The sequence below is a fragment of the Magnolia sinica genome, chromosome 1 (genome assembly GCF_029962835.1).
Source record: "Magnolia sinica isolate HGM2019 chromosome 1, MsV1, whole genome shotgun sequence".
Lineage (NCBI taxonomy): Eukaryota > Viridiplantae > Streptophyta > Magnoliopsida > Magnoliales > Magnoliaceae > Magnolia > Magnolia sinica.
In genome coordinates, this window is record NC_080573.1 from 133,039,440 (window position 1) to 133,111,528 (window position 72,089).

The following is a 72,089-nucleotide window of genomic DNA, read 5'->3' on the forward strand; positions in this document are numbered from 1 at the left end:
TGCATTTCTATTTGCTATGGCCCACTAGAGTTTTGGATCAAGTTGAAAATTGGGCCTATAGAGTTTTAAGGGATTCCACATCACATGGACTATTCGGATTCTATACCCATGACAAGTGTGCAAAGGTACGCACGGGTGCAAAAAGGTGCACTGGTGAGCATTCCTCTCTCTCTATATATATAGAGAGAGAGAGAGTATTGCACTATTAGCATGCAAGGAAAATACAAAAAATCCATTTCTTTCATATTTTTATTCTCAAATTTGTTAAGGTTGGATGGCCAAAAAACCATTACGGAGACATTACGATGAGCCTAACGAATTTTCTAACGGTGGGTCGTTCAATTACCGCCATGTCGCATGGTATGATATGGTACGACTGACATTAGGATCTGCTTCATTTTTAGGCTACTACCCTAAAATTGATATGTAATACATATGTCAAGGTGTGCCTCATGGTAAGGGATGCACCATCTTGGGTGATGCCAGGGCTGCACCCAATCCACTCCCCTCATAATTGCCCTTGATTGTGATTCCATGCACTAAGATGGTCCAACACAAGGTGTTGTTTTATTGTACGGACCAGCAATCTATCCACGAAGAAACTGTCCTCATGTAATGGACTTACACAGAACCGTCGCTTTCATAGAGAGGTTGGTGGGGTTAACGTTGGGGAGATAGGAATCACATTATACACGACCCCAGGCATTCCACAGTTTACACGTCCCCGTTTCCAATAAGTGGGGGCCATGCTTCTGTAATCCAGGCCGTTGTTCAGTTGCCTCCCACGGTTAAAGAGCTATGCCATAAAATTTTAGTGAGATTAGTAGATCCTATCCGTTAAACTTGGACATTGCTGTGTTTCTCTTTTTAACCGTATGCTTGTAGAAAGTATTATGGAGAGGTTAAGATAGCCACATCGAGGAGGCATTTCGGATCTATCCACGGTGGGACACATCAGATCAGTGATCTAGATATCTGAATCATGGCCCATTTGTCAGAATCAAGTTCTCGAGTGCCGAACAAAACTTGGGTCGTGTAGGCTATGATTCGTCGCTGGGATAACTGAAAGGAGACAGCAAGAGCAAGAAACCAGAGACCGTGATGATTCATGTCCTTGAATTGTCTGTTGGCCAGTGTATTAAAGGGAAACGGATTGGCTACTCCCCTGCCACCAGTCCGGTGGCTGATGGTCGGTGCTCTGTGGGCGACACCATGATGTATGTGTTTCATCCATTCTGTTCATCCATTTTTATAGATTATTTTTGTGCTCGATCCAAAAAAATGAGAGTGATATAAATCTTAGGTGGACCACACCACATGAAAACAATAGTGATTGGATATTCACCGTTAAAACCCTCCTAAGGCATACTGTACTGTTTATTTGACATCCAATCTGTTGATTAGGTCATACAGGCTCAGATGAAGGAAAAAAACAAAAATCAGCTTAATCCAAAAGTTTTATGGTCCCAAAAGGTTTTTAATGGTTGACACTCATTCAAAACTGTTTCCTGTAATGTGGTCCACTTGAGAATTTTATATACCTAATTTTTGGTCTCGTACCATAAAATGATCTGGAAAAATAAATGTACGGCATGGATGAAACAAATACATCATGGTGGGGCCCACAGAGCACCGACCATCAGCCATTCGCTGGTGGCAGGGGGAGTAGCCAATCCGTTTCCGTATTAAAGAGGGTTTTGATGGGGCATGGTACCAGGGCCGCTTTCTACCCTCGGAGTGGGTCCTTAGGTTGATCTGAACCGTCCATGTCATCATTACTACCATAAAGCTTCTACAGTTACAATCATTGTTCATTCATGTCCTGTTTGGTGCCTGCTATTAGGTTATTAGGTGGTATGGAATTGCATTTGGTTGAGATGAATCCCATTACTATATCATACAGTGCCCACGGAGGATTTACGATGTATTTCAAAATCCATTACATCAGCGGGCTCCATGTTGATGCATGTGTTTTATCCATGCTATTCATCCATACGTGCCTTTTACACGTAACATTCAAGTTATATGTGTATTAGTGGCCAACGTTAGCTGTGAAATGTAGTCCATTGATTACAATTCTATAGTCCACTACTGGCTGTCTTCAATTAGTAGCATATTCCGTGAGTAACGAATTTGATCCCAAACATTAGATTTAACTATGTAGAGATGTAGTCATATGCAACAATGATGTTAATTCCGTGGTTCAAACAGGGGGAGCAGATTAGATGCAGCCTGGCCTAACGTAAAATGGTGCGGTCTTTATAGTGAGGCCCACCTTTATATATATAAACAAACACACACACACACTTTAATTTTGGGTCCTTGTCCTAAAACGAGATGGTAAAACAGGTGGATGGCATGAACCCAAAATTAAAGTAGATCTAATGGCAGGGGCCTTCGATCACTGCTATTTCCCATGGTATGTTCCACCTGATATTTGGATCTTCTACATTTTTTGTCAGATGGGCAGCATGGATGTAGATACATACGTCAACGTAGACTTCACGGTAAGGGTCACACTGTCTTAAGGCAAGGGCCACGCTTAATCCACTACCCTTCACAAAATATTTATTACAATTGTCCTAGGTGACATAGTACTATGACATGGTTGTGACAGGAATATTTACGAACCAAACTCAAAGATTTGAGTCATGAATCCACCTTTTGTCCCTTTGCCATAATTGTGCCCGGTGAGCTCTCATCTCGAAAAAAGAAATGTCATTTTAAAAAAGACATGATCCCACTTAAAATTAATATTCGGTCCACCCCTTGGCTAATTTAATCAGTCATTTTTATCAGGCAATGGTGAATTGATAGAAGGGTTTTTTCTAATTCTATGTTTGAAGTCATTTATGATTTACAACTACATTAATGTTGTGCATTAATTTTGAATTATTTTCTTCTATGTGATATATATGTAATAAGTTTTGCTTTCCAACTTAGGTTAACGACCTAAAATTAAAACCTCTACATGTAGATGAGATATATTTGCTTAAAGACAACCTAGTGAACCTCACTTAAGATGTGGATAGATTCAAAACATAGAGTCTTCTGTATAAAGGCCATTTGGCCATTTTCTTATTCCTGGATTTTTTTATTTTTCGCAGGAGGGGAGGATGTTGTTTTTTAACTCACTTTCTTCTTTATAGTTTTTTTTTTTTTTAAAGAAAATTTATTTTAATTTGGTATGAATGGTAAAGTTTGTTAAAGGGAAGATGGTGTGAAAAAAAATACTATAATAAATTAATTTTTATAATGGAATGATGTTATAGTGGATGAATTTTGTAATAGAAGAATATTGTAATGCATAAATTTTATAATAAAAGAATGTTGTAATGGATGAATGTTATAATGAATAATTATTGTAACGAATAATTTTTTATAAGGAAAGAATATTAAGACAGAAGCATGTTGTAATGGATGAATATTGTATGATGGATCATCAATATTTACTGTGGATCCGCCATATTCACTGTATGTTGTCGATATATTCATTATGAATCACCGATATTAAGCGTATATTGTCAATATTCACTATGGACCACTAATATTTAGAGTGGACCACTAATATTCATTGTGGATTGCTAATATTTCTATTGTAAATCGCAGATATTTACTGTGGGCCATCGATATGACGAAAACGGTCATAACTTCCTCATCATATATCTGATTTGGGTGATCTTATATTTATTAAAAATATAATTTGATGAACTTTTAAATAAATTTAGAATAATCTCATTTAAACTCCATTTTGATTGTCCCAAAGTAAGCCCAAAATTCATCAAGATCACCTTGTAGTTAGAGTTCACCCCACCGTGATACTTTGGGGCACGACTTCAATGTATCCCTGCACTATAGAGCCCACCTTCATGTATATGCCTTACATCCATGTTGTTCATCAGTTTTTAAAGCTCATTTTAAGGCCACACGATAGAAAACAGTTGTTGTTGACCATTAAAAACTGTGTGCTAAAAGGTGTTGGATCAAGCTGATATTTGTGAGGTCCATTCAACCAGGTCTTTGTGACCTTTTCAACAGGTTGTATGGTAAATAAATGTCCGCTGGCCTTCAAGAAATTTTTAATGGTGGATATTTGATCACCATTGTTTCTTGTGGTGTGGTCCACCTAAGATTTGGATCCACTTCATTTTTGGCATCATGCCCTAAAATGATCTGTGAAAACGGATGGATGGGCTGGATGTATGTAAATCACGGTTGGCCCGACTGTCAGCAATCCACCAACTGCACCCAATACTTTAACGGCCCAAAAATCATATAGTATATCGTTGGATGAACTCCCTTAGCTAATATGGACTGGAAACGGTAGGTACAGCTAGCCCATGAATCGCCAACCATCACATTGTGCGAATGCCTCTATTATGGCCGCAGAATCTCCATTATTGAATCATTCACGGTCCTTATTCTACAAAGAAAAAGAAAAAGAAAAAAAAAAAAAAGGAAAAAGAAAAGAAAAACAAAACAAAGCATCTTTTAAATTTGTTTGGGTCCATTGCCTTTCATTTTCCATGGGGTGGCCCACCTAACGATTGAATGGACCAGATTCTTGGGTCATCTCATCATCATAGTGGGTCTCATTTAAGAGCCGGGATCCTCTGTTATTTGGTCAACAGGGATTCCCTGTTACCCTAATCCTCATTGGTCCACGTCACCACTCACTTAAAATAAAAAAAAGCAAAATAAAGCTTCGGACGCCAAACCATTAGGGTAACAGGAAATCCCTATTGACCAGATAACGGAGGATCCGGACTCATTTAATATATGAGTTGGATGTCGTACACATAGCAAGGTGGTAGATGGCGTACACACAACAAGGTAGACCGGCAGATGCAATAGATGATTAATGTGAACATGAGGTGGATTAGGTGAAACTTATAAGAAACGAGTGTCAGGATACATGTGAGCATTCCTACAGCACACGTGACCTATACAACAAATCCAAACCATCCAAGAGTAGATCCACACCATCCAAGAGCAGATCCAGTGTCATATGATCAAAATCATAGTTCTTAACCACCTTTTTGAGCCTTATTACAAATTTGGACCATTAACTCGTTCATAAGATGTCCACCAATTGACCAGTCAGGTTCATAGTTGTTGTTTTTTTTTTCTCCTGGATTTTAGTCCACCAACAGTGGGCCCCATGATTTGAGTGGTTGGGATTTGAACTTATGCCACGTTCTCATATGGTTAGGGACTTGATCCTTCCTGTAATTATCATGACTCTAATATTTAAGGCAATCAATCCACTAAAGGGTGCGTTTGGATAACTATTCAATTGAATTGCAATTATTAGTCCGGTAGAAGAGTTCAGCTCACTCCCAAAGCACAGACTGGTCTGAAGGCATCTGCATCCAATTTCATCATCTACCAACTATCAACTCTCCGTGTTTGGAGATGGCACAAAATTGAGGCAGATCCAATAATCAAATGGACCACACAACAGGAAGCAGCTGTGATAATGATGCCCACTGCTGAAACCTTCCTAGGGCCCACCATGATGTTTATTTGACATCCAACCTGTTCATTAAGGCCACATAGACCTGTATTAAAGGAAAACACAAATGTCAGCTTGATCCAAAACTTCCCCAGCCCCTAAGAAATTTTTAATAGCTGGTGTTCAATCCCCACTGTGGTCCACTTAAGCCTTGGATCCGCCTCCTTTTGGGCTCATAACCTAAGATGATCTGGAAAAAATGGATGAACAGCAGGACAAAACCCATACGTCACTACCCGGACAATTTCTGTCGAGGCAGTGGCACGATGGAATCCACTTCTACTGCAAAAATGGTTGAACTCCCTTGATACAAGGATTCCGTAAAGCAATTATTACACTTGTCCTCTAGCACAGGAAACTAGGTGACTGTAGTCTAATGGATTTGATGATAACACTTACTATTCAAACAAGACCATGGAATCTCTTCTTCAAGTGTTCGAAAATAATCATGATTTTTTTTCCCATTTTTTTCCCGTTGGATTCTTTATATCCGAACAACCCTAAAGGTTTTGTTTACTAGAATCCAATTCGGTTTATTGGGGTCTCTTTCAAAATATCAATATCATGATTCTTACAAGGAAAATCTAAACAGGAAATGAATTTTATCGACAGGACGTGCTAGTATAATAATACACCACGATGATAAAGTCCCATTGAAGGAACGAACTTGAAAAAACTTCCTCCAAATCCTGCCAGTGCATTTTCCGAAAGAATGCCAGCCTCACACCAAATGCTAGTGCGTTTGGTCAACAAGAACCAAGATGACTTGAAATATGTTATCATCCTTGCTTAGGCCTTCTCTTTCACTGGAGATGTTATCAAATGATGCAATGCGGTCGCTTGGACAACTGTGCTTGGACCTGAATCCCGAGAGCGGATCGAACCGGTGCGCTTGATACTGAAATTCCTCTCATTGCCCTTGTGTAGAAAATGTCGCAGTGGCTGTGGAAGGACCGCCACCAGGCGCGATGAACTAACAAGTAGAATCACCCCAATGATGATAAGCAGCCTGCAGCCAGAGACATAGGACACTCGTCATGAAAATCAAATCCAAGGGGCATTTGGAGGCACAACGCTTCGACATCCAAAATGCAAAATAGGTGGCGCATGCAAATCAACCAGGGTGGTGATTAACTTTTACTGGTAACATTTGGAACTTATTTCAAGCCACATAAATCTGAATTTGAAGATTGTAGCAAGCTAATTTGAAACAAATCTCAAGGCATAAACCGGACTGAAGCATAAAATCAATACAATAGAGGGAATCAGAAGTTAAATAAATCGGTGGGCACAAGGGGTTTACCATCCAAGCAAGAGTGAAAGGCGATCAAGGGGAGCTGAAGGCAAGCGTTCACCTAGAGCAAGGATGCCAGCAACTACACCGGTCACTATTGACGCCACAGCTGCACATGTAGACACAACAATTGCCCTCCCATGCTTTAAGCCCCGCGTCTGTTCACGATAGATAGCTTATGTTAACACTGCATTGAAATTTGAAACTACACCATTGATAAGCTGAGAATCCCGCATACCAAAAGATGGAATATAAATGGTAGTGAACTTCCACATGAACAAGAAAAGAAGAAAGAAACAACAAATTGGAGTGAAAATTTTCATGTGAACTTGATAATGGACACCAGACCAACATCAGGTTTGCACACATGGAATCAAGGGAAAAGTAAATAATAAATAATAATTATCCAATAACTATTTCCACAAGCACTACTGAAACACAGATTCCATTTTTAGTAGTGTTGTTTGGATAGCAAGTGAATCTCATATTTATTAGACAAGGGTCTCCTTTTTTCGTGACTATGGAAAAGACTAACAACTGCTTTGTGTAATCCACTATTTTTGTTGCTATCCAAACAACACAAAAGGTCACATCAATGGGAAACCTTTTCCATGTCCTGGGATTTCCATGGTTTTCCTTGTATCTAGGTCTGTTTGGATGGCGAGTTACAACCGTAATGTATTGTAAAAGTGCTATGATTACAAATTATAATACCTGTCTCCTAGAAAACAGGTAATTTGACTGACAATTCCCATGTTTGGATAGGCTTAGTAAAATCGTAATGATGAAACTTTTACATTACTGAAATGTCAAATCAACAAAAGAAAAAAAAAATACATTGATGTGGGTTTGGATAGGAGATTTCTACCGCAATACAACATAAAATTGTAATAATTACAAATTCCTTATCTCCTATCACATTTGCATTTGACTGCATAATTACGTGCCAAATTACGTGTTTAAACAAACATTGTAAAATCATAATGATGGCAATTTTACATTATATTACAGTCATAAATCACAATCCAAACATAACATGTTAGTTCCAACTTCCAACTGCCATCTTAATCTAGCCATTATCAACATAGCAAGCACATGAAACTTTTGAAGCTGTTGTTCTTCAATACTCTTGAACAATAATTCTAAAAAACAAAATTGCTTAAATTTTTTATACTTCGTTTACTATAAATAAATGATTTTTAGATCTATTATTTACTTATGGGATCTTTTCATTTATACAATAAACTATTCAGACATAACATTTTGTTATTCAGAAATTTTTTGAACAATTAGTCATTCAAAATAGTTGTATGGACAAACCGATGGTTAAAAGTCAACTGCATCCATACCTTGCAACCATGTCAGACACCCACATATATAAGTAAAAGAATAATGCATTAATAAACCCATAACATCTGCATGCTCAAGTGAGCATCCACACTCTTTTCAAGCCGTGGAAGGATCTCAAAAGTATTATATTAAGTACTATATTTCTTTTTCCCTCTCGGCATAATGATTTTGACATTGATCAATGTAAAGTGCCACCATTCCTGTGGGTAGCCCAGCTGAAATTGCACATAAAGTACAAATGATGAGAACATTTTGATAAATACAAGCATTTCACAGGTTGGAAACAGAATAATATTAGTACGATGTGTTGGGCATGCCTGGTAAACAAATCCGGTGCCACTACAGCATATGCTGATCGAAAGGCATACAGGAACAACAATATTTGAATAGCCTTGCTCGGAGAACACAAATCCCATCTTCGATATTACAGATGCCATCCTGCAGGGTTACACATATACGTTATAGAATTTCTTACGAACTGATGTAAACCAATTTTACTATAAGTGAAAATCCATGACGATTTCTAAAGCAACAAAATAAATCTTTCTCACTAAAGCTAAAAGTTATATGTGCCCATCCGATCCAGTGGTGAATACTGAAACTCGGTAAAAGAGATACAGTAATGCATTGATAACAGTTTGACTGCATTCGAGACATAGGTCCATGCATTGTTAACAACACAACTGCATAATTCTTAACAACACAACTGGTTAACTTTATTTATTTATTTATTTATTTTTCTAACTGACAATTCTTTTGAAGAAGAAAAGAGAAACAAAATGTCATCATCTTCTTCATAACCATGTACCAACTATTTGAGGTCAAATTTATGAATCTTATTTATGACAAAATTATACGCTGGATGATGGGATAGTCCGATATTTATCTATTCCATTTTTTATTTGTGCTGTCACATTTATCTATTCCATTTCCTTCAAGGGGTTACGAGTCCCAAATCAAAGATACAATGCGTGATCAGGTTAACTTCTAAATGTTGTGCAGTTCCTTTGCAAGAGGGACATTGTATAGAAATGTTAACATAATTTTTGGATCAAAGAGATCAAACCCAACATACACAACCTATAAAAACTCAATGTTTCTTGCTGAGGGAGGGATAATGGCTCCATTGAGCTGTATTCCTGTAACCATGGTTTAGTGAGTTTGACATCATAAAAGGACCTAGTCTAGGATCGTCTATTGACGTGAACAGAAATATTTACTTTTGGTGGGTATGGGTCAATTTTATTGCTAAAAAAGGAAAATAATCAGCAGAAAGCCGGGCAAAAGTGCTGACGAGTGATCAGTTCCATATGCATCTCCAAATCCCAAAAATACAATACGAAGGTCAGGAGGGTATAATGATACTCCCAGAAAATAAATACTCTGGGAAAAAAAGAGCCCCATTTGATGCTGGGTCAGACAAGGCACTGAATTAACATGAATTGTAGTTAACTTTTCAGGGTATTCACTGGAATCTCTTTATCATTTAAAATTCTGTGATTCCTCTTCTTTGAAATTGAATAAAAGAAAAAGAAAAGGAAAAATGTGATTTAAAGATTCCTCTGCCTCTCCACTAGAGCTGGGCATCGGACCGAGTCGGATCGGATTGGGTCCAACTCGACCTGGTTTGAAAATTGTAGGGTCTGACCCGAACCCGATCTTATCTGGGACTGAGTCTGGGTCATCTAACCCGAACCGATCTGAACTCCTGCTAGCCTGAACCGATCCGAGTCCGACTCGGTCAGGAAAACTGAGTCAGATCGGATTGGGTAAGATTCGGTTTGTTCATTTCTTTCAACGGTGTGAAAATCATTATTCTCAGTCTCCTATGGTGCGATCTACTTGATTATTAAATATACTTAAAATTTAGTATCAACCCCTAAAATGATTTGAAAAAACTGATGGAGGTGTGGATAAACTAAAAAGTTCAAGATGGGCCCTACATAGTTTACTCAGAGAGATAAAAACGTACAGCTGTATAGCTTCTTGAAGAAGCTTTACACCCGCTACATAGCTTCTCGAAGAAGCTTTATAAAAGTAAAGGTTGTCTGTAGCTAGCCTGTAGCTAGCACCAGCTGTATAGCTGCTCTAGTACGTGTCGTGCGAAGACAGCACAGACGCTCCTCGAGCTCTAAGTTGTGAGAACGGTTCAAAGGAGATCAAAGTTACATGGGCCCCACAGTGATGTATTTATTATATCTACACCGTTCATCTATTTTTAGAGATCATTTTAGAGCATTATCCAAAAAATAAATCATATCCAAAGATCATCTAGACCACACCATAAATAGTGGCGGAGATAATGATTTTCACCATTAAAAATTTTGTAGGGCCCACCATAACGTTTATTTTACAACCAATCTGTTCATAAGGTCACAAGTACCTGATTGAAAAGGAAAAATAAATTTCACAAGGTCACACGTACCTGAATGAAGAGGAAAAACAAATTTGATATTGATCCAAAACTTCTGTGACCCTAAAAAGGGTTTCAATGGTAGACGTTCAATCTCCCACTAGTTTTTGCAGTGTTGTCCAGTTGATGGTTAGATCTATCTTATTTTTTGTCTCAAGCCTTAAAATGAGCTCGCCAAATGGATGGACGGTTTGGATATAAAACATACCTCGTGATCAGACCCACAAAACTTGCTAACGTTACATGAGCCGATCCGCTTCGTACACCATTCTTCGATCAAGCTGCGACTCTCTTTCTCTTTCCCTCTTTTTCTCTTCCGTACACAACTATAGATCATTTCTTAATATATCTCTCTCCAGCAGAGAAATCCAAGCTCCAAAACCTTCTTCTTCAACAGAAATAGAGAGACAAATATAGAGAGAGAATCACGGATATAGAGAGACAGAGAGAGATAGAGAGATAGAGTTGACGGGCTCAGGTGTATATTGGGTGGGATTTTTTGGCACCGAACGTAAAGCCTAGGCGGTAAAAGTAAAAATTAAATAATACACACACACACACACACACACTAATATATACGGTCCGGATCGGGTCGGTCCAAATCGGATCCAATCGGATCGGGTCACTTCGGAACAGGGCCTATCCGGATTCGACCCGAAAATAATTCGAATCTGAATTACGCTACCCGATCCTGACCATCGGTTCTGTTCGAATCGGGTCGGATTTACCGGTTCGGGTATGAAATGCCCAGCTCTACTCTCCACACATGAAAACATGTTCTTGTAAGGTTCTTGATCATGAGGATCTTGTTAGCCACAACCAACTGCATGAAAGCTTTGATACTTGGTAGTAGAGGACTTCCACACCTACAATGAAGGAGGTCCTCCTGCAAGGCTAAAATAATTTGGGAGGAAGGATCTGGAAGAAAACCTTACATTCTTTGACCATTTCCAAACCTCCTCATCATCAACGGTGTCAATGCACCATCATCATCTAAGCCTTATACCAACTAATTGGGGTCATGTAAACGAATACTCTTCTGCTATTCCACTCTCTCAAGGAACATATCCTCAATTAAACCACAGGTCATCAAATCTTACTAGTTCCACCCATGTCCTTATGGGCATTCCCCTTACCCTTTTAGAGCCTTCAACTTGAACCAACTCACTCCTAACCGATGAAGTTCTTGGTTTCCACTGCACATGGCAAAATAATCTAAGTCTACTTTCCCTCATCTTATTACCTACTGGTCCTACTTCGAAGTTCACTTGAATGCATTTATAGTTGTTTTGGGGTACTTCTTGGTGCTACTCCTTGATCATCAATCTCAACTATGGTCCTTTTGGGTACTTGTTTCCACTCATAATTCTATCATTCCTCGTCTACTCATTTTGCCACTCATCCATCTCGACATCCTCATTTTACTACACTCATCCTATGAATATGTTGTTCCTTAATTGCCCAACATTATGTCACATAAAGCATGATTGGTCTTATGCTTAAAAAGAATCCCTACCAATTCGATTGGTATGTGGCAATCACATGAAACTCTAAAGGCACATCTGCACTTCATCCAAATTCCACCCATTTCAATTCTATGAGCAAAATCCTTCTCAATCCTTCCACTACCATGAACCATCAACCCAAGATATCAAAAACGGTCATTTTGGCATACTTCTACATCATTGATCCTAACTAATTCCTTGTTTCAACTTCTATTGTTCCTAAAATTGCATTCCATATACTTTGTTTTAGTTTGACTAATTTTAAAATATTTAGATTCTAAGGCATTCCTTCATAGTTTTAACTTTTATATTTACCCCCTCCATCATCTCCTCAATCAAAACTATGTCATTTGCAAACAACATATACCATGGGGCCTCTTCTTATAAATGCCTAACCTTTGTAACAAATGCAAAAAGATACACGCTCAATGTTGTCCCTTGTTGTAAGCCTACATTAATTGGCGACTCACCCGTCTCTCCACTAATGGTCCTCACATGTGTTACCACTTCCTCATATGTATCCTTAATCATGTCAATATGTCCTCTTGAGACTCCTTTATTTCCCAATACCCATAAGAATAACTCTCTAGGGCTTTATTGTATGCTTTCACTAAGTCAATAAAGACCACATCGAGATCCTATATTTCTCCATTAGCTGTCTAAGTAGGAAAAGAACCTCAATGGTTGACCAATTGACCTTCCTAGCATAAATCCAAATTGATTTTTCTGATACATCATCTCATTCCTTATCTTTACTCAAACGCTCTCTCCCAAAGCTTCACAATATGATTCTTAGGTTTAATCTAGCAAAGTTAGTGCAGCTTTGTATGTCTCCTTTGTTCTTATAAATAGGTGTCATGGTACTTTTTTCTCAATTATTCTAGCATATTCTTTGATTTTACAACCTTATTGAACAACTTTGTCAACCAAGATAAACAAATCTCTTGTGCACTTCATATATCCTAGTACTTTTCCCGTCTTCATCTTTGTTAGAGCTTCTTTCACTTCATATATCCTAATCCTTCAAAAGTATTTATTGTTTCTGACCTAATTTGAGTTTATGATTCTTTCTATCCCAAAGCTTCTAGGGAGGTTGTCATTTAACATGTTTTGGAAAAAAATTCCTCCACCTTTCATTGCTCTCATCATCCTTAACCAAGACCTATTAGTTATCGCTCTAAATGCATTTAACGAGATATAGGTACATACCCTTCTTCTCTCTCATTTTAAAGATATCTTTGGAACCTCATCCCAAACTATTGTATAGATCATCAGAAGAATTCAGTTTAGACTCACTACCTTTGCATTCTTTTTGGCATTTTTATATTGTTCTAAAATTTCTTTACTTCTATTCCATTGCCAGGCTTTAAAAGTTGTGCGCAGTTGTGCGCCCCCCATCCCCAATGTTCCTTGTGGTATGGCCACTTGAGTTTTGGATTGTGTTGATTTTTGGGCTCACGTTCTAACATGAGCTAGTGCAAACGATGGATAGGATGGATGTCCCACACGCATTATGGTGGGCACAGAGAGCATTTTGTTTGCCAGAATTCCTCAACCAGTGTTTTAAGTATCGATGATATCAGCCGATATATCCCACGATATATCTTATATCCCACCTGTTCGATACAAAATGCACAAGTAGTGGGATATATCCCACATGTTCGATCTAGTGAACATTTTCGATTTTCGATCCTTTTTTTTTTTTTCTTCTGTAAATCATGTTAAATCAATGTCAAATTGTTACAAATCATAATTTTTCATGTTTCGCATGAAAAATCATAGATTGGGAGCTTTGTTTTCGAGATTTGAAGATGGGTTGAGTTGCAAAAAATTGAAAAAAGATAAATAAATCAAAATTTCCCAATTTCTCGCAACTCGGTTGCAATTTTTGTGTCCAAACATAAAATCAAAGATGTATATAACCTAATCTAGTGATTCTTCTTTTGCTTTTAAATGTATTGCTTGTGTTTCCACACATCTTCTTACATTTATAAATTATATGAATAGACTTTGAATATATTTGCAGCAATTCAAGTATACAACACATAGATTAGGACCTCATACAAAGAAAACCTATTATGTGCAATTGTTTTTTGTAATGTTTTGATTTATAAGTGTGTATTGATGCATTTTTTAACAATCAATGAGGTTTCATTGAAAAATTCAACCAATTTCCCAATGTTTCCAACAACAATGATACATTACGTGATACAACCGATATATCCCATGCGATAGTTGATACATATCTGTATCCCAAGGGAGGGATATGTAATGCTATACTGATATTTCGAACACTGCCTACAACAACATTGTCGCACATTTTCATTTGATTCATGGTCAGTATTCAAGTGAAAATCCACCTTTTTGAAAATTCAAATTGTTGGCTTTTGAGGTAAATGAATGACCAATGTGCTTTTAAATGCTTGGTAATTTGGGTTCTCCTCATCTCCCTCCCATATGTTGGTATTGGTAGAATAGTGTCCATTTCAATTCCCAGGCATCCAAATGCTCACAATCCAAACAACCTCTTGGGGGATTCCCTCCCAAATGTTGGTAGAGGTAGGATAGTATGTATTTCAATTTTTAGGTGTCTAAATGCCAACAATCCAAACGACCACTTGAGGGTAAACCCCCTCACCCCGCAAATGATCCGCCGTGTTTTCTGCTTATAATAGTCCACCGGAATGTGTCCAGTTCTCTTCTCCAAACCCCCACTACCATTTTCCATACAAAGCACAATTCTTTTCTCTCACTTTTCATAAACCAATCCTTCATCCCTTATAAACTTTTGCACATCTTCCCAATTTACTAGATGAAATTTGTTCCTACTACCTTTTCCTTCCCACAAAAAGTTCCTCTGTTAGTTTTCTATGATTCTGTCTTTGCAATTTGCCCCGACAACTTGATAGAGAGAGGAAATTACATTGAGAGATTGGAGAGAGCTGATTTGATAAAGCATACTCTTGCCCAAGGGAAAATAAAATCATCTGGCTAACCTTTTTTCAATCCTTTCATAATTGCACCCGAAAAGAAAGGTGCGGAAGCTTTACCTCCGAGTGGAAGCCCAAGATACTTTAATGGAAGCAGCTCTCAACTACACCGCATTCAATTGGCCAACACCTGAACATCTTCCTCATGGGCCACCATTCCCATCATGGTACTTCTCTTAACATTCAACTCTAAGAACCAATACAACTTCATAACACCTTAGTACTCCTTTGAGGTATTTACTCTATTGGAAAAATCCGATAAAATTGGAACCTATAATCCCATTTGCATAAATGCCCTACCAACGCTTCAGAAATAAACATTTGTTTTCACCAAGCTTCCTGCCACAGAATCACCAAACCTTTTGCCATGGAGAACTTTTCTTTCAGCCTATAGGAGAAATTATTCAATCACAATCAGCATACTCACAATGGAAATTATTCACAGAGGGAAAGAGTCCCAAAATTACATCTGAGGAAGCTGACATATCAATTGGACAGGTTAGAGGCTTCAGGCCAAGAAATATGCAATGTAATATCAAGAATCTTGTCAAAGGACCCAGCATTCCAAGAATATCCACCCTATATGGCCTGAAGACTTGTTTTCCAGGTGCGACAAAGGTATCTAACGGGTCCTGCATTTACAGTAAATCTGGTAGGCACAAAAGTCAGGAGCAGCTGAAAGCAACAAAAATGAAGCAAAGCAACTCAATTTCAGCAACAATCAAATAATTTTGTCCGAACAAGCCACCATATGTTAGCTGCAGTTCATCACATGAGGTGTCACCAAATCTAACTTGCGGCTAATTTTCTATCTGCCACCAGTCCACCAAAGTTGAGCTAATTTTCCAGCTGCCACCGGTCAAGTCGCACGTGCAATTTAACTGTTAAACTGAGGCAAAAACCGAAACCTTATAAAAACGCTTCCTCACCCATTTTCTCAATTTTCTTTGTAGGGGGGTGTTTATCACATGATTTCAAGATTGCCTTGAAGATCTTGCGGATAACACCAACCATTCCACATACCAAACAATTTCATCACTCATGACATCTGCATTCTGCACAAAATATCAAATATGCTACAAGGAAATAATAAGATAGATTATACATCACTAAACAAGGAGTACAAACTGCTATAAAAATAACTTTTCATGCTTTGAACATGAAATCAGCATAAGAATGAGGGGGAAATGCATAAATACCCAAACAAAATGCCTGATTCCAAACCATATATAATTTCTTCAATGACTTCAGAGTCTACCTGCATTTAATGCACAAAATGTCAAAAAGCATTACCGACGTATTAAAGAAAACTATGTAACAAAAAGCATTACCGACGTATTAAAGAAAACTATGTAACAAAAGGCAATGCCGACGTATTAAAGAAAACTATGTAACAAAAAGCATTGCTGACATATTAAAGAAAACTATGTAACTAAAAGAAGAAATCCAGAAAGAGAGAGAGAATCTTACCAATTCCTGTTCTCGCCTTTGGCGTTTGCATATGCGAAGCCATGCATTAAGGAGGACCTGATCCCCAAGTGTGAAATCAGTGATGCGATTATTGTATTTTTACAACTAAAAAATCCATTATACCTACAAATCCAACACTAAACAAAGAGGAGATCAGGTTTTCAGTATGCTCTCTCACTAGCAACCATGGTTGGGACTTTGAAGGGAAGATCCATCATGAGTATGCCAAAGCTGAGACAACGTAGAGAAACAAGGATGGTTGGGTGGAGGGATGAGGAATGAAGGAAATCCCTATTCTGGTTGGGTTGGGAAAAACTTTTGAAGAACTTAAATTTAATCTTACAGATCTGGAATGCAGTCTTTCATGGACTCATGAATGTTGTCAGAGGGTAAAAGAAGCTCCTTGTAGAATTACTGCTTATACGAGCTAGGATGACTTATCCATAGAAACTCTTGTTTCTTATCATTACATAGTTGTCATTGTTCAAACTCAACAATGTGCATCACTAAAACCATTACCATCCCTGATCCCTCGCAAGCAAATCCAAACTTCAACAAATTGGCATCAGAAAATTCCACCCCTTTCAGAAATGGTTTGCTGGCAAATCCATTAATACAGCATGACACATCTCTTGCAAAGACTAGAATACTTCTAAAACAATTTCCTCATTTTACCAAAACAAATGAATGAAATGTACTAATGTCAGATGGTGCATAAGATATGATACCTACAAACAAGATGGTAACAATGAAAACCAGCCAAGGTATATTGAAAAGTGATATTGCAGACGCTTGTTGCTCCTCCCCTCCAATGCCAACTCCTGCCAAAATGCCATAACATGCACTGGTTATAATCTCAATGCATGTGATATTACATTTGCTACAAGAATACAAAACATTGTGGGGCACTTTCGGTCCTCGAGTTTCTTCCTTTTTTTTTTTTTCTTTTTTTTTTTTTGAGAATGAAAACTTCATTAAAGAGAAACATGCATTACATCAAGGGGTCACAAATCCTAGTGCAAGATCAGTTTGAAAGAGAGAAAATAATAAGTGGGGATTGAACTTCCATAATCACTAAGGCATCTTTCCAACTCTTCTTCTTCTTCTTCTTCTTTTTTTTTTTCATAGCTTTGAATCAAATTTACGGTTTTTGCCTTGGAATTGGCTAGAATGAGTGGTTTTTTTGGTCAGTACTTTCTTTTATTTTCTGTAGCATGTCCTTAATTGAAAAGCATATGAAAATGATACTGTTTTGTGATATTGCTGAATTCTCATCCAGCCAAGCCCGTAAATCAGTAGGCTGACCCACTTGTCAGGTACGCCACACCTATACAATGAGAAATGGATGTCCACATTGAACGCACAAGCATTGCCCACCGATGAGAGGGCTTGCCCTATTTTGCCGGAACACATTAAAGGTATGGTACAGTTCATGAATGGCTCAGATCACTTCGACATGTACGATGCTAATAGGTGTTCTATGAAGAGGATTCTCAATCCTCCCTGCACAGATATCATTCTTGTCACTCGTTCCTTGATGTCCGTCATATTTGTAAGAATTATTCCAAATTTACGAGTAAATATGATTTGCAAAAGCACTAGAGGCCAAAAGGATCTCTAGATATAATCATATCTAGGACATCATCCCTTCTAAAGACCATAATGCTGATTTTCTACCTAGTTGTATGGGCTTCTACTTCAATGAGCACAATACAAACATTGTTCTCATAAGAAGGGGCCTGCAACTTGATTCTACTATGTAAGAATTAGGGAAAAAAAAAGAAATAGTTAAGTATAACGCCCTGAAAATCGATTCCCATGTACATTGCATGGGATCCGAGGTGTTAGATAATGTACTCAAGGTATAACCCCTTGTACATGTCATACATCCCATGAATTCACATTCGTAAAGGTACCCAGTTACGAGAATAAAACCAACCACACTATAATTCTTATTCCATTCAACCATAAAAGTTCAACAAATCATTTAATGCTTGCTCAGGTGGGAGCCTATTACAATAATCCACGGTGTTCGTAGTGTTAGACATGTTGACGAATCTCCGTAATAATGGGATGTAGAGCGAGCTAGACTTTTATGAATTATTTTCCATAATATGGTGGTCACTATCTATGATGAGCCGCACACATTATGCTAGGCATGTATTTATGTAAATTGGTTGCACATACCGTTACCACTCGTAATGGTGGAATACGAGATGTATGGTTGAATAGAATAAGAATTATAGTGTGGTTGGTTTTATTCTCGTGACTGGTACCTTCATGAATGTGAATGCATGAGATATGTGACAAGTACAAGGGGTTATACCTTGAGTATATTATCTAACACCACGGAATTCACACACGATAGTCGATTTTTGGGGCGTTACGGTAAGTGAACTTCTTTCACTAGGAGAGAGTGACCGAGCAAAGACTAAGGTCTGAGACAAATGTATTAGAAAATCAATTTGGTTTCATGCTTAGGAAGTCTATCATTAAAGCTATTTTCCTACTTAGATAATTGATGGAGAAATATAAGGAGAGGAGGAAGGATCTCCAAATGGTCTTTATTAACTTAGAGAACGCATATGATAGAGTTGTAGAGAGTTAATTTAGTGCATACAGTAGGGTCCCTAGAGAGTTATTCTGGTGGATGTTGGGGAAGGAAGGAGTCTCAAGAGGATCTATTAACATTGTCAAGGATATGTATGGGGGATGGGCAACAAATGTGAGGGCCATTAGTGGAGAGACAAGTGAGTTCCAACCACTATAAGCTTACAGGGGTCAGCATTGAGATCATACATTTTTGCAATGGTTATATGGACAAGTTAACAAGGCATTTGCAAGAAGAGATCCCATGGTGTATGTTGTTTGTAGATGAAATAGTTTTGATTGACAAGACGGGGGGGATGTTTTAGAATCTAAAGGATTTAAAATTAGTGGAAGTACAATAGAGTATATGGGCTGCAATTTTAGTAATAATTAGAGTGAACGACGAATTAGTTACGATTGCTTGCTAAGAAGTTTCCCAAAATGACTATTTTCGATGCTTTGTGTCAATAATTCACGAGAGTGGAGAGATTGGAAAGGATGTTTCTCATTGAATTCAAGTTGGGTGGAAGAAATGGAGATATGCCTCTAGAGTTTTATATGATCGTTGTGTACCATTCAAACTAAAAGGAAAATTTTAAAGGATAGCTATAAGACCAGCCATGCTTTATTACATCTTTCAGAAAAAAAACAGCAATGCTTTATGGGACAAAATGTTGGGCAATGGAAGACCAACATGTTCATAGGAGTGTAACTGAATGAGTAGGATGAGTTGCAAGACAAAGAAGGATGAGATTAGAAATGAATGCATTCAAGGAAACTTAGGAGTAGATGAGTAGTACAAATAGATAATAAGACGAGGGAAAGTAGACTTATGGTTTGGTCATGTGCAACAGAGATAAAGAACTGCGCCAATTACAAGGTGTGATGGTACAAGTTGAAGGCTCTACAAGGGCAAGGGGAATGCCCAAAAGATGTAGATGAAGGTAGTAAGAAAAAACTTACCTATAGTCTAACTGAAGGTTTGAGTGGAATGGTGGAATAGGATTCATGTAGCCGACCCCAATTAATTGGGATAAGGCCTAGATGATGATGATGAGCTTTCCATCTTTCTTTTTTTTGAAAGGTAACCCTACCCAGGATTGAACCCTAGATCACACACACACAACAGCGTCTCTACCAGCTCATCTGCCAGCTTTCCATCTATTTAACTGTTGCTAAATAAATTCTTCCTGCTTGAGATGGCCAAATGACAACATTAATCCCCAAATACTAGTAAAATATAATACAAAGAAGTTATTTTTAAGTGGTCTTCATTAAAAGAAAGATGTTTTGTTGGTGAGAGGCAACTGCTTTCAGTATGTTACCAGCTTTGTCCATGATAGCGTCACCATCAAGGTTCCACCTCTCGTGTCCAAAATCCATACGATTAAGAATGTGAGTTTTGTATACTTCTTGTACCTACCATTCTTAATTTCGATTTTATTAATTTAAAAATGAGACAATTCCTTCACTTTTGAGTTTTCTTGACTGCCATCTTAGGTTTCTAGTTTATGAAAATTAATAGAGGAGAGACTACAAGAAAGCTCAACACAGGGAAAATTCATTCTTTAACTTACATTACCTATCGTGCCAACACCAGCCATGACGATTCCCACCCAATCAAGCGCATTCATCACCTCCTTTAGATAAAAGTGGGAAAAGACTGAAAGTATAGCGAGTCCACATCCAGAAACTGGCTGTATAACAGATACCTGCCGTGAGTAAACTCTTTATGTTAAGAAGAGCAGAATAAATGTCCAACTGACAAAGAGTTCCACAGATTTCATGCATAAAAGTAAACATCAATATCTGGCTAGATTTCAGTATTGAACTTTCCAGACACAGATGATTGGGTATTGAGAAACAAGTTTTATTTAAAGAAACAAAAAACGAGGTCCTGAGCATGTTGCAGATACCAACCTGATATTCTTGCTACTTGCTAGCTTGCATCTGCAAATTTCTTTGGCTTCATTGTGTTTTTTCATGCTAATCATATTCATAGACAAACATTTGGAAAATCTAAAGCGTTCAATTGTGTGGCCAAAAGAAAGGTGGTTAAGAAAAAACAACTGTCCATATTTGACCAGAGAAGGCCAAACATTCAGAGGTCCACATTCGTGACATGTTGACATCCAAACCATGGAAAGTTCAAACCACCGGAGTGCAAAAATCAAGCCAATTCACTCATCCTGTGGGCCAAACATGTGCATTGGGTTAGATCCTCGACCATCCATTAATTTTTTTGAAAGGGACCATCCATTAATTTTGATTTTTTTATTATTTTTATTATTTTTTTTAAGGTAAAGAATATATTCATGCTAGGTGAACTTCTTGTGATATTATAGATATTTTTAAGGGGTATTTTAGTCCTTTTACCTTCTAGTGGCATTATTGTGATTTCCTTTTCTTATTAATATAAATAGATTAGTCTATCATAATGATAGACTAATCAAACACTTTCCTCATCTCACGTTTCCTCTCTTTCCTTCTCTGCTCTCCTTAATCTCCTTTATTGTCCTGTTTTTGGTTCATGAATCTCAACTATGGTATCAAAGTGTGGTTCTTTAGATTTCTTTGTTGATTGCTGCTATGGGGCCTTGCTGACATCTGCATCCATACAGCTGACATTAGCAATTGTCCTATCAGCATGGACAGAGTAGATCAAGATTATGATCTGGTCAATATCGATTTTAGACAAATTATGATGATTTTGTATAAGTTTTTTGGCTGATTTGAGGTAAGTTTTCTGCCAATCTTTGCATCCAGGGAAAAATGGCCCCCAAATCATTATTTTTTGATATTTCTCCTAATTTGATTGATGATTCGTAGTAAAATCCAACACCAGGTGGGGATTGGTTTTGCTTAGCAGTCCCAAGTCTCTTGATATTAGCGCAAGACCACCTTCATTCACCAGCAAACCTTGTCCCAAGCTATCCAATGAAAATTGTGAGCACCCTCCCAGTCATTCCAAAGGAGCGTATAATAATCGTTTCAATTTTGGAAGCAATCTCCATAGTGCAGCGGTGAATGGACATCAAATAGACTGAAGAGAGGATGGCAAATTAGAGTGATCCTCCCACCAAGGGAAATAAATTTACTCTTCCAAGTTGCCGATCTTCTAGAATACTCTCAATTATAAAAATCCCAAAAATCCAAACCCATTTTGCCTATGAACACTAGGATGCCGAGGTGCTTAACCAGAAAAGCAGTCTCCCTAGACCCATTATCTTACGGGATAGAAGAATCCACTGCACACTCTAAGTTAATGCCCAATATAGATTGCTTTTGGTAAGATTTACCTTGAGGCCCGGAACAACTTCAAGGTATACAAGAATGTCTCTGCAATTTTGGGCTTACAAGTTTGACCCATCTCTGGAGATCAGCATAATCTCCAAAGTCTTTATGTTCACCCATAACCGTGCAATTAATGAGCCCCAAGTCTCAAAAGAGATTCAACCTCAATAGAAAAAGCAAGGGTTGGAGGGGATTGCTTTGATGAATTCCATGACTCGGCTTGAAGAAACCCTAAGGGGTTACGTTAATAAAAATGGAGAATCAAGGAGAGGATAAACAACCCCTGATCGAACTAGTCCACTTGCTATAGAAACCCATTCACTTCAAAAGATCCCCTCTCTTTCCACATCCACCTTAAATAGAAAATTGCTTGAATCCTTTCTTGGGCCCCTTCCAAGCTCCAAGAATTCTTACCTTAGGGCCCTTCCAAGCTCCAGCAAGAATTCCTGCCTCATCCCTTGGATCATTTGGTCCATACATCAAAGAGGCCAAAAGCAGCCACCCACCAAGGACTCAAACATGATGAAAAGAGACACCCTTCACATTGTTGAATTGACCTTTCTAAGAGATTTGAGGGTCATAGATGATGAAAATACCCTTCGACCTACCTTCCACCTTGATATTATTCCAACCAGCATCCAAACTAACCTAGACCTCTTCGGTGGCATGGGTTATGCCCAACTCTATTGATAGTTTTTTTTTTCTTAATTCAGTGGCATGGAGGTGGCGTCGGAGCTTCGGGTCAGATAATTTGGAGACTTTCTCCTTGCAGTATTGTGGGCCATTTGGGGTGATAGAAGCAATAAATGTTTCAGAGATGTATTCGGGAGTGCTGAGGCAGTGTTTCTTAAGGCTAGATCCTTGGTTTTTGCTTGTGAAGCAAAATCACATATGCCATGTTCACTCCTATCTTTTATTATTATTATTATTATTATTTTAAAGATGAAGAGTTCACTCGTACATTTCCTTTACAACATTCCATTTATTAGCAGAACCCAGGCCCTTAATACTCCAAACTAGAATAATCATTGAAATACCAACACACAATCTTCCATACCTTTGATATCTACTCTCATCAAGCTAGCCGATTTCTCAAGCTTCTTCTTAATCCATGTTGACGGTCTCGATCTCTTCAGAGACATGACAAGGCACCCAAGGCAAAAACTAGAGTGGCCTTAGTTTCTGAATCCCCAACCCAAGCCGGACCAACTTTGCACTTGTTGTCTAAAGGTAAGGAGAAAGATCCCCTTGGATGAACCTGCAAGCACCTACCTTGAGGAAGAAAGTAAGCAGGGAGCTCCATTACATTGAACTTACTACACGAAGCAAATAGCTCATGGACCACGACCTGAAACCTGTCATGATCAACAACATCAGCCACCACTCCATCATACTCCAGATCTAAAGCCCCCAGAGAAGCTTGAGGATGTATCGACAAAAGAAACTCGATAGGAGAAAGAGAAAATCCCCCTGCATTAATGGACTCTAGCAACAAGGCTTCACCCTCCAAAAGTAAAAGAAGAGGGGAAGGCATGGTCGAAGAAGGATAAGCCAAAAAATGACTGAGAGGGTGTCTGGGCAGTGGAGTAGAGGCAAAAACAACACTAACCTCCTAAAACTGCTCAATGATGGAGATTACATCATCAGATCTCGGTCTTCGAACCCAAGTCCCAACCCGCCAAGATAGACAGACATCTGTGCCTCGGTGGAGACACACGTCCTTGATAGACCTTGTATCAACATGTTTCTTTCCAATTTTTCCATCGTTCACAAAAATACTGTCTAGAGAGCTTCCCTAATTTTTATTTATTTTTTTTTCATTTTAAAATTATATCCTCCTTAAAAATCTTGGTGATTAGGAAAAACTACAATTGGAGTCTTAGCATGATTCATAAAGAATAAAGGTAAATTAGTCACAAAAAGCTTAGAAATGAATTTTGTAAAGATCAAATCTACAAAAGCAACTTTACTCTCCCAAAGTACGTGCTTACGAGTCATGTGGTAAGTAAGAGAAGAACCCATCAACATCAAACGTGTAATAAGAAGTACATGATGGCAGATCATATAGCAATAGGGAGAACAAGAGCTGACTTGATATCGAATACACTTACCGGAGCTTGAGACAAAGCTCTCAACATCAAAAGTGCTCCAAATATATCCATAAGGAACCCTATAATCCATGCCTTGTTGAAAATATATGCTCTTATCACCTAAATTCATTGTTCAGGGCCCATAGCAACATATAAGAAGCCACTTTATAAGAAAAAATATTCAAGTTCAATACAGATACACAATAATCACAGAAGATCTTTCAAGATCTCTGATATTGAAGATCAGAGTTCACAAGGATCAATGTATTAACAGCTTCCCATGTCAACATTCCCATATGACAAAGCGTCTTCACTATTTCATAACAAAATACAGTTTTATACACAGTCATGAGAGGGCAAACAAGTACCATATTGATGATCTAGGGGGAATACATACAAACAAATTACCTCCATATGCATGCATGAAAGCTCATACAATTGCTACAGATATAGTATTTGAGAATGGAGTCTCTATGTAAAAAAAAGAACTTTGTACAAAAAATCGTACAACACAAAATATTCATATGGTTGCATAAAAGAGGCTGTAAGAGTTGCGAACTTGCGATATTCTTGGACTCCTTATTAGCTGATGTAAAGATATTCTAGGAAACTTTCTACTACTGCACCAATAGGAACTAGGTTTAGTTTCCATATTAAATCAACAATCAATAGGAGTTTTCCAACTTTTTTTAGCATTAAATCCGTTGTGTAAGGCTACATACACATAGCAATGACAAAACAAACGGACTAGTTGTGAATATTATGAAGAATGAATGCTTTCATTTCCTTTAATTCCTGTGATCAGGATTGTTTTCTTTTGGTGCAACCCCATTGGATTGGTAGAGTGATTCTACCGTGTTATTATTTACTTCTGCCACATCTGTGAAGATCTTCTAATTTTTTATTTTTATTTTTACAAGTTCAGATCCAGATCCACAACTTTGACTGCAACGCGACAACTCAAGCCCTGTTAGTTAGGTCTTCCGCTCATCCTCTTTCCAGGCACTCCAACCCTGATCACAGGCCATAGCTTCCCACCTACCGGGGTTGTCTCCAGCTTTCATAGAATATAATCATTTGATATGTTGGATGGGAGGGGCTGCCCTAAGTACTAGCCAATGGCCATGATCACACCTCAGTGGCAGCATTTGTGGGAAGAAAAAGGATTCAACCTTTTCTTGCAAGGTAGTACCAGCATTGAAGCCATTTATCAAAGATGGAGATCGATCTCACCTCTCACATGAAACAAAGAAGGCAACTTTGAAGGAAGGTTATAGGGTTAAGACGGATTCAACATTTTCTTGCAAGGAAATGCCATCAGGACAAGGAATTCAATTACTGAAGCCCAACTCTCAAAGATGGAGATCGATCTCACATCTCACATGAAAAAAAAAGGTAGGAAGTCAACCAATTGCATGACCTGGTTGTCCCTGTCATGGAATGTTTGCCACATGCAAATACGTCACAACTTTGCCCAGTAGAGAGCATCACCCAGTCCCAAGCCTAGGTAAAGGAGGGTTGGTGTTAGGTGGGCAGCCGGGCATCAAATCTTTACCAAGCAAATAACAAGAGATCTCATTTTGGGTGATTAGCAAAACAGGATGATGATGGATGGTTTTCTAACCTAGGATGATAGATGAAATCAGATTTTTAGTTTAAACATGAGCAACAAAAGTATGAAATTTCAGCAACCTCATCATAAACCAAACAATTAATCAAAGAAGCAATTATTTGTAATCCCAGGCTACCACATGCTTGTACAAAGGAACTAGTAAGATGTTAATTTGAAATAGGCCCAATGGAATATAGAAATTCCATCCAAAACATGATGGTAGAACTATTTTAAAGGAAATCACCTAAGTCCTAAATGGATTCTAGGTTTAGGGAAATTAGCATTAGGGTTAAGGTTTGGAAATTGGGGAAATCTAAAATTACGGTTTATTTGAAAGGGAAATCTAGGGTTTGATTGAAGAAAGAAGAATAAGGAAGGATGTAAGAAAATGATTGAAGTGGGGTTCACAAAACAGTCTGTACGGATATACTGATTCACACTTACAACCGGACTTTTCATTTGGGTATAAGTTGGGATGGTTTGAGTTATGGATGGGTTGAGGATGCTTGGGTTTACGAAGAAAAGGAAAAGAAAAAAGATAAAGGAGAGGGAGATTTGAGAGGAAAAAAAGAGAGGAGATGAGAAAAAATACATTTGGAGCTTGAGACGAGAGAATGGATGGATGAACAAAGCTTCACACCAAGCTTTCATTCGGATTCACACCTAATGTGGTTTTGCACTACATTCTCTATAAACACGAACAAGAGAAGAAAACTTCGTGGCACGTGTTCAGGCTAGGAAAAATCAGAACTCCCATTTGGAGAATGTCCATTCTGGCTATTTGGTGGTCAATTTGGCTAGAAAGGAACGAGAGATGCTTCAATGACGTTTCGTCGTCGGTTAACGAGTTGGGGCTAGGGCTAAGAGGATGTTAGTTGAATGGGCGGTTAATGTTAAGTGTTTGAAAGGAGATGATCTTTGCTTTTTAGGGTGCTAGGGTCTGTCTGCTATCTCAGCAAATAGTTGTTTTCTTTCTTTTTTCTGTATGTTTTTTTTTTTGGCTTTTAATGAATTTCTTCTGTTGCTTCTAAAAAAAAAGAGAGAGAAGAAAACTTCAAGCTTTTTCATTAACATCACCTCATTAAAAAAAAAAAGGCTAAGGTTGGACGTCCAAGCCTTTACAGTCTAAAAAGTTGGTCTTTTACAAAAAAAGACAATTGATGAAAAACCTGTTTGTTTTTAACCCCTACTTTGTAAGTTACAAATACCTCCTTGTAAAAGCATAAAACCAATAAAACATGTAAATAAAGCCTCAAAAAGTAAACTAAATGCTTAAAAATAAAAATCACTATAATCCTAAGAAATTAAGACCATCCGATTAACTCTGAAGACGTCCACAATCACGGCGGGCCATGATCAAGTTGCATCCAACGGTTCGATTGTGAAGTCCTCACGATCCAACAGTCCGAAAACATCCTCCATGCAACCCACATGCTATGTGGGGTCTTTGGCTCCTCCTCTTGACTAGAACGGATACTCGCCTAGCCACAAGGACACTGGAGTTCAAACCCTTCTCTGATATGTGTGTAATGGCGTCTGTAATGTGATGTCCCCATCACATTCAAAAGCTTAGTGAAACCAACCCCAAATAGCTATGATAAGGTTATGAAGATGATGATGATGATGATGATAACAATTGAACTTCACAAGTTGAAGACAATCATGATATGGTAATCACCTCCCAATGGCCAATGGAAATATCTCTCTCTCTCTCTCTCTCTCTCTCTCTTAAAGGTAACTAGATTTTACTAAAACCAAAAGAAAAGGATGAGCCCCTATAAACAATGGAAACAGGGGAGGAGGATCAAGAATCATCTCACCCATTACAAGCAAGATCGTTCCCAAACGTTCCAAAATTTGTTCTTAGTGACATCCCTAAAACATATGAGACACCCACACCCCCAAAAGCAGCCACCTCTACCCTATTGCTAAAAGTCTTATGATTCCTCTCCTTCCATATCAACCAAAGGTCTGCAAGTAGTGAGGTGATATAGAAATTTTCTCCATCATTCCCCATGCTCCCACACTCATGCCATGCGAAAAGAAAATACTAAATTGTCCTAGCATTACCCAAACAATCCTAAAAAGGGTATAGAAATGACCAAGTTCTTTGTAATGAAGCGAGCCAAAGAAACCACCCTATGAGGACCTTGTCATTGCCAAATGTAGGCAATCGAGGTTGCTCACACTACAAGTTGCACATTCCACGATCTTTGAATAGAGACTTGATTGACAACATACTAGGGTTCTCAAGACCCCACTCCCTGGCGCCACCTTCTACAGGGAACAGATGCTATCCATATAATCTCCCCATGAGTTCAAGGAAATGTGTTGTTTCCCCATCATTAAGATTCCTCATAAACTTTGGCGTCCACACCAATCGGCCACCCACAAAGTTCATAGTGCATGGATATCATCACTTATTTATTTCGCACCACTTGAAACAAGTAGTAGGGGTAGGCTTTATCCAAAGGCACAATCTTCACACCAAACATCCTTCTAGAATTTTGTTCTTCACACCAAGATTCCTTTACATAGAACTTCTTTCGCCCTTCCCACAACTAACACAAACCCATTGCTTCATATTGTGATAATCTTTGGTGTACCACCCCCAAGGTATGCCAAAACGGTTAACCATTATGGGCAACAGTGGTAACCATCATGCGTTACAGGGCCGAAACAACCGTAATGGCCATTGTAGAAGAAGTGGCCTGCAATGGTCCTATAACGGGGCTGAAATAGATTTATTTTTTTTTAAAGGCGTTGTGGCCTTTACAGCCCGTATCATAACAGTAATGGCGGACCATTGTTACCGTTATGGAATACCTTGACCACCCCAATAAAGGGACCTATATTTGCTCTGAATGGGCTACTTCTACAAACTTCCATTTTCCACCTCAAATTTCCATAATAATTTCCCGAGCAATGATGAATTCATAATTTAAGAGATCTTATTACAAGATTCCTTTTCTTTATCACCTGACATACCTCTCCCCAATAAAGGGACTCATATTTGCTCTGAATGGGCTACTTCCACAAACTTCCATTTTCCACCTCAAGGATGAATTCATAATTTAAGAGATCTTATTACGAGATTCCCTTTCTTTATCACCTGACATACCTCTTTCCACTCTACAAGGTGGCATTTGTACTGCTCTTCCTTGCCTTTCCAAGGAAATCCTAAGTTCACTTTGTTGGACACTAGAATAAACACATTAATATATCAACATATTGGAGAGAACAAAGGGCCCTGTGACCATCAGATCACTCCATTGAGCACCTTTCTACTTTGGCACAAATTGTATACAATCCCCAAATACGGCTTATGAAGTATGGGACAAAAATCTTTCACCATCCATGCCAAAGTATTCAATAATAGTAATGGTGGCCATAATTGCCAGCCTTATGGCCGCTACAATACAGACCGTAACGGTCGGATTTTTTTAAGGAAAATGTGTATATGCCCCATATCAGCTTGTTATGAGCCTGTATTGCGTTACAACCCCATATTGGCCTATTAAAAGCCTTTTTTTTTTTTTTTGGTCAAATTGAGCATTATATCCTCGTATTACGTAACAGACACCACCATTATGTAACGGTTGTTATGATCGTAATGTAAACCTTTTTTTTAATACCATGATCCACGCCATCTTTCTCAAGAAAAGAGCAATGAACAAGGACCCTATATCCTCCAAGATCTTACCCCTACTATAGACTAACATTTTTTTTTTTTTTTTTTTACACACGCAACCTCCACACACCCACACACGTCGTAGTGGGATTTTACCACCTATGGGTTTCGAACCCAAGACCTCGTGCTATAGACTCTAACATGAATGTCATTAATCTCCTCCGGAACACTCGAAAGAATGCCATGGGGAAACCATTAGGACCTAATGGTTTCTCTACCCAATTCTGCTATCACTTTCTCCACTTCATCTTCCCCAATTGGATGATCCAATTAATCTGCTACTTGTGATATTTGAGCTATTTCCAACTTGTCCAATCTCAATCCTTCCCAACTTTCTTTTGAGAGGCATTCCTTGTAGTACTTCACAATGTATTTGTGTACTTCCTCTTTCACTTCCACTCTTTCCACAACTAACTAGTGAACTATAGATCCTTTTACCCCTCCTTGCATTTGCCATGCCGTGGAATAATTTAGTATTTTTATCTCCCTTCAACTGCAACACGTGACTATTGCCTCCATTTAATTTCCTCCTCATTTGCCTTCCTCTTGACTCAAGCTTAAGATCATTTCTAATTTTTAATGTTCCTCTCCTCCTAAAAAATGGACCCTTCCTCTTCTTTCATGTTTACTTGTTGAACCTCTTTTAACAGTTTATTTCTTGAACCTCATTCCCCTTCATTACTACAAAATAGTCCTACCAGCTCTATTGCTAGATCTGACCTTTAAGCAAATTAAGTTTTGCCATTAATTGATCGATGGCTCTCCTAGGGGTGTACACGAGTCGAGCTTGGCATGGCTCGACTTGGCTTGGCTTAGTCCTCGAGCCTGACTAGCCAGCTTGGTTCAATCAGCAGCTCGGGCTAGTTCGAGCCGAGTTTGAGCCAAGATCAAGCCTCTGCGGCATTTTCAGAAACGCATGAAGTGCACTTTTAATTTCTCACTGTATGTAAAACAATAAGAACTGTTTACAGGTATTTCATCAAACACCTTGTAGGCAACATCAAAATCAAGAAAAAAATGGTATTTGTTTTATATACATACCTTCCTTGCCACTAGCCGACACTTCGTGATGCAGGACAATTAACCATTTGCTCTAAAAGCTTGAACTGTTAGAGTATGGCGAATTAATCCCTTTATCTTATAGCCCAGGCCCCACATCTCATGGGTTAGGACCTCGGCCGAACCTCCCTTGTGGGCTCGTGAGCCCCAAATCACATGGGCCGCCCACCCTGAGTATGTCCCCGCATCTCATGGGCTACCCCACTCGAGCCCGGTGTGAAATGCCCCTGCATTAATCACCCCTGGTGAGGAGTCTCAAACACGAGACCTCTCCCGTGGGCCCCAAATCACATTGGTCACCCACCCCGAGTGTCCCCACATCCCACGGGCTACCCCACTCGAGCCCAATGTGAGAATGCCTCTGCATTAATCATCCCCGGTGAGGAGTCTCGAACACGAGACCTCCCGTTCTAATACCAATTTGATGCAGGACAATTAACCACTTGCTCTGAAAGCTCGAACTGTTAGAGTATGACAAATTAATCCCTTTATCTCATAGCCCAGGCCCCATATTTCATGGGTTAGGACCTCGGCCGAACCCCCCTTGTGGGCTTGTGGGCCCCAAATCATATGGGCTGCCCACCCTGAGTGTGTCCCCGCATCCCACGGGCTACCCCACTCAAGCCCAGTGTGAAAATGCCCTTGCTTTAAGCACCCCCAGTGAGGAGTCTCGAACACGAGACCTCTCGCTTTGACACTAATTTGATGCAGGACAATTAATCACTTGCTCTAAAAGCTCGAATTGTTAGAATATGGCGAATTAATCCCTTCATCTCATAGCCCAGGCCCCACATCTCATGGGTTAGGACCTCAACTGAACCCCCCTCGTGGGCTCGTGGGCCCCAAATCACATGGGCTGCCCACCCAGAGTGTCCGCGCATCCCACGGGCTACCGCACTTGAACCCGGTGTGAAATGCCCCTGCATTACTTCGTTGAGTCATTTCATCAAACACTTGGTGAGCAACATCAATACGAGTCGAGTCGAGCTCGGGCAAGCTCAAACTCGGTTTAAAATTTTTTCGAGCTAAAAAAATCAACTCAAACTCAGCTTCGAACCGAGTCGATTCGAGCTTTTTCGAGTCGAGTCGAGCGAGCTAACTCAGTTCATGTACACCCCTAGGCTCACCCATCCATCCACCCTCAATGATCTCCACCAACACTTCACCTTTGAAACAAAGCCTCTTCTTCCAGTCACATTACTCAAAGCCTCTTGGATACTTTTCTTCTAACTTTATCAAAAACAGATAAAAATTGTCAGTACATGTCATTACCAAACTCTTTGGCCACCAACTTCTCACCCAGTCCAAATCGGCCTATAAGAAAGACCATAGCCCTACACCATTTGTACCATAAACAGACGTAACATGAAGTTGCCTCTTATTTCTTTACCAAAACTAATGTTAAGAAGGTCCCTACCTCGTTGCTCACCTTGTCTAACACTTCCAAATCCCATATCATAAAAATCCGATCTGATCACAATTTCTCCTTCCCCACACTAATCATCCATTGTCTAAATTTTAGTTTCCTAAATTGCCACCACCTATGCCTTTATACCTAAGTTGAGCATCCTTCTAAGTAGGTGCCGCTCCCACTTCAAAACCCTATTCCAGACTCTCACACTCGTTCCCTCTTCCTACCTATTTATACTTATTTACATTTTGAAAGAGACACTTCCCCGCTCTCGCACCCAAATTTTTGCCGCTTCGCATCATGCTTCGTGCAACTATACTTAATAGTAGTAAATACATGCTATGAAAGCTTAATTTTGACGGATCTTCACTTGGAAAAATCATGATCAAGTGGGATTGTGGGTGTAATTAGATATTAACAAAGTTCAATCGCTTTTTCTTCTCTGGGATACACGGGAACGGGAAACTCAACTAAACGAGGCATTAACTTTGAGAGAAGGCTCTCGATTATTTGCATCAAAGCTATCCAGGCCCATTGTTTTTGAAGGAGACTCTTTGAGCATGATTTCTTGGGCTCAAAAAGGTAAAGACAAGCCATGGCAACTTTTGTTTCTCTTTGCTGAGTTCTGCTATCTTTCATCTGGGCTAAACATTTTGCCCACCAGGTTGGGAATGAGGCAATTTCCATGGCGGATGGTTTACTGCTGGGAGATGTCATCAGTCTTCCATCTCCGTTGAAAAATTATTCTCTCTATTTTTGTTAGTTGGTTTCAATAAAATCGTTAAATTTCCAAATAAAAAATAAAAAATCAGCATGCTTCGGATGGGTTTGGATGTTGCAAGCAAATAAAGGGTAGAAAGACTCCGTCCACCTTATGGGTCATTTGACTCCCTGGTATATTAATAGGTGGAACGAATCTGTTTCCTGGAAACAGATTGTGTGAATCAGATTGTGTTTATACTGTTTGTGCACTGGGAAAGCCATTCCTAGGAATCCAAAAATCGTGTTTCAATGCTGGAAAGTGTTTGTTGTTAGGATCTTAGGCTTGGCTTTATAACATTTCAAAACATGACCATTGGAGAGGAATCAAATCCCTGTGGATTTCCTCCACAGCTTTCTCTGAGAAATCCTAGAAGATTCAAAAACGTGAAAAGAATTCCCATAGGAATTCGTTTCCAACCATTTTCCAGCACCCAAATGTGAGCAAAGGCCCTTATTAATGGAGTCTGTTTCCATTCGTAAGGGTACCAAGTGACCCAAATCAGCATCAAATACATTCCCCAAACACAATCTGAGTATGATAAGATGGATAAACAATAGCAGGTGTGATGCAGTTTCGAATTCTCAAACACAGCAGAATGAAGATAAATATGCTTCCAGCCAGGAAATTCAAATTGCTTGTGATTTTAGGCTGTGTTTGGATGCCTGTAAGTTTTTTAAGTTGTAAGATAATCATGTTTGGATGTAAGTTGTAACTTACTCACAGGTAACTTAGTTTCTGTGTTTGGGTAACTTGTAACTTAGTTATAACTTATAAGTAGGAAACTATATATTCACACCAACCAGAGCTTTGAGTAGGGAATCATTTAAAAATCAAAATGACACAAAAAATCTTAAATAAACATATGCCATCTTATTGAGCCCGTCTAAATAAATAGTTGGACAAATTTTTGTACAAAACTAATCATCAGTTGGGCCATAAAAGTGGGCCCACGTATGCAACATGCCTACATACAGGTGGGCCACATATTCATCAGCTGGAAATTGTATCTTCCCTTCATCCAGGTCTATGTGACCAAATCATCAAGTTGGATGGGAAATAAACATGAGTGGCCCCCATAAATTTTTTATTGGTAAACATTATATCACCACTGTTTCCTGTGGTGTAGTCCACTTGAGAGTTGGATCTTCCTCATTTTGTGATGATACCCTAAAATAATAATCTGAAATAGATGGACGGCATAGATAAAACACAAATCATGATGGGGCCCACACAAATCTGTAACTTTTTATTTTTATTTTTATTTTTTTACACACGCACCTGCCACACACCCACGCACGCCGTGGTGGGATTTCACCTCCTATGGGTTTCGAACCCAAGACCTCGTGTTGAAACTCCTCAGAGTCTACCACTGGGGCAAGGACTGGAACCCAACACACAAATCTGTAACTTACTTACCTGTAACTTTGTTACATTTTACATAAGTTACAGGCATCCAAACGGCCCCTTAAGTACATCCAGATGCACCATTAAGGATGACCAGACTGATTACGAATACAACCAACTGCATCCTTTGAGGATGACTGGATAATGAAAAACACTTGAAAACAGGAAGAAAAAGGAAAAAAAAAAAAAAAAAGAAGCAAAAAGAAGAAGAAGAAGAAGAAGAAGAAGCCAAAAACTGTCAAAGATGAGATGTTACATACAGCCAATGCCAAAAATTCTCAGAAACCAGAAATTGGCAAGACCCAGATGTCAAGATCATTAAAAAAAGAAAAGACAAAGAAGAAATCACAAACACCCGGATGCTGGAAATTCACAAAGAACAGAAATCACAAACACATAAATCAGAAGGACCACGATGCCCAAAATATTAGAAAAAAGACCAGACATCACAAACACTCAAATGCCAGTGACTCTGAGAAAACCAAAAATCAGAGCAATCCAGATGCACAGAGCATTCCAAAGACCAGAAATCACAAACACCCAGATGCCAGAAACGCTCAAACAGAAATCAGAAACAGCCAGATGACAAGAAATCTGGAGAAAACAACCCAGAGATCCAAGACAATTCAAGAAACCAGAAATCCCAATGACCCAGATGCCGAAAGCTCTCAAACCCGAAACAAGAAAGCCCCAGACGACTAAAGCTCACAAAAACCACAAACCAAATACAAAGTAGCAGAAATTAAAGACACCCAGATTTCAGAAAACCATCAACGGAAACGAATCAGAAAGAGACGGATCGAAATACCTTGAGCTTGAAAGAGAGAGGAGGGAGGATGATTGTTCCTTTCTTCTGAAGAACTTTGCCGATGTTATTCCCGGCCGTCGCTGCGAGCGTTAGGCAGATGGATTCCCACATTCTCTCTCTCTCGTTTTTGCTTCGATTTCGGGGTTTCGAGCGTTTGAGAAATGTCCGTGGGTTGCTTCCGCAGCGCTTCTGCGCTTAAAAAAAGAGGAGAGAGGTTTGTCAGCAGCCCCCACGCACACCGGAAACGGATTGGCGACTCCCCCTGCCACCAGCCCCGTGGCTGATGGTCGGTGCTCTGTGGGCCCCACAATGATGTATGTTTTTCATCCATTCCGTTCATCAATTTTTACAGACCATTTAAGGGCTTGATGAAAAACATTATAAATATATAAATCTCAGATGGACCGCACCACAGGAAAAATTAAATAGTGACTAGATATCCACCATTAAAATCCTACTAAGGTCCAATGTACTGTTTATTTGACATCAAATCTATTGGTTAAATCATTAAGGCCCAAACGAAGGGAAAAAATAAATATCAGCTTGATCCAAAACTTCTATGGCTCCAAAAGGTTTTTAATGGTCGACGCTCATTCAACATTGTTTCTTGTAACGTGGTCCATATAAGATTGGGATATAACTCATTTTCGGTCTCATAACATAAAATGATCCGGGACAGCATGGATGAAACACATACATCATGGTGGGGCCCACAGAGTACCGACCACCAGCCGTGGCAGGGGGAGTAGCCACTCCGTCTCCACGCGCACCCCTCTACACACGCATCACACGTGCTAAAATAAAAAAAGGTAGGTGATATCTAAACGGTTCGTCAAGTGACCCACACCATGATGATTAAAGAGAGCGAGTCTGTCCAAAAAAGATCAGGCGATACCAACATCAGGCTGTGTAAACGTGTACTTTGAATGTGGACCGTTGGCAACCGTCCATCTCATCATCAAAAGGTGGGCCACGTATTGAATGGATGGACCGAGATGGATTTAGCTTATGATCGCATGCACGGTGTCGGGCCACCTCCTGCGTCGCTCAAATGCCCCTCACACCGGCCCTGTTGGCACGTGTTCTGCGTGTGAAGTACTAGACAGGGTGGCGGAGCTGTGCTTCCAGGATTCGCGCTAGAACGGATTCGGCATATGCGATATCCGTCCATTCATGAAGTGGGGCCCACCAAGAACTTGCCGTCATCCAACACCCAGCCCAATGACAATTGTGGACCACTCGTCAGTGTCAATCATGGTTGGAAATGTTGACCCACGGTCTATATTCAACTTACGTGAATAGCCCACCTAACGAATGGACCAGCTCGATTTTTGTGAAATGACACGTTCACCGTGGATCCATCTGATGAATGGCCTCGATTTACCATCGGCACGCATGACGCGAATAACTTCCTCAGTCCCTCCAAGCCAGAAAATCCAATGACCATTTGTCTCGCTTAAAAGTGGTAAGCTCGTGATTTATTCAAATATTGGCAACTGATGCACTGAATACGTGAATCCAGACCGTCCAAATAGTGAGCCCCGACGTGGATGGATCAAAGAGTGAATTTTTATTTTCATTGGAGTCACTATCTGTCCAATTGATGGGGATTAAATGGACTGTTAAAAGAGTTGGTAGATTGTCCTATTTCAATAGAGTCAACATCAGTTTTACTTCTCAGTTACGTGATTAGATATGATGAATACTACGTGATTTCCACGCCCGGAACGGAGTGCATCTGTGCCACGTGTACGGCCAGTGTAGTAGCGTAGCCCATGTAGACATTCGTGATTTTAGTCCGGTCGAGCACCATGCTACCTAACGGTGGGTGGGATTGGAACCGGGATGGGCTCCGGCCCATGGGTCTCAACGCTAGCCCACTTGCATCTGTCTAAAGGTCCAGCTCATGGACTTGTCGGACAGGATTCCGTCGTGCATGAGCTCTTCTAGGCATGGACTCAGGTCCTTTGGCCAGCCCAACCGAGTTCGGGTCCTACCAGTAGGGTTGCACCAAGGTAAGGTGGGCTTCGGATCAGGTATGGACCTATTAATTGGGCCGCAGTCCGCAGATCCGGGCAAGCGAATGGCACGTCAGTTTTTTCGGACGCGGTTTGGCTGATGATCCCAACACCATCCAGCTATCTGATGTCAAAGCTCTGTGGCTCCCTCCATGATTTATCTGTTTTATCCATTCCGTCCATCCGTTTTTCCATCTTATTTTACTGTGCGAGCCCCAAAATGAGGTATATAAAAATCTCAGGTGGACCACACCACATTAAACAATGGTCATTGAACGCTTGCGGTTGATAACTTTTTGAGGGCCACAGAAGTTTTAGATCAAGCTGATATTTATGTTTTCCCTTCATCTGTCAAGAGGTTGGATTTCAAATAAACATTAAAACAAACCCTAGGAAGTTTTTAATGGTGGACATTCAATTAACACCTTTTTCCTGTGGTGTGGTCCACCTCAGATTTGGATCTGCCTCATTTTTTGGCTCATGATCTAAAATGGGCTGAAAAAATGGATGGACGGCGTGGATATAAACATATGCATCATGGTAGGGTCGATGTATCTTTGACACCAGCTAGCAGGCTGGTGTAGGGGTCACTAGCCAAACTGCATCTAGGAGTGTACACGAACCGAGCTAGCTCAGTTAGCTTGCTCGACTTGACTTGAAAAAGCTCAATTTGAATCGGTTTGAAGCTGAGTTCGAGCCGAGTCAAGTTGATTTTTTGAGCTCAAAAATGAGTTCAAGCCGAGTTCGAGCAAGCCCCAGCTTGACTCGACTCGGATCGAATCCAACTCGAATTCGGCTTGAATCGAACTCGGATCGAACCAGTTTGATGACTCGGTTACTTTGCCATTGATGTTGCTCACCAACTGTTTGATAAAGTGACTCAACTAAATGTGGTTGGTGGTAAGGAAGGTTTGGCTAGTGGCAAGAAAGGTTTGGCCCGTGGCAAGCAAGGTATGTACATTAAACAAATACCCTTTTTCTCTTCTTTTTTTTTACTTCTTTTTTTTTTTTGTTTTTTTTGTTTTTTGTTTTTTTGTTTTTATGTTACTTAGAAAAGTGTTTGGTAAAACACCTGTTAAACCATTGCCTCTGTTTTACAAACAATGAAATTGTGAAGTTACAGTTCAGGTGTTTGTGGAAATGCCTTAGTGACAAACTCGACTCAGTCTTGGCTCGAACTCAGCCCGAGCTGGCTTGAGCTGTTAACTGAATCGAGCTGAGCTGGCCAGTCAAGCTCGAGGACCAAGCCAAGCCGAGTTCGAGCTGAGGTCAACTAGTGTTCGAGCCGAGTCGAGCTGAGGCCAGCTCGACTCGGTTCGACTCGATGTACACCCCTAACCGCGTCCTAGACTCCCAAATTTTCAGGCCATGCTTTGGGTCAGGTCATTTTCAGCCCAACATGATGTGTAGATGCGTTCCGTTCTTCAAATATCTGTTACAAGTAGGGCTGAAAGTTGGGCGGGTTGAACCCAACCGACCTGACATTGGGTTGGGCTTGGGCCGGATGTATCGAGTCCGATCTCAGGCTTGGGCTATACAAACACCAACCCGATAAAACTTGGGTTGGGCTCGGGTTGAGGTCTTGGGTTGCTCGACCCAACCCAAACCCGACCAATATATAAGTTACTTATAAATTATAATTGAGCGTGGATCGTATGTGTTGAAGACATAGGAAATTCCGGTGTTGTAGGGTCTCATTGGTCCATATCATTTTTTGTGACTCGAGCTAACAAGAAATGTTAGATTTCTCTCTCACAAATAGATTGTGTGCTACACAACATGACTTTTAAATGAGTAGTTGTCCTATATTTTAACTTGTTTGTTTAGAACAGATGAAGTTCTTTACTATAAATAACTACATATATAATTAATAAAATCATATGTATAAAAAATAAGATGCGTATTGAAATATAATAAACTAATGCAAGCATTAAAATATTAGCATGTATCCACCTGATCAATCCGGCCGAACCCACTTGGGTTGGGCTTGGGTTAAGAATTCCCAACCTGAGGTTGGGTTAGGGTTGAGGTACAAGAATCTTGGGTTGGGCTAGGGTTGAGCACCAACCCGACCTAACCCGCCCGACTTTCAACCTTAGTTACAAGGCACGACGTGTATCATGTTGGTAGACCGTTGGTTTCCCTTTCTAAGTGGATATTTCTTTGTGCATGTGTGGCCCACTTGATCAACGTATAAATTGGGAAAATTCACCTTCAGAAATAGGGATTTAATTAAGTGGGCCTAGGTCCAACCAATTTTTAGGGTTGGGATTAGTCGCAGGTTCTTGCGGGTCTTGTACTCCACGTTCTCACCTTTGTGGGCTCGGATTTCTCTGTCAGGCCCAAGGTCTGGGATCGAGCCAACCTATGTCCGTTATTGATTGGGCCGGAATCGGGCTGTTTTTTCAGGGCCATTTGGTTCTGCCTTTCTTTCTCCTTCCAACCCATCTAAATCGTTCATCGGATGGGACACAAGATGGGCCTTGAGGAATGGGGGATCGCCAGAAAATTAAGTAGATTTGAGGATCCTAACGCTCTCTGATCATTGGATTTTCTTCTGTGTTAACATGGATGTGGAAAGTTGTATACATATATATTTTTAGTCTGTTTTGTAAGCCATTGATTAAGGATTTTTCAGGGACGTCCATGTGAGTTAGGGCCTATCTTATCAACGGTTTGGGTCGTCAAACCATGGGCCATATGATTTGCTAGTGAATGGGCTCGAAATGGACTGGGTTGAAGATTGAACCAACACTGGGCTGTACCAAGCTGGGCTAGTTGCAAAGGAAACACTTGCCAGAAACATCTAAGACTGGAGAATACTGTCTATTTTGTAGGCCACAATTTTGAAAGGTCAGGATCATCCCATCAAAGAGATTTTGTGGGATGTAGCCATGTCCAATCATGGAGGGGCCACTTGCAAAAATCCCCATGACAGGAGAACCCTAGCCGCTTACCTGAGGCACTTTTGTCCGTCAAATATGGACCGTTGGTTGTGTTTTTTTTTTTTTTTTTTTTTTGCACATTGCATCTTCTGCGTAATTATAGTTTTAATAATAATAAAAATAAAAAAGTTCCCTTGTAAAGCATTATCCGTCCACTTGCAACCACACATCCCAATACATCACACATGCATGAGATCTTAGCTTTCAATCAAGTAGCCTGATTGACGGTGGTGATTCTTCCGCATACTTGTACAGCAATCCATACCCTGCACATCGCTGATTCATCTGTCGATGATGATGAGCCGCTTTGTTTCAACCGCATAGATGGCACATTTATATGATATTCTAGATCGTCTTGACTCAAAACGTGGATGGTGGGCTACTTGGTTTCAACCATACACGTGGCAAGATTGTACTGCAATCCAAACCGTCCAACGTGCTGATTCAAGTGTGGATGGAGCTAGACTTAGCACATAGGCCAGATCAAGTGCAAGTACAATGCTGGAGAGTGTAGCATGTTTAATAAAATTTTTTAAAAAAAAACCATTTTAATTTGTGTCATCCAAACAACAAATAGCACTCTCCACAAACGCTTGCACTAATACAGTGTTACTGCCACTCGACAGATAACCATTGTGATTACATCAAGGCTGTCCATTTTGTGCTATGACGTGCTTAAATGGACCCTATAGCATATTCAATCCAAGCCTTTTGTCATTGCATCGGGTTTGTAGATTTGACATGAAAGGCCCATGTTTCAGTGATCCAAACCATTGGTTTTTCAGTCCTTTTGAAATTAAATTTTCCAGGGCAGCCAACAAGCCTTTTTGAAAATGGTGGTTTGCTCACTTCTAGCGTTTCGTTCATACACATAGTTATGCTTATGTTCAGACCTTCGTAAAGGGTTTCATCTCAAGTAATTTGAGCAGAGTTGGAAGTGGATGGAGAATCAATTCCACTTGTGATCATGAGATCATTTTTCACCATTGCAGAGACAATCTAAACATTGATAAAAAGTACAAGGTGAGAGAAAATGTATATATATCATTGTACAACCACAACTGTGTTACATTTCCAGCCACGGAATGGTAACATTGAGTCCCACCTCACAGTGCAATTTTTTACTATCAAACTACTCAGTTTTTTTGTTTCAAAATACAAAATCTCAATTTCTTTCGAAAAATCCTGATTTTTTTGAAATCTCATTTTTTAAAATTTTATTTTTTTTCAAAATCTCATTTTCTTTTATCAAACTTTTTAATTTATTTCAAAATACAAAATCTCAATATTTTTCAAAATCATTTTTTTTCAAACTTATCAATTTTATTCAAACTTCTCAAATCTTTTTTTATATTTTTTTTATTTTTGAAAATGCCATTTAAAAAAAATATATATCATTTTTTTTCTTTCAAAATCTCACTTTTAAAAAAAAAAAAAATCTTAAAAATTTCAAAATCTCAAAATCTCTCAAACGTTGTCACTTTTTTTTTGAAATCACAATATTTTTACACTTAATTTTTTTTTTTCAAAATGTTAATTTTTTAAATCAAAATCTTAGTGTTTTTTAAATCACATAATTTTTATCATTATCAATTTTTTTAAAAAAACTTGTAACCATTTTTAAAACTACTTAATTTTTTTTTTTTCAAAATGTTAATTAAAAAAAAAAAATTAACAAAATTTTATTTGTCAGACATATGAGAAGAAAATATACTTTGAGAGTCATCCCATTTAAACTTGGTAAATAAAAACAATTGTTGTCCTCAAAAGTCTCTTTGAATAACTTTGTCTTTTTTTATATTTAAATGAGTAATTCTCTCCATGAGATTTTTAGTGTATAATGATTTGCAATGACTATGGGTTTCATGCACAAATGAATATCCAATGATCTCTAGATGGTTGCCTAACACGATCCGAAGTCATCGAGATTTGTGCCTTACAGTCAGCCATATTAAATGAATGGCTCAGATCTTTAACATTTCTAGCTCTTCATTCAAATCTATGACTAATGTTATTTATGCCTTTTCACATGAGGTCCCTCCTTGAATTACAACCTTAAAAAAATTAAAGTTGTACATGTGTACATATTTAGCTTGAACTATCTAGATTGTGTCCCTCATGTTGGATAGATTATAAAGAAAATGTCACCTTGATTAGGCTGACTAAATATTCAATATGTGGATGTTTTGAATAACTTTTTTTTACTAGCTATCACTAATCACAATCTGATTTTACTCTTGTTTTATTTTTTTATTTTTATTTTATTTTTTGAAAAGATAATCTCAATAGATTCCATAAGAGCAAAAAGCCTAAAAATTAACTCCAAGACTTCTCATGGATTAGCAACTGCTAATACGTATCCTAATCTAGAGCAATGGTGCCAACATCGATTTCACCTCAGCGGTGAACCTTCTGTGAGCCACGGCCCACGGTCCACGGCCCACTAGCTTAATGATATAAGGGTTCAATCAAAGTGGCCAAATGGCTATGGACACAACGTGCCTTCATTTTGAAGTGGAAGGCATTTACAAATTACAATCACCCTCTTCTCTTGACATAGTGAGCCTTTGCCTTGGGCTAGGCCTTATAAGAAATGTGGTCATATTTATGTAGTAGTTTGGTCCATTTATCTATAAGACACTAATTTTGGTCCAGCTCAGTCTGCAGAACTTGAAGTAGTTAAGGTCAGGTCCAAGAGTTTTGGGGCCAGCTTGATTGGGTCCATATCTCATTTTTAGGACCTGGATTTGACCGGGTCAACATTAAATAATGCAATTTACATGGTTGACCCACTTGAACGGATGGATTAGATCATCCACATGTGGCGCTTTGACTATTTCTATGGTAATTAATACATAGTTAATAGATATAATATTATGATTGAAATTAACTCGACTCAACCTGATTTCTAAATGGGTCCAAGAAATTAGAACCCGACTTATTTTCAAAGTCCATTGATGGCCCCCACCAAGCTCGGATTTGGAGACACTTGCATAGGAAAGGGACCTCGAGACCAAATGTGGGGCCATCAATTAAGTGAAGATAATTTGTAACCTTCAATGCTATAGGCTGAAGTCGTTGGTCCCGTCCATAAGTTGTTCACATGCCCACATCATGCTGGGCGCAGGCCCACAGAGGTTGTTACCGCCAATATGTGTGTCCTTGGCGCTATATATATATATATATGAGAGAGAGGAATGCTCACACGCAACTAGTTAGCATGTGGGGGCTACTGTTTGTATGACATTTAGTCGTATAGCAATGTTTTCCCACCATAAAAATAAGATGTGTCAAAATCAAGACATTCTGGCCATAAAATGTGATTCTCCGTGTGAATGTGGAGTTTTTAGGTGTTGTTTCATTGTTTTCTATAGTGTACCCCACCCAATAGTTAGATTAACTTGATTTTTGGGCATCTCATTTTCATGATGGGATAATCTTAATGTATGGGTAAAAGTTGTCATACAAACAACATGGTGGGCCCCACACATCAATGAGTTAGACATACAATATATATTCCAATTATTTAATCAATAGTTATTAATTAGTATTAATGACTAGCACTTTTTTTTTTTTTTTTTTTTATAATTTTTTATAAAATTCTTGTAGCTAAAAAAAGACTAGCTCTTCTAATGCATTTTAATGTAAGCTTAGGGGTCATTTGGCACCATGGATTTGGAGGGGATTTGAGGGGCTTTCAAATCCCTTGGTATGTTTGGCATCATAAAGTAATTGGGGTTTCAAATCCCCTCAAAGGGGAGTTTTGAAATCCAAGGTGGAAGCTTGATTACATCTAAAATCCTTTCAAAAGCTACATGTGTAACATTTGTATCACTAGGTTGCTAATTTATTGGGCATATGGCCCGTTGATGATATTCCAAAATAATCATCAACTGCATCACTATGATTACATTAATAGAATAATTATTGCTGTCCAAACATTGTCCATATAAATCAACAGTTAAAATTTGTTGGTTAGTCACTCTGATGTGATACAATGCTTGTGGCCCATTCAAGACTTGAAATTTCAATATTTTCAAGCAAAGTAAATATTTCAACAGGCTTATTACAATCATTGTGTCGAACATTAAATACACACATTGATTAGAGATGTTAAAGTTGATTTAATAATTAAATTCAAACCCATGTAATTATAATATGTATAGCTACTTTTGGATCATTGGGGATAGTGTCAAACACAACGCTAGGATTTCAAACCGGGTGGGTTCCAAGTTTGGGGGGTTCCCAATCCACTCTCCCATACAGGCCCTTTTTCTACAACACTGCTCAAAATTATCGGTGCAGTGTATGTTCCATCCAACTCACCGATTGCTGTGTGCAATGTGTATGCCATCATGAAGGTCGCCCTATCATAAAAGTGAGAGAACCTATGAATAATCCAAAGATATTTTTGTATTTTTAACAATTCAAAGTTGACATTAAAATATAATATGTTTTGTTAATGGTTATTATTTTATTTTGAAAATTTCAAATTATAAATTGAAACCAAAAACCTTAATGAACGTATGAACGTGGGTACAGGTATGAGTGCCTATGTCAGGTTTAACATGAAATGACAGTGGATGAAGTGCACATTGGTGGGTATTTATATTAATATCTCCCACCTTATGACCTGAAATGTGGCACATTGCCAACCATGTTTGCAACAGTCCCAAGTTAAAGCAGACTTTTGCTGTGGTTGTGAAACCCATGCGGTTTTGGAGATACTTCCAACTGGAAGGGACGCTGAGATAACACCAAATGAAGATAGTTTGTGACTTTCGATATCATCGGCTGAAGTGGTGGGACCCATCCCTACATGGTGCTCATTTCCACTGAAATATTGTGGCTCCCGTTGCCTCAGTCGATGGGAATCTGCAGTCGTGCAGCGGCCAGCTTGCAAGATCCAATTTCTCATCATCTCTCCAGACACGAGAGTGAAGTTGACTGGAGGAATATTACGTACATGAGCTTCGATAGACCATGCTTCACGTACGTGTTCCAATCTGGCAGCTATGTGTGGCATCTGATCCTCAGGTGGGCCATATCGTTCAAATAATCTCATACTCAAATCAGGCCAAAAGCAATGGGTGGCTTCAGCACCGTTCATGCTTAATATGTGTGGCCCATGCATTGCGTGGACCCACCTCGATTGCGGGCAGTCTCATCTATATTGGGGTACACACATGATTCACGGCTCAGATGGTCGATAAAAAGTGCTAAGTTGGCACACATGGCGATGTGATTGCATGGTTTTTTGAGTGCAGCTACGACAGCATTTTGCCAATATTCGCATTCTATGGACCATCCAAACATACCATAAGTGGTTGAGGAATAATTGGTTTGGACCATTTTCAACGAAATATCTGCAATGAAGACAGTGGCTTGGCTTTTAGTTCCTGGCTCACTGATGGTGTCGCCCACTATATAGGTGAACCATTTCGATCACCAGATGTATGGTTAAGGTGGACCACCTACTCCTATTATCTTTTTCTATTTTATCAATATACTATGTATGATGGCAAAATATAGTATGTTGTTAGTTGTTACCAGTACTTCCTTAGGCTAAGCTTATCTTGTTCACATGTGGCTAGGCGTACAACTAGGGGTGGTAATGGCCCAGCTCGAGTCTGACTTGACACTTAAGACCCAAGGCTCATGCCTAACTGGAAAAAAGAATTAGTTGGGCCTGGGCCTAACCCTGACTTGGCTAAAAAAATTGATAAAATCTTTTTTTTTTCTTTTTAAATTTGCCTGCTTTATCCGTTTAACGAGTGAGTGACACAAGAAAAAAGAAAAAAAGAAAAGAAAGAAAAACAATTAGAATAATGAAACCATAGTCCTCATTCAAGATAAATGGTTGCCTATATACACACACACACACAAACACACCTTTGGTGAGCACCCATGCCCACCTTTGCACACGTGTGTCTTAGGCACAAAATCTGAACGGTCAACGTGATATGGTACCCGGCCCTTGAAATCTCACGAACCTAACTTTTAGCCTGATACAGAACTTTGGTGGGCAATGGAAAAAGGAAACAGTTTCCTCCCTTAATTTACATTTTTCTTTATTATGGCCCACTAGGTTTTGGATCATGCTGAAAATTGGGCCTGTATAGTTTCAAGGGGTTCCACATCACGTGGACGGTTCAGATTTTGTGCTTAAGACACGTGTGCTCACATAAGAAGGTTTGCATGTGAGCATTCCTCTCTCTCTCTCTCTATATATATACACACAAACACACAAAGTAAACTTGGGTCCTACCGAGCCATATCAGACTCGTTTATATTATAGAGCCAATCACACTGTTCTCTCTCTTTCCACCGTACGTGGAATCGCTGGAGCCTTTTTCTTTACCCAAAGCTTGTGTTTTTTTCAATCTCTTTACGTAGCTTCTGGGCTTAAATGACTTGAACCCAAGCCTGTCCCAAAAGTTGACTGTGCTATGCATGCGGGGCCCAAAGCTGGGCTAGGGTTGCTAGGTGAATGGGCTACCTTGTCCATTGCCACCCTTACTTTAAACTATCCAGACCATTCAAATTGTGGGTTCTACTGTGGATGGAGCATATTCTAAAATTATATTAATAAAGCAATATTGACAATCCATCTGGCGGCTACCTTTCAAAATAAGGCAGTGAGTGGTTTAACAGGGCTTGTTGACCTTATGCACGTGGGGAATAGAAATATCTTACAGCCATCATTTTTCTTCTAGTGGCATATTTATTAGTTATTACAATCGGGTCTATTTATTTAACAAACCCTAGCATGAATGTCACGTGTATAATTAAAGAAAACTTTACATAATACAACCTTACTATTATGGCAATTAGATGTTGGTACCTAATTAAATGAACTTTTTATTGATCTGCCTCATTAATCAAGTAATTATCGTAACAATATCTTTTATTAGATTAAGTGGTTTTTTTTTTTTAATAACAAAAATGTCAACCAATTAACTTGATTAATGAGGTAGTTTAATAAAAAGTTCATTTCGATAGGTACTGATATCTAAATACCATAATAATGAGGAAGTATTATGTAAAAGTCCCTTTAATTATACACGTGGCATTCATGCTAGGACTTATTAAATGAAGAGCTTGGATTGCAATAAATATGCCACTCGGAAGAAAACTTTTTGTTATTGCAAAACACAATCTAATGAAATTTAGAGAAAACTAATTACAGAAGAAAACGCTATGAGGTAGTATTATGAAAAAAATTCTTAATTAATATAGTAGTGGATGGTGGGGCCTACTTTTTGGAAGGTGAAGATTGGCATGCATGTATGCCACAGTGAGTGACAGATGTAGGTAGTAGTGGGGTGGGCCATATTTATATATGTTGTACATGGCTGAGCTCACGTCACGTGGTGTATGGTGGATAAGATAAGGCAGCTAAATGGAGATAGAAAAAGGTCAATGACACACACACATATAATAACGGCTAGTTACATAAAATTAAATAATTGCTTTCCTTTATGGTATGATTCTCATAAAATTGTCCACTTGTAGCCATAAGCTACATACCAAGATGATCAGAGCGGTTGGATCATGCCAACCTCTTCATCGTTCATTTAGGGCTTCTGGTTTTGGTGGGGCCTCTGCCCCCCACACCAACTCCACTTGAAGAGAACCTCCCTGTCCTCTTTCACCCAACTCCGCTCCACTCTCAGTCTCAAGAAATCAGCACCGAAGTTAATTAGTGAGCATTTTTGTCATTTATAAAAAAAAAACACACTTAAATCTAACAAAATTTACAGAAAACTAACAGAAGATACTACTGTAAAAATTAACTTGATTAATGAGATAGCTAGCTTAATGAAAAATTAATTTAAATAAATATCAGGATGTAAAGATCATATTAATAAGGTAGTTTTATGTAAAAATCCCTGTAATAAATTAAACCTATCAGACACGTGCTTTGGTAAGCCCACATGCGTGTACAAGTCAGCTGATGCAACATCACAAGGGTTCTACTATGTAGATTCACGAACCCAAGAATCAGACCAATCCACTGATTGGCAACAAAACCACTGAAAAATATTATGATTGTGAAAAAAATCCGGAGTTTTCTAATATGGCTAATTATTTCTAATATCATAGCACACCAATTAAGTGGACCACCTTTATCTTTAGCCATCAGCATCTACACTATAAAGCCCACACGTGATGGTTGGTTTGAATATTTCCCTACGTGCCATCTTGGTATATGTGATGCATGTGCATTAGTTGATTTGTACACGTGTGTAAGCTTGGCAAAGCTCATCATACATTCCAATCCATCTAACGGTTGGCTACGAAAGCAATTGTGGGAAATAAAAATTATTAATGGTCCGAAGGAAATCAACGTGTAGGATATTGATTAACAGCCTTCAATTTTGAAACATAAGTCATTCTTGTTAAGGCCCTAGATATGGATGGACCAGATTATAATTAATCTTGCGATGTGCGGTTTTCCTGATTTTTAACGTGGAAGGGATGCCACGCGGGAAACAGAGGTTCGGCCCACCGCTTAATGATTCAGACACTTCCATCTAGATGGTCTACATAAGTATATGGTCAACGTGGGAAAGTGGTTTTTCTAAGTTACTTTGTATGGGATGATGAGATCTTTGAAAACTTTTCCAGATCTAGATGAACGGTCTAGATCATCACAAGAGCTGCAAAGGGAGCGAGATTCTTGACGAGACCTTTAGACCATCCATTGCCTTAGGGCAGGAAACTTTGATGCATTACTTCCTGTATTGCAGACGTGTGATACAGTTGTAAAGATCTAAACCGTTTATTCATCGCCATTGGACAATCTGAACCATTTAAAAACTGGTCTACCCATGTATCTGTCAAGTGACTTTTGTATGCACTTTTATTATATGCATTATATGTGTGTGAGTGCTGTCCAACCCGTTTATTATATGCATTAACATCCAGATGGAAAGTGGGGTCGACAGTGTTGTTGTCCAACCCGTTTTAGGTGTGATTGTACTCTGCTTGCTATGGTGTGTCCCACTAGAGTTTTGGATATCAGGATGGTTATTGGTTTGTACAGTGAAGATGAAGAGGCGCACCAGATTCACAGTTCGTATTCCACGGAAACATTACAGGTGGGCCTCACACAGCTTAAGCAACTGTAGCGATCATTGCTTGTTTATAGACCATCCACTGATTTCTGACATCTGTGGCCTACATGATTGTCGAAGTCGAACAGCTGGGTTTTAGCCGAATGATCGAGACGTTTGGTCCCGCATGATACACGGCTTGGATGAGTGGTATAATGACCATATAATCAGGAATTAGTTAATTCTCTAGAAGTGCTGTCAAGCAAAGTTTCTACATGTGGCATACATGCAACTCAATCTGAACCATCCAATTTGTACTCCGCGGCATATATGAGTCAGTGCGTCACAACTAGAACGCTTGGACGATCTTAACCGCTGATCAATTGACACCTTAGACTACTATTTCAACCGTTTGATCATCAACTGCACAGTTAAGATGGTCCCTACAACGTGACTATTGGGTTATGACCCATTTAAAGTGGTGCCACAGCTTGGAACGGTTCATATCCGCGAGGACACGAAAGAAAGAGGGTCCACGAACTAGATCTAGTACCATAAATCCGTACAATTAGAATCGTCTAAACGCCCAAGTTCTGTGGGGCCACCATGTTTTGTATGTATCTTGCCCGCCTGATCATACTTGTATCAGACTCATTTATTTTGTGTCCACACACATCATCATCCCAGTGACTTGGACCTCCATAACGGGTGGTGCATGGCCCCACACAAACCTATGATTGGCATCCCATCCCTTCTGTTGGTGTGGCCCAGCTGAGTCATGGATCTTGCCCGATGAATAGAACCTGACGGACTGAATAGATTTTACATATTTTATAAAGTGGCCCCCACAAGCTTGAGTGTTTTAAATATTGCTGTAAAATAGGTGTTGTAGACTATTCCAGGTCATGAATCCCTCACCTTACCTGTCTGATCATCTAACAGGCAATGTACTGCAACTTGTGGTACCCGACCTTCTTTCCCTCTATGAATATCACCTTTCTCAAAAATCAGTCCAACCTGCTCATCAGGTGGGCCACATCTGTATGTTAGTCATTATAGTTTCCTTAGAAACGAGATAGATGCCTTCCCCCCAACCAAATCCTTTTATAAGTTTAAAATAGATTTGGTCCCTGATTCGTACGTGTAATCACATAAATAACATGCTTTTCAAAAGAAAATAGTAGTCACATGAATGACAGGCTTTTCAAAATAAAATACAACTTTCTAAATTTTTGTCTAAAAGAAACTTTTGAATTTTGGGTTGATAAGCTTGGTTGGCCCATCACTAAAACATGATCAACTGGCCGTTTCTTTGAGTTATTATGCAATATGCTCTCGTTGAAAGGTTGTATTATGATCCAAACCATTGATATGATGGAACTCACATGAATCCTCGCCCTACATGTCTGATTATCTAACAAGCAATGTACCACAGCTTGTGGTACCCTACCAGCTTTCCGTCCAAATTGAGTAAGTAGTCCAACTTCTTTATCATGTGGGCGACACCTGTACGCTGAGTTGTTATGGTTTCGTTGGAAATGATGGATAGATGCCTTCCCGTGAGCGAATCCTTTATAACTTTGAAACTAGCTTTGTTTCTCGACCCTTGTAGTCACATAAATGACATGCTTTTCAAAAGAGAATATAGCTTTCTACGTTTTAGTCTAAAAGAAAATTTTAAATTTTGGTCTGGTAGTCTTGATTTGCCCATCACTGGGTATTATATATGCAGTGCTCAGGTTGAGAGTTTGTAATGAAGGGTTTCAGTTATCCCATGATCCAAACCATTGATACGATGGACCTCATGTGATATTCTGGGTCTCATATGAATCCTAGCTTTACGTGTCTGATAATCTAATACGCAATGTAAAACTTGTGTAAACTTCCGTCTTTCCCGGCCATGAATATCACCTTTCTCAAAAATCAGTCTAACTCATCATGTGGGTCGCAACTGTACGATGACTCGTTATGGTTTCCTTGGAAATGAGGGATGGATGAATTCCCGCGAGCAAATGCTTTATAAGTTTGAAACTAGCTGTGTTTCTTGACTCATGTGGTCACATAAATGTCCAGTATAAAAGAGAATTTTGAATTTGGGGCTAGTAATCCTAATTAGCCCATCACTAAAACATGATCAATTGGTCATTTCTTTGAGGTATTATGTAATGCTTTGGTTGAAAGGTTGTATTGTAGGGTTTGGGTTTTCCAATGGTCCAAACCATTGATACGATGAACCTCACATGAATGGCCTACGTTAGGGAACTGCATAAGCAAAAACTGAATTCATATCACATGACGGTAAGCAAATTCAAACAAAATATGAACAACTACATATGGATTTTATTTGGAAAACCTTTACGAAAAAAATGACAGCACAAAATGACTACAAAATCTACTATGAAATGATATTAGAAGATATAGATTTCCTTATATATACGAAACCCTTCAGAAAGCTCTTACCTCCATTCAAAACCCTTTTATAAAAATTCAAGCTTTCCTTATAATACTCTAATCCTGCATCACACCTATATATAAAGTGTTACAATTGGAATGAAAAAGAAAATCCGTGCAATTACTTAAAACTGTGCGCACTGCCGTTCTAAGCATCGATCAATCCTCAATTGATCGAGCAATCCTCGATTGATCAAAGCTCCCATGTTCAAGTGCTCGAACATGCTAAAAAATGTCCACATAGTAAACTTGATTTTTCTAGATTATGTTGATCAATCGAGCTAAGAGTTGGTTCCATCGAACTTGTCATAAAATGTCTAGCGACCAATCTGTAAAAGCTGGGGCTCACTTGATAGATCTAGCAAACTAGTGAATCAATTGAGTCCTTGTATACTGTACATATTGAATACGTTTGAATGCCCTAATTTTTGGTCTATTCATTAATTTTGTCAACTTAGGACACACGCAGGAATAGCGTTGCATGACATATAAACCAACGGTGGGCATCCCCTCTCCTATATCTCTTGTGGTTTGGGGCACACAGCCAGCTGAATTATGGATTAAGCTGAATTTTGGCCCTTGCGTCTAAAATTGATGGAGAGTTCAATTTTTTGAACACATCATAGTGGGGCCTACATCGACACACAATGTGATCATTCCTCTATACAAATACATGAATGCATGTGCATATACTGGTTATTGTCTTCCACAATGTAGCCTTATTAGTTTATGTATACAAAATAAGGCTGCCAATTGATACACGGACCTGTCAGGTAGACCTGACTCCATTCTAACAGGTCTGGTCCACTTTCTCGAACCCATTTAGAAGTCAGGTTTGGTTTGGGTTTACAAGTTCGAAGCCGGTTATAGAACTGGTTCTACAAGGGCCAAGGCCTACCTAGTTACTATTGACAGTAGCATCTTATGTATGTGGAAAATTATCAAGTGCAGAGGTTTTCACCACAATGTGGTGCAACGGTTGATGTGGGCCCCACCATGCATGATCTTTTGATAACATCTACTCTATACCATCATGTATGCTTTCCCTTGTTTGGCTAAGTCGACCTGGGTGGGCCACATGAGTAGCTGAAAGTGAACACCTATCCTTGATTCTTAGTGGGCCTCACCCAAGTCTTATAATGATCTGATTTTTGAGATATGCTGTTATCTTGGGTAGATGTTTCACATTAATAGATTGGATGGCACATATACAACATAATAGACCCTCTATTGGAATCAAGGGTGGGCATCTACTTTCAATTCTTACTGCAGGTGTGGCCCATGTGAGCCATGATTTACCTAATTTTTTAGACATGTATCAAACAATGGCTGAGATACATGATAATGGTCGGAGTGGATATTGTCAACACATGGTGGGGCCTACGGTCGACCATTTGCACCATATCGTATGTTGGTGTGTATTCTAAAGATGGATCGAGGTTCGCTAAACCATTCACGTATAACTATCCTTCGATCTATAGGAACATGGCCAAAAAGAAGATTGCATTTCAGATGCTTGAGGGCCCGTTCCAATAAGGCCTGCGGAATTAGAGTATCTGGAAAGGAGATTTTCTTCATAGCTTACTTACAACATGAATGTGTTCAAAGTGATACACGTGTGTGATCCAATCCATCCGCTCAATTCAACCTCGACCATGTAAATGTCCTTATTTGTGGACCCAACTTGAAAAAACTAAAATCACAAAATCTTTTAATTAGGCCATGGCCAAACACATGGCAGGGATCAGATTCCAAGCTATCGATACTCAAAGCTAGTAAAATTTATGTGGACAACAATATCTTAGAATAACCAATGATGGTGATTGGCAAATATCTTAGAATATTTACATAAGTTGGCAATAGGGCTTTTTTTTTTTTTTTTTTTGGTGTGTGCGTGTGTGTATTTTCTGTAGAATACCGAATTATTATTATTTTTAAAAGAAAAAGAAAAAGAAAAGAAAGAAAGCTTGTGGCAATCATTTAGGACGTCCTTTAGCAGCATTGGATTTCAAATTTTTAATAAAACACTCACTTGGGTTCCCACCGTAGCCGATTCAATCAGTGAAAAATGCCAAACATGGTACAATCATCTGATAGCTTTTGCCTAGAATTGAGATACTGTAAGAGTACTACAATCCCAAGATGTCTATATCTATTTGCAAAGGTGAGGTCACTCTTCGTGGCTACGGTACACGTGATTTTCGAGCCCTGATATTCTGATTCATGAAGGATCGTTTGTGGAAGGCCGTCTTCAGCTTGAGTGAGTGGATATTTGAAGGACTATTCCAACGCACAAATCCAACGATTCCTAATGCAGCATCCAGAAATTGAGAAGGTTGGACGTGGTTTGGCTAGTGACCCAACACCAACCAGCTAGTTGGTGTCACAACTCTGTGGGCCCCATTATGATGTATGCGTTGTATCCATGCTCCATTTGTCAGTTCATCTCAGGGATGAGCCCAAAAATGAGGCAGATCCAAATCTCAGGTGGACCACACCACAGGAAAACAGCGTTGATTGGACGTCTACAGTTGAAACCTACGTCCCATTGTAATGTTTATTTGCCATCTAACCTGCTGACAATGTCACGTAGACACAGGCCTGAATTAAAGGAAAAAACAAATATCAGCTTAATCCAAAACTTCTGTGATCCCCAGGGAGTTTCAATGGTAAACTTTTAATCCCCCACTTTTATTTTTGCAGTGTGGTCAACTTGATCTTTGGATCTGTCTTAGTTTCCAACTCAAGCCTTACAACAAAGTCAAAAAATGGGCAAACGGTTTGGATATAACACAAAGGACCCACAGAACTTGGTGACGTCAACACATCAGCCAGGTCGTTGGTGTGTGGTATACCAGCCAATCCGTTTCCCTTCCTGGAATGCTACGTGGAATCATGATTCACGTTTGATGGGACACATGCATTGTCCAATCATATATGGAAATGTCACGTTTCACTGTTTTCTAACCTTAGTAAAAGGATACGATGCATGTCATGCCCAAGAGAGGAAAAAGAGGAGCTCCTTCCGAAAGTCTGTAAGCCACGCATGTGGCTGGCTACCTCACATCACATTCATGAAATTAGTTTTACCATCTCACCATGTTTCTGGATGCTGTTTAGACGAAGGATGAAATCCATGGATTTCAAGTTCTCTTTATTGATATATAAGCGCAAGTTTGGCCAATGGTATTATAACGGATTAGATGAGATATGATATCTAATCTCACATTTTAATCCTACAATTGTGTTTAGTCAGGACAATCAATCAATAACGAATTGAAGCTTTGGAAACTGTGCCTATGTATCTATAATTTAAGATGAATATGGCATATTCATCTTTAGTGGATTTGCAACATCCACCGATACATCCGGTGACAAACGTACAGGGAGAAAATTTTGATGCTAAATTGGGTGGTGTGACACCATAATGAATGTATTATATCCACACCGTCTGTCCATTTTATGAAATCATTTTAATGCATGAATCCAAAAAAGAGATAGATCTAATGCTCAACTGGACCACACCACAAAAGACCGTGGGATCAGACGTTTACCATTGAAAATGTATTAAGGCCCACAGAAGGTTTGGACCAATATGATATTTGTTTTTTTCCCTTCATCCAAGTCTACGTTACCTCATGGATAGTTTGGATGAAAAATAAACATCATGGTGGGCCCTATTAAGGTTTCAACGGTATGAATAGTTGTTCACACAGTTTTTTGTGGTGTGGTCCACTTGAGCTTTGGATCTGCCTCATTTTAAAATTATAATCTAAATTGATCTAGCCAAATGAATGGATGGTGTAGATATAACACATACATCATGGTGGGGCCTATAAAAGTTGGTGACGTAAACACACATGGAAGTCGGTCGTGTGTGGCACTCCATGCAATCTGCTTCCAAAAACTCTTGGATCGGATGTATATCCGTGATATCTTGTATCACACTCCAGGACCATGCATCCCAAATAAGGAGATGAGAGTTGGTGTGTTACTCTCTAATCCACTGGCAATCCCCGACGTCCATAATTATTACATTCCTTGCAATTGCATCCCACGTAATCTCCCTTAAGTTCATGCACCAAACACAACCTAAGGGTTTTACCAAACGATAGATTTCCTAAATCCATGCCCTTATTATAGATTTGTAAATTTGGGTCAATCTAAATTCCCCAAATAACACTACAAACCTAGGCTCGATTTAGTAGATGTTGAGCATATATAATATTGATGTAGAGTGGGTTGTAGACAATTTCATGACAAAGATGGACTAGAAAAGGTCGGATTGGAGGCAAAAATGATCCAGATCGCCATAATATTAAAACAGTCGTATCTCGCAAACCAGGATAAGTTTTTGGACATATCATATATAATTTTAGGTAGGATAAGTTACTTTAGCCAACCAACGCCCACACCGGATTTGCGAGATTCCATCAAATTGATGGTCAAAAGTCCATTTAATTTTGCTTTTATTATAAATAGTAAGTTTTAGTTCAATTATAACTTTTGATCCTTTGATTTGTAGGAGTAGTGCCAACATGAAAAGGGCTTAGAAAAATTAGGAGAATAACATGGTTAGGCCAAATTGGACACATACTATTTTTGGCTGAAAACCATGAAGTCTAGTAGGAATGGTGACCATCTATAAGTAGTAAATTTACCATTTGTAGTAGCTCACATTTTTAGGGTGTTTGAGTTAGTTTGAGTCTAAAACTTCATCCTAAGTTTTAGCTTATTATTTAAAGCATTATAATTTCAATTTTTTTTAAAAATCATCAATCAACTTATTTCGAATTTATTAGAAATTATTTTTATTTTATTTTTTTCCCTCGTGGATTCGAGAAAATTCTATGAAGAGTTCTCTGAGTCTAGAGAACTCTGTGTATTCAGAGTAGATATCCCCCTGAGCAAGACGGTGATCAACCTCATCATGTCCCTTCCTACGTCAAATACATTGAGTTCATGTCACTTCACTTTCTTTTCTTCTTCTTTTTTTAACCACACCCACACCCACACCCCCACACACCTACCCACCTGCTTACACCATATGGGTGCTCAATCTCAGCTGGTCTCATCGTTGAAAGAAAGCTTGTCTTCCACTGATCCATGGAGTTGGACCCGGTTCATTCCATTTTAGTTATTAGTAATTGCGTATTACATATATCTCTAATAAGATAATCACAATAATTTAAAATCATTTTTAGTCATCTACCAAGGAGGCCCTTAACAAATCTACAAATAAGAGATTCTTTTGAAAGGAATAAAAATTATCCTTTTACAATAAATGCTCTTGCAATGATTGCTCTTAAAATCCATGGATTTACAGCTTAATTGTTAAACAAGGGACTTTGAGATTTGATAAAAATTCAAATCCAATGCAAGTCCATGAACTTGGCAAGTTGATTGACTTATCAAATCCATATTTTCACTTCCCTAATCCCAAACAAGCCCTTAAAAAAATATCTATTAAAAAAAAAGAAGAAGCCAAGAGGCTTACTAGAAGACATCCCCACATATACATTGCAATAGGATACATTAGCTGTTGGATCAGAGTCCTTTCCAATGATCCACTTCGTTTATATGATGGGTCTCATAGTAGATGTGGGAAACACACTTAAGTTTAAATATTTTATACCTTTGATTATTCAAGGTTTAAGAAGACCCTTCATGTGCAAAGAAAAAGAGCTTAATGACCTAATTAGGATTGAAATATTCCAATCTTAGAATACCATCTTCTGTTTTTTTTTTTTCAATATCGCCCATCCAAGTGAAGGCCCAACACATAAATGGTCTTAATCATTTAAAGATAACCTGAGATGTGTAAACGCAATGTTCTTGACCTATACCAATATTCCCATTGCAGAATGTGGAGATGTATTCTAGCAATCCACAATATCAGTTGCAGGGGTTTGCTCAAGTACATCCTCATGTATTGCAATACAATACATCAAAACTTTAGCCTAACCTTTGAATCTAGGTAATCTTTTAATGATCTAAATTGTTTATATGAATTCTTACATTGTATAATAGAAAATTAATAAATAAAATCTCTCAATTGGATTATTTCAACTCTTGATAATTTTACTGTTTTTCTTTGAACATGAACAATAACCATTACTTTTGTACAATTAAAGGGTTAAAATATATATTCAGCACGAGAGTTTTTTCAAGCATTCTCCATCAAGGAGAGCCCTATCAAATAAATGGTTTGGCTCATGGAAAGGGCCCAAATTCAACTGCTAGAGTTCCAACCTATTTTATTGCATTACATAAGAATGTAATCAAGCAAACCAGCACATGAGCACACATGCTACTATAGACCATATGTGCCCAATTAGAGCCTTTTCCATGTGTTTGTAACATCCATCCCTTCATAAGGTACTCTCCACCTCCAAAAGCTGTGCCCGTTTAATCCCACCATCCAACATAAAATTTTCATTGTCTAACGCTCTTCTTTGTGTCACAATCCCAGCATCCGATTATTGAGTGGACGGAACTATGATTTTCGTCTTTTTAGAAATTATTTGTAAGAAAGTCGGAAATGTTCAAGTAAGATCTAATTGATATTTTTATTTGTGACAAAATTAGGTTTTGGGGAGAATTTGCTATTTCAAGTAAATTTTATTCGAATAAGGGTTTTAATCATTTTTATAAGTTATGCAATCAATCGGGAAATTTTAGAATGATTATTTAATAAAATATTTTAAGTTTTTCCCTCATTTTTTTTGTGAACTGATTAAGAATTTACTTTGTGGATTCAAGGTCTTGATTACTTGATGAAGATGGTGATCTCCCTTTTCATCATTTCACGCTTTTCTCTACATGGCATCTAGAGTTGTACACTAGTCCGGCTTGGCACAGCTTGATGCGGCTTGGTCACTAGCTGACCCCCAGTTTAAACTCAGCTCGGGTCGGTCTTCAAGCCTAATCGAGCATGTGCGGCATTTTCTCAAATACATGGAGTGCACCTTTAATTTCTCACGGTATGTAAAACAACAGTAACAATTTATAGGTATTTCTTCAAACACTCAAGAAACAACATCAAAATAAAGATATAAGGGTATTTGTTTCATATTTATACATTTCTCACCACCAAACGACACTCATTTCATCAAACACTTGGCGAGCAACATCAATATGAAAATAAGTGAGTCATCAATCGAACTGGTTCGATCCAAGTTCGATTCGAGTTGGGGTTTGATCCGAGTCGAGTCAAGGTTAGACAAGTTCGAACTTGGCTTAAAATTTTTTCGAGCTCAAAAAATCAGCTCCACTCGGCTCAAACTTAGTTTCAAACCATGTCAAATCGAGCTTTTTCAAGTTGAGTCCAGCGAGCTAACCAAGCTAACTCGGTTCATGTACAGCTCTAATGGCATCCCATTTCCATGGTGGGGCGCACCTTCGTAAATGTTAGATTCAACACAAATATAACCTGTCGGAGGTAATGATTATTTCTCCTTTCCGGCTGAACACTAAACACATGTGAAGGATCTGAGCAGCCCATCAAGTGGGCCAAACTCTTTAGGTCATGACCAGGGCAGAAAATCTAGCACAGCTCTAGATTTCAGGTAGGCCACAGTGTATAAAAAAATGCATGGCTAGAAAATACTTGTTTTCTCCCTCCACTATTTTACTACATCGAGGCCTATTATTAGACTGTGGCCCACCTTATGAGTAGACTAGCCTACTGTCTACACAGTGCGGCCCACCTGATGGTCTGCCCAAGGTCTTGTATAAGTTTGTCGCGTTGACAAATGAACTGGCGTATAAAATAGCAGGCCTTCTTGGAAAACCTTCGATATGGATATCCTAACTTTTTTTTTAATGGCCGACAAAAAAGCAGCTGAAGAGACCGCCCATGTGTAAAGGGTTGAAAATTTTCAATAAGGAGGCTTTTGTTTATTCCACGTACCATCAGGCCTATGATATAAACGCTTTATATCATTCAAACAAGCTGTCACATGAACAGAATCCTGTGCAACAGCAAATACTATATTTAATGGAAACTTCCTCTGTACAACCACGATTTATGGACATTCTTGATCACTTTCGGTCCATAGGCCCTGTGATATTTTGTGTTTCAAAATAAAATATAAAATTATTTTTAAAATTCTCTGTAAAATTTTTAAAAAGCAATAATTTTTGTATTTGTTTTTTTAATCTTATAATAGCATAGGTTTAGTCCCACGTCGGATAGACAATGAAAAAAATTTTAAATTATGAAAAGAAGAATTTGGATAGAGTTTAAGCCTTTTAAAGGCATGTAAATTTGGTTGTTAGGGGAAGTAATGCAGGGGCATTTTCTCACCGAGCTTCAGTAGGGTACCCTGTGGGATGCGGGGACACACTCGGGGTGGTTGACCTATGCGATTTGGGGCCCATGGGAGAAGTCTCGTGTTCGAGACTCCTCGCCGGGGGTGATTAATGCGCATTTCACACCGGGCTCAAGTGGAGTAGCCTATGAGATGCGGGGACACACTCGAGGTAGGTGACCCATGTGATTTGGAGCCCATGATCGGGGTTTAGCCGAGGTCCTAACCCATGCGATGAAGGGCCTGGGCTATGAGATAAATGGATTAATTTGCCATACTCTAACAGTTCAAACTTTTAGAGTAAGTGGTTAATTGTTCTGGATCAAATTGGTATTAGAATGGGAGGTCTTATATTCGAGACTCCTCACCGAGGGTGATTAATACAGGAGCATTTTTCACACCGGGCTCGAGTGGGGAAGCCAGTGGGATGCGTAGGTCGCGGACAATTTCATAGGCAAGATAGACAAAAAAAGACTCGATCGGCGACGGAAGTGATCTAGACCGTCAGAACCTTAAAAAGGGCATAACTCACAAACTGGCCGAATGAGTTATCCGACGTGCCATATATGATTTCGGGGTAGGAGAAGCTACTTTAGCCACCCAGCCTTGCTATGTCGGGGTGCCCAAGCCGATCAAATTTGCAAAATTCCATTAGATTGACGGTTGAAATTCTACTTTAATTTCATTTTTATTATTTTTAGTAAGTTTTAATTTGATTGTAACTCTTCATCCATTGAGTTTTAGGAGTTGTGTCCAACATGAAAAGTTCTTAGAAAAATTAGGAGAACAACATGGTTAAGCCAAATACAACACTTACTATTTTTTGCTGAAAACCATGAGGTCTATCGGTAATCATGACCATCTATAAATAGTAAATTTACTATTTATAGTAAGCCATGATTTTAGGGAGTTTTAGTTGTATTTTGATTCCGAAACTTCTTTCTAGGGTTCATAACATTATTTAAAGGGTTGTAAATTCTTTTTTTTTTTATTATTATCAAGCAATTTATTTCAAATTTCTAGTATTACTTCTAGTTTCTATCTTTTCTCGTGGGTTCGAGGCTTCTCCGTGAAGAGTTCAAAGAAGCTCCGTGAATTAGTAGTAGTTATTCCCCTCATGAAGATGATGCTCAACCTCAACACATCCTTCCTTGTGTCAATCTCTCATAAAGTGAAGCTTATTAACCTTAAACAAGCATGTGGCTATGTTTATTGTGAGCATTGACCATATCCTAGATATTATTGTTGGTCGAACGATCCAAACCATCCTATTAGTCCAATTTTGGGACTCCAAAAAGGTCCATTGTTATTTTTTGCTCAACTTTTTCTCTGTAAATGTCATTTTTTAATGGCTGATTCATGGTGGCCCACTAAACTAATGGTCCGATCATCTCGGGTAGACGTGATTTGTATGATAGTGATAAAAAAGAGTAAAAGAGCGCGAAGTAGAAAACAAGATCCTAAACATCCTTGTAAAGGAAGTATTCATTTGGCATTTAAGGTCATTAGATTACCCAAAAAATATATTTCTACGAACCATTTGGCTGGTGACCCACTAATTTAAAAGCTCTGGAGACGGCAGTGGGTCCCACCAGTCAAGGTGACAAAACTGACTCACGAACCATGGTTGAACCAATTCACTTTCAAAGAATCATTTTAAAAGAGATCTTGACCCTATGCTGACAGATTCCTCTGTAGGTTGGTAGCGTGTGGTTATGTATTCCATCCAAAATTCGAAAATCTTACCTTTCAATGCATGGAAATGCTCTGCTACTCCCAGAGCACTATAACTTATAATGCTCTTACTTGCATTGGCACACTTATGTGAGACCCTACCCTAAAAGACTATTTGAGCACCTAATTTTTGACATCGGCACACTTTGGATAGACTGGATCAATGAGTTCTAATTATACATTATATTTTAATACATTAATGATCCAAGACCTATACCCAAACGACCATATAGATACTGTGATTCCAACGCCGTGCGGCACGTTCCATTTCGACGACTAAATCGAAAGATGTATGCCCCATTAGAATCAATGTATGACGTGCACCGTACATGTGTGCAAACGTGACATGGGGCTCACTTAGTATAAAATATATAGAATAGTAAAAAGTCACTTTCAAATTAAAAAATATATATCTAATGCATTTACGCCTCACCCTTACCGCGCCATGCCTATCCCACATCTTATTGCCTCTATATTCAACGATGACCATGTTGTCTCATGTGTAAAATCATCTCCCATCCATCTCAACTAGAGGTGGGCATTTCTGACCCGATCCGGCGGATCCGACCCGATCCGACCTGTTCTGAACAGAACCGACGGCCTAGATCGGGCCTAATCGAGTGTGAAAATCCAGATCCGGTCATTTTTCGAGTCGGGTCTGGATAGAAGTCTATCGGACAGATCCAGACCGAAAACCCGAACCTATTGGAACTGCACCGAACCGACCAGACCCGACCTGAGTGGATGGTATAAAATAGGTTTTTAATTTTTTACCCTAATCGTTTACACCCCTCCCCTCTTTTCTTACCCTACTGAACGAGCGCTGCGTTCTGCTGCCTGTCCATGCCCGACGCCCAATCTTCTTCCTCTCCAGTCTCCTCTTCTTCTTCAACACTCGTTCTGTTGCCTGCCTGACGCCAGTCTCCTCTCCGGTCTCCTCTTCTTCTTCAACACCCGCCCGTCCCCGTCTCCTCCTCACTTGAAAAAATAGCCTCATTTTCTCCCTCTCTCCCTTCTTTATTTATCTGATCTTTTTCTTCTCTTCTCTTCTTCTGCTCTGAACAATCTCAACATGGCTTCTTCGGCTACTCTTAGTAGCTAATATCTCTCTTTGGTCTCTCTCTCTCTCTCTCTCTCTCTCTCTCTCTCTCTCTCTCTCTCTTTCTCTCTCATGGTTTGGAATGTAATTTTTGTGTGATTTTCAGGCAAATGATAAGGGATTCTCTGAATTCTCGGGTCTGAGGAATGTGACCTCTCTTCCTTTTTCCAGAAAAGCTTCTGATAATTTCCTCTCCGTCATCGCCTTCCAAACTTCTGCGGTGAGTTCCTATTTATAGAAATGCTATGTGCACTTGACTCGCACGTGGAGGTGAGGTACACGTGTACGTGATCCGCGCCGCTCACATGGCAATCCCTTATCTCTTTCGTTGTATCAAACTACGGTCTTGTATGATTATTAGGTGGGCCCCACATGTAAGTAGTTTTTCAATCGTTTGTTTGGTGTCCGGTAGCCACACAATAACCACATACAACATGCAAATTGCAATCTAACATAACACAAGTAGCATTGGATTTTTGGATGTTATCTTCCACACATTTTATGAAATTGGGACCAAGAACCGATCCGAACTTTGCCCAATTCGATTCGACTCAGTTTTCACGACAAGTCGGACTCGGATCGGCTCAGGATAGTAGGGGTTTGGGTTGGTCCAAGTTAGATGACCCGGACTCGGTCCTGGATCGGTCCGAGTTCGAGTTGTCCCATGTAGAATCCAGACCGAGTCGAGTTTGACCCAATCCGATCCGACTCGGTTTGATGCCCAGATCTAATCTCAACAACTGCGTGAAAGAAATCGAAAGGAAAAAAGAAACGATACAGAGAAAGAAAATATAGAGTTGAACAAGAGATTAGAGGAGACTAGGGAGAAGGAAAGGCAATCTCAACCGTTCACATACATCCCGTGTCCAAATCAACCATTGAGGTGAGTGCACGGGTCGTTTATCCACTTTTTTAATGTCGGGCCCATGAAATGGACTCCATCTTGACGTAAATGTTGATATCTATGTCATTTTTCCATTTTGCTAGATGGTGGGACCCACCTGTCCATGCTACCCAGCATGGCCAACATATGGTCCATCTAGATATGCATATGATTAATATATATGGATTCCATAATGGTAGAAGCTCATTCGATGACAGAAATTTCATGTTTTCTTTGCCCTGTATACTCCTCATTTATTGGGTTTTGATGGATATGTAAAGCTCAGTAGGCCCACCATGAGCTGGTCAATCTCATAGATGGAGTAGATCACTCACGTGGACCCTACGTATGTATTTACAAAAATAAACCAAAATAGGTGGTCACTGTTAAATATACTTCATGCAGATGTCTATGTCAACAGGCCGAGTAAAGTTTTTACTCGTAGACCCACCTTAAGGTTTGTGTTAAATCTAGATCGCCTATCTATTATGCTAGATCATGGCTAGGGCCCAAATTTTAGGCGAAGTTTAATTATAGGTGGGCCACGCTATAGGGAATAGTGGTTACAGTAAGGCTCATCATTGAAAGGATATTTGTCAATGCATTTATTAGCACGATCATAAAGTCATATTGACAATTACATTACATAGTGAAAATATAACAAAAGAGGTGGCCCACTCATAGAACCCACGTGTTGTATGTGTGGCATCCGAACCATCTATTAGTTTTGCTTGATCATTTTAGGCCTTGCTCCCAATTATAGGCCTGACCCTGATCTCGGATGGGCCACACTATATGAATTAGTTAGGACAAGAATGTATACCATTGAAAACTAACTACTGTGGCATTTATTGCCGCATGCCATTTTCATAAGATGATGCAAGTCTGAAAGTGACATGCCAAACAATGGGTGGTCCACTCACCGGACTTATCTCGATAGATAGGTTTGATCCATACCATCCATACTTTTTACCAGATAACTCTAAGTTTAAGAGCCAAACTCTTATGCAGATCCCGATCATAGGTAGACCACACTAAAAAAAAGTGGTGATAAAAATGGTCACCGTTCACATGTGTGATGCCCACCTCGTTGTATGCATTTAGTCCTCACCGCCCATCTGTTTCACCATATTACTGTAGGGTATGGGCTTCAAGATGAGGCAGACCCAGATCTCAGGTGGGCTACACCAAAAGCTAAATGGATAGGGACGTCCACCGTAAGAGTAATGGTCTCCTACGCACCATACCGCGGGATATCTTTATGCGCACCAAGTTAAAGGAGTGGGAGTAAGTAGGCTTGGGGTGGGCTTTATGGTGATGTTTTGTGAAATCCACTCCGATCATTAGGTTATTGATAGTAATTTAATTGTAGGTTTCATAGAATTAAACAGATTTATAATTCAGGTGGGCCATACCAGGAGAAACAGCAGTAGAAGGATACATCTACCACTGTTAAATTTTTACGGGGCCAACTGTGATATTTATGTGAAATCCACTCAAACCATTACCTACCTCCTAGAAATACATTCATGAGGACAAAAATTGATTCCCATCTTGGATTTACGTGGGGCCATACAAGTGAAACAATCTAAATGGTGGGCGTATCATGCACTATTTCCACTCATATGGCCCACCTGAATTGTGTAGGCAGGTGAGCTTTTAGCACTATGGTTAAATTCATATCATGCATCTCATTATCGAAGAGGATTTCACGTAAACGATAGGTGGGCCCACGCTAGCCCTCCCTGCCTTATGGAGCTACTGAAGTGACGTCACCAGGTTCCAGGTTTTGTGGGCCCCATTATGATGTATGTGTTATATCTACATTGTCCATCCATTTTGAGTTATCATTTTAAGTAATGAGCCAAAGAATGAGGCAAATAAAAATCTGCAATGGATCCCAACACAGAAAACAGTGGGGAGAGTGATTCCCGCAGTTGAAACTATCCTAAGGCCCACCATAATGTTTTGTTTGAAATCCAACCCGTTCAAAAGTTAAAAAAGACATGAAATAAGAGAAAAAACAAATATCAGCTTGATCTAAAACTTTTGTGGCCTTTAGAAGTTTTTAATGGTGGGCATCACTGTCCCACTGTTTTTTGTGCTGGGGTCCATTGGAGCTCTGGATTTAACTCATTCTTTGGATATTTCCCTAAAATGATCTCTCCAAATAGATGGAAAGTGTGGATACAAAACATACATCATGGTGGGGCCCATGGAACTTGGTGACGTCACTTCAGTAATGAGTCTCGCTACTTAACTTGTCAGTAGCTAACCCGCGCCCCTGCCTTGCCTGCCTGTTCACGTCCTTGTGCATGCTGACTCTTCCAGCAGGTACCTCCCGCTGGTGAGTACTGAAAGTGTTATGTGAGCCCTATTATAACATGTGTTTTATCTATATTATTCATCTATTTCGCTGGATTATTTTATATCATTAGATTAACAAAGAGGCAAATCCAAAGCTTAGTTGAACCACACTACAGGAAATAGTGGTGAATGAACGCCACCATTAATTTCCTATGTTCTGCTCTACCTGATAATTGGATATCTTCATTTTTGGGATAATACCACAAAATAATTAGGAAAATGGATGGACAGAGTAGATACAGAATATATACATCAAGGTGGACCCATGGTAATGGTGAAATCGTCTTGGGTCAGTCCTGGATCTCACCCAATCTGCTCCCCGGCATGTAACCCGCATATCTTGCTGCAGTGTGCCAACAGGGTGGGGTCATCTTAATGTGTGTTTGAAATCCACTCTGATAATAAGATGTGTGACAATAATTTATCAATAGGGTTAAAAAATCACCCACCTTCATAATTTAATTGGACCATATAAGCGGAAACAATGAAGCGAATGCCCATCGTCTAAATTATTTGGCTTGGTATGGCCCACATAAATCAAGTTAAGGTCTAAAATTTGATCCCTATGCATATATTGTCACGAGGCATCTAATGGTTGGAGTAGATTTCATATAAAATTTATTATGGGCCCTGCAAAAATTCAACGGTAGGCATATCCTTCTCCTAGTGTTTCTCTTGGTATAGTCCACCTGAATCATGAATCTATCTGTTCTTTGGACTACCATTAAATTACTATAAAAAAATAATAATTAATGGTCCGAGTGGATGTCACCAAAACATCACCGTAGAACCCACTCCAAGCCTACGTACTCCCACTACATTAGCTTGGTCTGCACAAAGGTCTCATGCAGTACGTGCGCAGGAGACCATTCCTCTGTAATATAATATATTATCTTATAAAAGTAAAGGGAAAGAGGGATCGTCCTCTCTGGATGGCAGCGTCCAGGGAGGGATGTCCAATCCCTTAAACTATGCAAACGGGAGGTGGGACCCGGTGTGGGCCCCACCATGATATATATATATATATATATGTTCTATCCAAGCCGTTCATTCATTTTGGACTGGCTGTTTTAGACATTGTGATCAAGAATGGAATAGATCCAAGCCTCATATAGGTCACACCAGTAGGAACGATAAGATTGAAAGTTTAACGTTGAAACCTTCCTAAGGCTACCCTGTTCGCACAACCCCACTGTAAATGAAAGTAAAATACAATTATCATCTTGATCCAATACCCTTATGAGCCCTACCTTTAGATCAGTGGCAATTAAATGGCTACGTTGAATATTCTCAGGGAGGGCCTGTAGTGTGATTTGACATCCAACCTGGTTAGCAGGTGACACCGACTTGTAAAATCACATATATCAGTGTTTCTATCAACACTAGTTAACCATAGAACCCATGTAACATGTGTAATATCCACACCGTTTATCTCTTCTGCCATATCATTGTAAGACTAGAGTCCAAAATTGGAATAGAACCAGATCTTTGGTGGACCACATCAAAGAAAACAGTGGGGACAATGATGTCCACCTTTGAAATTTTCCAATGGCTCTACCATGATGATTGATTTCCATCCAACCTAGTGACAAGGTCACACCAAACCCTGAATCCAGGGAAGATCTAAGGCTCCTACGGACCCGCTCTTAGGGCCTATTTGTTTTTCTAAAGTAAACGTAATTGCATTGTAAATAGGTAATAATGATTTCCATGTGTAATTACGGCATGGTTTTCTAAGATTGATTTGACTCTTACTTTTCTCAATGCTAAAATCGAGGATGCTGTCAAATTTTTGTGGAGCCACTATTTACTTTAGTGTGGGCCACTTCAATGTTGGATCTGCCTCATTTTTCGGCTCATGCCTCAAAATGTCATAGTAAAGCAGATGGACAACACGGATATGTCATATACATCATGGTGGGGCTCACAAATTTAAGTTAATCCTTTTGGACCATTTTCCCAAGCAGAAGTACCTACCCATTTCCAAACATGATGAAATTGTACTAAGTAGGTATTTACCATGAATTTGAAAAATCAAACAGGCCCTAAGAAACAGCAGTAAATGACTGTCCACAGTTGGAAGTTTCCTGAGGCCATGTGTAATTTGCTTTGTAACCAAACCTGTTGATAAGGCCAGAGAGACCTGTATAAAAGAAAATCACAAACGTTAGCTTGATGGCCATTGGTCACTGGAATCCACCGTGACATATATGATACATCTGTTGTACCAGCTCACTTTATGCGTATATGCCCAAATATGAGGCTGATGAAAGTCTTAAGTGAGTCATGCCATATGAATATTTAAATTTTTACTAGGACCGTCATTCGGGTCCACGCTCTTTATCTTAAGCTATTTAATGTTTTTTATCACATGAATATGTTTACCAAAATTTGGTAACATGCAATTACACCTGGCCCTGATAAAGTTGACATTAATATTATGCTTAGCATCAGGCATACCATGCTCATTCATATGCTACACGCATCATCTATATGCCTGTTATGGATTCTGATTGATCATAGCATACGCCTTTCAGATTGATATACTTAGGGGACTTGTATAAGACATGGTCGCCCGCATGATTATCGTATGACTTGATGCATGACGCATTATGTATGACATGTTACATCTACTCCTTAGTGACAGCAGGGATATAGTTCTGCAGTCAGGATATGGCTGGCGTATATGAGTATGGACACCGGAAACTATTGAGGTTACAGAGCGTCACAGGCGTCCCTGGGTGAAAGTCCCTAAACCCTGTGGTACTAGTAGGATACTCCAATGTCTAGACCAAGTGGATTCATGAGCGCATGAGGACTGGATACTGGTAGGTCACGTCTCCCACTGTGTCGTAGTCTATTGGAAAGGGGTTTAACCTTATCCACCTGAGTGAAGAGGGCTATATGCTAGGTTGAGTTTGACCAGCTCGTGAAATGAGTTTGCTATCGGCGAGCCGGGTGTGTTTTCGTATACCACTGACAAGGTGGATAGTGAGGTCTCTTATACTCACTTGGTCTCGCGCGTGATGGGCGGCAACCAGTGTCAGAAGTGTACTAGATCCCGGTGATGATCCAATTGTGAACTGTTATGAGATATGGACTAGACATCATGATTGACAAGTGACATATGGTAACCATACATTCATGTAGCACTCGAGATTGTAGATGCGTAAATATAATTAAGTGTTATACAATTGTGGGCCCTATCCCTAATAGGTATGAAACTATTCGGGATTAGGAGTCTATCATCCTGGAATTATTTTACATGCCAGGTATGGAACTAACATGTGTTGTAACCCTGGGTGTGAGGCTCTTACCAGCATACGACACTACGTACTATGACTCGTTTCTTCATCATGTATTTTTATATTGCATTACTTTTACTTTGTATAACCTTGGTGTGAACGCTAGGTGACTGGCACCCACACTTTAGGCGATCTGTGTTTTTTAGTGTGCTGTTTGGGGGGGGGGGGGGGTGACTTTGATTGTAAATTTAGACTCACCACTAGCTACTTAATCTTAAAATTCCATAGTTGGCTAAAATCTGCAGAATATGTAAGGCTAGAGAAATTAGAAGATTCTCTTGCCTTGAAAGGACTCCTAGTCTGCAATCCATAATTTCGAGTAAGGGACCTCAGTTATACAGAGGGAAGGTGTTAGGCACCCTTTATGCCCTGTGTGACTCTCGCATGGCCTCGTGTGGCCACACATGGCATTATGTGCCCCATGCATGGCCTCGTGTAGCCCCGTGTTACCCCGTGTGCCCTGTGTGACTCTCGCATGGCCCTGTGCGGCCACGCATGGCATCGTGTGCCCCACGCATGGCCACGCATGGCCCAGTGTAGCCGTGTTGTGCCATCTATGTTTTTTGGTGTGTTGTTTTTGGGGAGGGGGGGTGTGACTTTGATTGTAAATTTGGAGTCGCCACTAGCCACTTAATCTCAAAATTCCACAGTCGGCTAAAACCTATAGAATATGTAAGGCTAGAGAAATCCGAAGATTCTCTTGCCTTGGAATGACTCTTGGTCTGCGATCTGAGATTCCGAGTAAGGGACCTCAGTTATAAATAGGGAAGATATTAGACACCCTCTATGCCCATACAAATGTACGGTCTCTGCTTGGTGTGGTAAGAAATCTCAAGGGATGTACGATATGATTGGAGTAGAACTAGGCACATGTGGATTTCTGATGTAGTAAGATCCAGGATTCCGATAAGCCATAACGCATACGTCCGGGGATGTGTCTAGAGAGAAGGATGTGATGATGCTTGTGTAAAAGTAAAGAAAAGTGGACTAGATCACTAGGAGTTTTTGATGTGACAGGATCCGATGTACGGCAAGTCATAGATTATACATTTGCAAGCAATATAGAGAAGCATGAGGGTTGAGAAGAGTGGAGATGTTATGATGAATGCTTGAATAGAAAAATGAAATGATCTTTGGCTTGATCTCGAGTTGGCTAAAATATGGACTACACCATGATCAATCCGAGCTAAACTGTGGGGTTGAGATGGTTGGGAGGAGACTAAGGGGTAGCTGAAAAATTAGATCTTGGAGGCTTAGAGCTCCTTCTCACCCACACTCTCTTCCTCTCTCTCCCTCTCCCTCACTTGGGATTTTTAAAATGAGATATTGTTGTTGGATTGTTGTTGTTGTGTGAAATGTGAAGAGGGGAGGGCTATTTATAGCCTTTTGTGGTGGCATTGTGGTAATTGTTGGGTTTGTGAAGGTTAAAAGCTGACATGACAGTTTGGGATTGGTTGAGGAGAGAGAAGCACCATGTGGCATGCTCTTATAAGCTCTTGGGGGTAGGTAAAAGGATAAATAGGGTGAATTACAGGGGTAATTCCATATGAAAGTTGACTTTTAAATGGGGGACAACTGTGTGCTCAGAGGGGACACCTGTCGGATAAGGAGTGACAATCTGATTACCGCCCGCGGTAGTCCAACTACCGCCCGGGCTGGGTTTAGTCCGAAACTCATCTTGTTGACTTCGTGCACATTTTTTGAGATCAAACGGTAGTCAGACTACAACCCGAGTATAGTTTCTCTCGAAATTTGGCCAGTGGGCCCTTTTTTGGGCCCTGAGAGTGGCCCGAAGCCCGTTTTAGATATTTAGTTAAAAATGACTCAAAATTGGCTCGATCATGACATGAGAGTGGCTTGAAAAATAAACTGATTGTGGGTGAAGGTTTGGGTATGCTTTGGTTTAAATGATAGCTCATGATGGCTCAGGTTTGGATCAGAGTTTAGGCTAGGGTTAGGGTTTAGGTTGAGGTTATGGTTTAGGTTGGGTTTAGGCTAGGGTTTGGCTAGGTTTAGGTTTTAAGCTGGGATTAGAGTTTGGTTTGAGACATGATCAGGGTTTCCGGATTATTCTAATTTTCTCAAGATGCTAGCCTAGGTGGGGTGTCTACACTTGGTATGACCATTAACATTTATGACTTGGCAGTATAACTCTTCATCATTTCCGTATACTCTGATATTGTTATACTTGTCATACCTATTGTGCACGCACACACACACTCTCTAAGCTTCGTAGTAAGCTTACGCACGTTGTTTACGTGCAGGTTTTGCTAGACAGCAACAGTAGTGAGGCAGGAGCACATGCCTAATATTTTGAAGTTTTTATATATGTATTGTATTTCGCTTTTCAATACTGTACTCAAATCCTTTTATAATGGTTATATGTGATGATGTTTGGCTTATGGTACATTCATGGTTATGCTTCTAAAAAAAAAAAAAAAAACCTTGAAAATTCTCATTGTGGGATTCGGATTTCGAAACTTAGCATAAGCTAGGAATCGAAATTGGGGTGTCATGGAAGTTGTTAGCGCCAGATTTAGTTTACGACGATTGAGCATCGAAAATTGGATTTGGAGTGTGACAGGATAATCCAATTTCTTGCTCTGGACTGTACATTCTATCCAACCAAGATATTACAGGCCACCATCCAAATACCGC

General features: G+C 39.4%; 1 protein-coding gene across 2 annotated transcripts; it reads right to left on the reverse strand.

Annotated features, from left to right (window-relative positions):
• Positions 1 to 6,291: 6,291 nt before the first annotated feature.
• On the reverse strand, positions 6,292 to 35,479 carry LOC131218360 (probable magnesium transporter NIPA9). Of its 2 annotated transcripts, XM_058212980.1 has the most exons (9): positions 35,259 to 35,446; positions 24,532 to 24,630; positions 20,709 to 20,838; positions 17,270 to 17,358; positions 16,538 to 16,594; positions 16,267 to 16,325; positions 8,477 to 8,597; positions 6,819 to 6,967; positions 6,292 to 6,524 (listed from the first exon to the last, which is right to left on the reverse strand). In XM_058212980.1, the coding sequence occupies exons 1-9, from the start codon at positions 35,367 to 35,369 to the stop codon at positions 6,305 to 6,307; spliced, it is 1,035 nt and encodes a 344-aa protein (XP_058068963.1). In that variant the 5' UTR covers positions 35,370 to 35,446; the 3' UTR covers positions 6,292 to 6,304. The 2 variants fall into 2 exon arrangements, with proteins under 2 accessions (XP_058068963.1, XP_058068961.1); XM_058212978.1 differs by lacking the exons at positions 6,292 to 6,524; positions 6,819 to 6,967 and having other exon boundaries at positions 8,270 to 8,597; positions 20,709 to 20,823; positions 35,259 to 35,479.
• Between the last annotated feature and the right edge of the window lie 36,610 nt (positions 35,480 to 72,089).

What these genes read in the sequence shown, in the direction of transcription:
- LOC131218360 (XM_058212980.1), bottom strand. Translation starts at nt 35,369, where the DNA reads ATGTGGGAATCCATCTGCCTAACGCTCGCAGCGACGGCCGGGAATAAC. An exon ending in AAAGGCGAGAACAGGAATTG is followed by an intron (nt 16,326 to 16,537) that starts GTAAGATTCTCT and finishes CATTAAATGCAG; the next exon opens with GTAGACTCTGAAGTCATTGA. An exon ending in GAATCAGGCATTTTGTTTGG is followed by an intron (nt 8,598 to 16,266) that starts GTATTTATGCAT and finishes GTAACCCTGCAG; the next exon opens with GATGGCATCTGTAATATCGA.